This window comes from Salmo trutta, chromosome 36 (assembly GCF_901001165.1).
Source record: "Salmo trutta chromosome 36, fSalTru1.1, whole genome shotgun sequence".
In the NCBI taxonomy this organism is placed as follows: Eukaryota; Metazoa; Chordata; class Actinopteri; order Salmoniformes; family Salmonidae; genus Salmo; species Salmo trutta.
The window spans coordinates 10,786,320-10,858,408 of NC_042992.1; the positions used below are offsets into that span (position 1 = coordinate 10,786,320).

General features: G+C 42.4%; 4 protein-coding genes across 9 annotated transcripts in view; 2 read left to right on the forward strand and 2 right to left on the reverse strand.

Annotated features, from left to right (window-relative positions):
- The window catches only part of LOC115175377 (rho family-interacting cell polarization regulator 2), a 100,412-nt gene extending 99,672 nt beyond the window's left edge, over positions 1-740 (forward strand). For all 5 annotated transcript variants that reach the window (XM_029734606.1, XM_029734609.1, XM_029734607.1 and 2 more), the window contains one exon: positions 1-740. This exon is cut by the window's left edge and continues 1,441 nt beyond it. The gene's annotated coding sequence lies outside the window, so the exon portion shown is untranslated.
- A 10,199-nt stretch (positions 741-10,939) lies between these two features.
- On the reverse strand, positions 10,940-16,548 carry gmnn (geminin DNA replication inhibitor). The gene is made up of 6 exons (XM_029734619.1): positions 16,446-16,548; positions 12,606-12,710; positions 12,331-12,487; positions 12,027-12,109; positions 11,588-11,698; positions 10,940-11,468 (listed from the first exon to the last, which is right to left on the reverse strand). Exons 2-6 carry the CDS (start codon positions 12,678-12,680, stop codon positions 11,283-11,285), a joined length of 612 nt encoding a protein of 203 aa, XP_029590479.1. The 5' UTR covers positions 12,681-12,710; positions 16,446-16,548; the 3' UTR covers positions 10,940-11,282.
- Positions 16,549-27,624: 11,076 nt separating this feature from the next.
- LOC115175379 (zinc finger protein 345) lies at positions 27,625-38,441 on the reverse strand. 2 transcript variants are annotated; one of them, XM_029734613.1, is made up of 3 exons: positions 38,124-38,441; positions 29,619-30,206; positions 27,625-28,763 (listed from the first exon to the last, which is right to left on the reverse strand). In XM_029734613.1, the coding sequence occupies exons 1-3, from the start codon at positions 38,296-38,298 to the stop codon at positions 28,012-28,014; spliced, it is 1,515 nt and encodes a 504-aa protein (XP_029590473.1). In that variant the 5' UTR covers positions 38,299-38,441; the 3' UTR covers positions 27,625-28,011. The 2 variants fall into 2 exon arrangements, with proteins under 2 accessions (XP_029590473.1, XP_029590472.1); XM_029734612.1 differs by having other exon boundaries at positions 27,625-30,206.
- On the forward strand, positions 38,215-45,462 carry LOC115175387 (trafficking protein particle complex subunit 3). Its single transcript, XM_029734622.1, has 6 exons — positions 38,215-38,306; positions 38,437-38,595; positions 41,024-41,121; positions 41,816-41,915; positions 43,203-43,385; positions 44,105-45,462. Exons 2-6 carry the CDS (start codon positions 38,554-38,556, stop codon positions 44,222-44,224), a joined length of 543 nt encoding a protein of 180 aa, XP_029590482.1. The 5' UTR covers positions 38,215-38,306; positions 38,437-38,553; the 3' UTR covers positions 44,225-45,462.
- Positions 45,463-72,089: the final 26,627 nt, after the last annotated feature.

The following is a 72,089-nucleotide window of genomic DNA, read 5'->3' on the forward strand; positions in this document are numbered from 1 at the left end:
CCCCCCCCCCCCCCCCCAATGAATGGGACAGTAGAGAAGAAATGTTACTTTATTATGCAAGGAAAGCCTGAAAATGAAAACAAGTCAATTTATTCTGAAGATATCTTTAACCTGGCCACTACACCCAGGCTCACCTACAAGGAACAACCATAAACAACCATCAGAATTATCATCTTAACTCTGTGACATTAGATTGGCTTCTATCCGCACTGTCCAAAAGCCATAACGATATCAAAAGGTGTTTTATAGGCGGTAATATGTGAAATAATATTTGTTCTTTTGTATATTAAAGCTGTAAAATGTGTGAAAATTGATACTAAAACTGAAGATGGCTTTGAGTTTGGCCTGGTGTATGTTGATCATGGTCTTTATTTTGAGTAACAATGCCTGTTTCTCCCATGACGTGAATAGCATTACAGTATTTTGGTATAATACTCGTTACTTCAAGAACTCCACAATGCAGCGGTCTCCATCTTTCTTTGTGCTAAAAGTAACCAGTGATGAATTAATGTTGCTTCTATTCAACTCCCAATTCATCAGATTGAACATGTAGACAGAATAATGAAATGTTATGACATTGATCATATTTCATGTAAGTATTATGTCTTCAAATATGGTGAATCAGAAAGCACACAGTAAGGACATTACATAGCTTCAGTACTTACTGCATTCAATTCTACATTCATTTCCCCTGCTCAATGAAAGTGGCAATAAAGTTTATTTTTGCATAATTATGAAAATAAGTTGGCCGATTTGTTTTATTTATTGGAGAGTTATAATTAAATTCATGTTTTAGCCTACTATCAATACCAGTGGAGGCTGCTGAGGGGAGGACGGCTCATTACACCATGATGTATTTGATACCATTCCGCTCCAGTCATATGCACGAGTCTATCCTCCCCAATTAAGATGCCACCAACTTCCTGTGATCAAAACTAAATAAATGAAAAACCAAGAAGCAGATCAATATTCAGTGCGTTTTCCAAGCTATGAATGGTTTGGGATTGCAGCCAGAAGTGTACATGGTTTTGTCATTTTGGACAAGGGAGCACAAAGACAGTCAAATAAATGACAACCTACAAACAGAATGGAAAGGTGCATCATCTTGAGACAAGAGTCATGTTTATACCTGGTGATAACGTGTCAAAGGTGACAGTGATATGTTAAGAGGATGTGGGAAAGGGAACATAACCCTCTCATCCTCAAGACCAGGGGTATTCAAATCAAAATCAAATCAAATGTATTTATATAGCCCTTCTTACATCAGCTGATATCTCAAAATGCTGTACAGAAACCCAGCCTAAAACCCCAAACAGCAAGCAATGCAGGTGTAGAAGCACAGTGGCTAGGAAAAACTCCCTAGAAAGGTCAAAACCTAGGAAGAAACCTAGAGAGGAACCAGGCTATGAGGGGTGGCCAGTCCTCTTCTGGCTGTGCCGGGTGGAGATTATAACAGAACATGGCCAAGATGTTCAAATGTTCATAAATGACCAGCATGGTCAAATAATAATAATCATAGTAGTTGTCGAGGGTGCAACAAGTCAGCAACTCAAGAGTAAGTGTCAGTTGGCTTTTTCATAGCCGATCATTGAGAGTAGTATCTCTAGAGAGTTGAAAACAGCAGGTCTGGGACAGGTAGCACGTCCGGTGAACAGGAAGGATATAACCCCACCCACTTTGCCAAAGCACAGCCCCCACACCACAAGAGGGATATCTTCAATCACCAACTTACCATCCTGAGACAAGGCCGAGTATAGCCCACAAAGATCTCCGCCACGGCACAACCCAAGGGGGGGGGGGGCCAACCCAGACAGGAAGACCACGTCAGTGACTCAACCCACTCAAGTGACGCACCCCTCCTAGGGACGGCATGGAACAGCGCCAGTAAGCCAGTGACTCAGCCCCTGTAATAGGGTCAGAGGCAGAGAATCCCAGTGGAGAGAGGGGAACCGACAAGGCAGAGACAGCAAGGGCGGTTCGTTGCTCCAGTGCCTTTCCGTTCACCTTCACCCTCCTGGGCCAGACTACACTCAATCATAGGACCTACTGGAGAGATGAGTCTTCAATAAAGACTTAAAGGTTGAGACCGAGTCTGCGTCTCTCACATGGGTAGGCAGACCATTCCATAAAAATTGAGCTCTATAGGAGAAAGCCCTGCCTCCAGCTGTTTGCTTAGAAATTCTAGGGACAATTAGGAGGCCTGCATCTTGTGACCGTAGCATATGTGTAGGTATGTACAGCAGGACCAAATCGGAAAGATAGGTACGAGCAAGCCCATGTAATGCTTTGTAGGTTAGCAGTAAAACCTTGAAATCAGCCCTTGCCTTAACAGGAAGCCAGTGTAGGGAGGCTAGCACTGGAGTAATATGATCAAATTTTTTGCTTCTAGTCAGGATTCTAGCAGCCGTATTTAGCACTAACTGAAGTTTTTTTTGTGCTTTATCCAGGTAGCCGGAAAGTAGAGCATTGCAGTAGTCTAACCTAGAAGTAACAAAAGCATGGATGAATTTTTCTGCATCCATTTTTGGACAGAACATTTCTGATCTTGCAATGTTACGCAGATGGAAAAAAGCTGTCCTTGAAACAATCTTGATATGTTCGTCAAAAGAGAGATCAGTGTCCAGGGTAACGCCGAGGTCCTTCACAGTTTTATTTGAGACGACGGTACAACCATCAAGATTAATTGTCAGATTCAACAGAAGATCTCTTTGTTTCTTGGGACCTAGAACAAGCATCTCTGTTTTGTCCGAGTTTAAAAGTAGAAAGTTTGCAGCCATCCACTCCTTATGTCTGAAACACAGGCTTCCAGCGAGGGCAATTTTGGGGCTTCACCCTGTTTCACTGAAATGTACAGCTGTGTGTCGTCCGCATAGAAGTGAAAGTTAACATTATGTTTTCGAATGACATCCCCAAGAGGTAAAATATATAGTGAAAACAATAGTGGTATTAAAACAGAACCTTGAGGAACACCGAAATGTACAGTTGATTTGTCAGAGGACAAACCATTCACAGAGACAAACTGATATCTTTCCGACAGATAAGATCTAAACCAGGCCAGAACTTGTCCGTGTAGACCAATTTGGGTTTCCAATCTCTCCAAAAGAATGTGGTGATCGATGGTATCAAAAGCAGCACTAAGGTCTAGGAGCACGAGGACAGATGCAGAGCCTTGGTCTGACGCCATTAAAAGATCATTTACCACCTTCACAAGTGCAGTCTCATTGCTATGATGGGGTCTAAAACCAGACTGAAGCATTTCGTCTACATTCTTTGTCTTCAGGAAGAAGGCAGTGAGTTGCTGCGCAACAGCTTTTTCCAAAAAATTTGAGGGGAATGGGAGATTCGATGTAGGCCGATAGTTTTTTATATTTTCTCGGTCAAGGTTTGGCTTTTTCAAGAGAGGCTTTATTACTGCCACTTTTAGTGAGTTTGGTACACATCCGGTGGATAGAGAGCTGTTTATTATGTTCAACATAGGAGGGCCAAGCACAGGAAGCAGCTCTTTCAGTAGTTTAGTTTGAATAGGGTCCAGTATGCAGCTTGAGGGTTTAGAGGCCATGATTATTTTCATCATTGTGTCAAGAGATATAGTACTAAAGCACTTGAGTGTCTCCCTTGATCCTAGGTCCTGGCAGAGTTGTGCAGACTCAGGACAACTGAGCTTTGGAGGAATACGCAGATTTAAAGAGGAGTCCATAATTTGCTTTCTAATGATCATGATCTTTTCCTCAAAGAAGTTCATGAATTTATTACTGCTGAAGTGAAAGCCATCCTCTCTTGGGGAATGATGCTTTTTAGTTAGCACTGGAGTAATTTTTTGCTTCTAGTCAAAATTCTAGCAGCCGTGTTTAGCACTAACTGAAGTTTCTTTAGTGCTTTATCCGGGTAGCTGGAAAGTAGAGCATTGCAGTAGTCTAACATATAAGTAACAAAAGCATGGATTAATTTTTCTGCATCAACTTTGGACAGAACATTTCTGATCTTTGCAATGTTATTTCATGGAATGAAAAAAACCTGGAAAAAAGCTGTCCTTGAAACAATCTTGATATGTTCGTCAAAAGAGAGATCAGGGTCCAGAGTAACTCCGAGGTCCTTCACAGTTTTATTTGAGACGACGGTACAACCATCAAGATGAATTGTCAGATTCAACAGAAGATCTCTTTGTTTCTTGGGACCTAGAACAAGCATCTCTGTTTTGTCTGAGTTTAAAAGTAGAAAGTTAGCAGCTATCCACTTCCTTATGTCTGAAAGCTTTTGCTTTCTAATGATCATGATCTTTTCCTCAAAGAAGTTCATGAATTTATTACTGCTGAAGTGAAAGCCATCCTCTCTTGGGGAATGCTGCTTTTTAGTTAGCTTTGTGACAGTATCAAAAATAAATGTAGGATTGTTCATATTTTCCTCAATTAGGTTGGAAAAATAGGATTTTCGAGCAGCAATGAGGGCTCTTCAATACTGCACGGTACTGTCTTTCCAAGCTAGTCGGAAGACTTCCAGTTAAAGCTTGGTCTCAAATGGGTCATCCAAATGGACAATGACCCCAAGCATACATCCAAAGATGTGGCAAAATGGCTTAAGGACAACAAAGTCAAGGTATTGGAGTGGCCATCACAAAGCCCTGACCTCAATCCCATAGAAAATGTGTGGGCAGAACTGAAAAAGTGAGTGCGAGCAAGGAGGCCTACAAAACTGACTCAGTTACACCAGCTCTGTCAGGAGGAATGGGCCAAAATTCACCCAACTTATTGTGGGAAGCTTGTGGAAGGCTACGCGAAACATTTGACCCAAGTTAAACAATTTAAAGGCAATGCTACCAAATACTAATTGAGTGTATGTAAACTTCTGACCCACTGGGAATGTGATGAAAGAAATAAAAGCTGAAATAAATAATTCTCTCTACTATTATTCTGACCGTTCACATTTTTAAAATAAAGTGGTGATTCTAACTGACCCAAGACAGGGATTTTTTACTCTGATTAAATGTCAGGAATTGTGAAAAACTGAGTTAAAATGTATTTGGCTGAGGTGTATGTAAACGTCAGACTTCAACTGTACATACACACAGCAATCTACACACAATACCTGATAACAGGTTTAAACATTTTTTGCAGATTTATACAAATAAAAAACAGAAAATACCTTATTTACATAAATATTCAGACCCTTTGCTATGAGACTCAAATTGAGCTCAGGTGCATCCTGTTTCCATTGATAACGCTTGAGCTGTTTCTACAACTTTATTAGAGGCCGCCTTTGGTAAAATCAATTGATTGGATATGATTTGGAAAGGCACACACACACACACACACACACACACACACACACACACACACACACACACACACACACACACACACACACACACACACACACACACACACACACACACACACACACACACACACACACACACACACACACACACACACACACACACACACACACACACACACAAGGTCCTACAGTTGACAGTGCATAACTGAGCAAAAACCAAGCAGGATTGTGTCAAGGGACAGATCTGGGGAAGGGTACCAAAACATTTATGCAGCATTGAGGGTCCCCAAGAACACAGTGGCCTCCATCATTCTCAAATGGAAGAAGTTTGAAACCACCAAGACTCTTCCTAGAGCTGGCTGCCCGGCCAAACTGAGCAATCGGGGGAGAAGGGCCTTGGTCAGGGAGGTGACGGTCACTGACAGAGCTCTAGAGTTCCTCTGTGGAGATGGGAGAACCTTCCAGAAGGACAAAAATCTCTGCAGCACTCCACAAATCAGGCATTTATGGTCAAGTGGCGAGACAGAAGCCACTCCTCAGTACAAGTCACATGACAGCCCGCTTTGAGTTTGCCAAAAGGCACCTAAAGATTCTCAGACCATGAGAAACAAGATTCTCTGGTCTGATGAAACCAAGATTGATCTCTTTGGCCTGAATGACAAGCATCACGTCTGAAGGAAACCTGGCACCATCCCTACGGTGAAGCATGGTGGTGGCAGCATCATGGGACTGGGAGACTAGCCAGGATCGAGGCAAAGATGAACAGTGGAAAGTACAGAGAGATCCTTGATGAAAACCTGCTCCAGAGCATTCAGGACCTCAGACTGGGGTGAAGGTTCACATTCCAACAGGACAACGACGCTAAGCACACAGCCAAGACAGCGCAGGAGTGGCTTCAGGACAAGTCTCTGAATATCCTTGAGTGGCCCAGCCAGAGCCCGAACATGAACCCGATCGAACATCTCTGGAGAGACCTGAAAATAGCTATGCAGCAACGCTCCCCATCCAACCTGATCTAGCTTGAGAGGATCTGCAGAGAAGAATGGGAGAAACTTCCCAAATACAGGTGTGCCAAGGTTGTAGCGTCATACCCAAGAAGACTCACGGTTGTAATCGCTGCCAAAGGTGCTTCAACAAAGTAAAGGGTTTGAATACTTATGTAAATGTGATATTTCAGTTTTAAATGTTTAATACATTTGCATACATTTCTAGAATCTGTTTTTTTCTTCAATAATGTGGTATTGTGTAGATTAAAGAAAAAAATGATTTAATCAATTTTAGAATAAGGCCGTAATGTAACAAAATGTGGAATAAGTCAAGGGGTCTGACACTGCATTCGGAAAGTATTGTGTGTGTGTGTGTGTATATATATATGTGTGTATACACACACAAAACATACTTTTATGAGCTGATTTGACCTCAATTAAGCATATATCTATGATGATTTTGTAACCAGTTATAACCATAGGGAGTACACATTTCTGCAGGTGATCTGTGTATCAAGTCAAGATCACTGATACAGGTCCCCCTCTACCCTCTGAGGATATGAATAAAACTGGTCTCCAGAGAAACCTGGATTCAAACAAATATTTAGATTTTCCCTCGAATAGCTACTTTTGGGGGTAATACATGCCAATACAGCTGTGTAGATTCAGAGAGCATATCTGAGTTGAGTTTCGCAGTTCTATCAAGTATTTATACCATTGGCAGATTTTTATATGCACAAAAACAAGGTAATTTTTGGTTTTGTACATTTGATACATGGTATAGAAAAGTAACATCTTAGGCGAGTACACGGAGAACTACAGTACAGTATATCTCTGCAGATGGTCTGTCTATCTGGTCAAAATCACTTATACAGGTCCCCCTCCACCCTTTGGTGGTATGGATAACTTATGTCTCCAGAGAAACCTACACTCAAATAAAAGGCCCTATATCAAATTACTATAGGTAGAATTAGGTGTTTTTGGCTGGACTGAAAATGACAAAAAGAAATGGACTCAAACCAGAACCTGCACTAAGAAGATTAGACTAGCAGGCCAGGCTATTCAGAACTGCCCCTGGAGAAGAGTACTGGCGGTGCGTCACATTGGACTACCGGACTACACCGGTACAGTAGAATATGAAACGGTGTGCTTAATGCTCCCAACCTTGATTCAACACTTCAGAATGTAAGAAATCTTGGCCTATTGCAGTATATTGATCGAACTAAAAATTAAAAACCTGCAGTCACAATAAGTCTAGCTAATCATCACTTATCTTGACTGTAGTTTCTAGCAGCAGAGGTTACAAAGGTCACCTTGTCAACAGAATAATCTGTGTTTGAATAGCACATCACAAATGGATCATCATAATACAGGCGCTGCGCCAAACAAGACAATTGAGATTAAATAGTGTTATGCAATGTTCTTGTTTAAACATCTAATTGCTCCCAATTGTCTTGTGGAGAAGCGCAAATCCTGTGGGCTAATTATCCTATAGTGACATCCATAAACAATGGACTGGGTCTCAGTGCATGGCAGTGAATGAATGAAGACAGACAAAAGGCATCAGTCTTTGGAACCACTGCACTGCTCAGAACTACAAATAAATGTAAGATTATATTCAGTGTCTGTTTTGAAATCAAAGCACATTGCATAGCCCTTGTTTATCACAAGGTCTGTTATGTAGCAGGTAGCCTAGAGGTCAGAGATACAGGTAGGGACAAGCAGGCGAGCTAGTGCCTTCAGAAAGTATTTATAACCTTCGACTTATTCCACATTGTGTTACAGCCTACACAAGAATACAGAAGTATTCACACCACTGAGTCAAAATATGTTAGAATCACCTTTGGTAGCGATAAAAGCAGAGTCTTTCTAAGAGCTTGGCACACCTGGATTGTACAATATCTGCAAAATAAAAATATTCTTCAAGCTCTGTCAGTTGGTTGTTGATCATTGCCATTGTCAAATCTTGCCATAGAATTTTCACGCCGATTTAAGTAAAACCTGTACCGTAGCACCCCGTATTATCGGGATATTCAACAGCGTTTAAGAAATATATTACCTTCAACAGTGTTAACTTGTGATCGGGCAATCAATGTTTTGTGATTATTGGCATCATAAAAATGTTAGCAATTAGCATGTTTGGCATTTCAGTGTAAATACTATCAGCTTTTTTATAAGCGGTTTAGCAACAAAACAAATATGTCTTGTATTAATCGGCATACGGTACTCAGTTATTGGCCACCTTACTATTTTGTTTAATTACAAGATATATCTAAAAAAAAATTCAAAAAGAGACAACCTCGTAGATACCAGTTTATTGCTAACATGTAAAATGTATGAATAAATTAAGTAAACTTTTGGATATTAAATGGTGTGGTCTGTCGCGCAGTTGAATTTTACAATATACAGCGTGTCCCACAAAATGTATATATTATTTTTCGAACACTCAAAACCTAACAAATTTCAATGAATAAAATTAAATCGGTGGTCAGCTAGCTAGAAGGGTGTCTACATGCAAAACATACTGTTATTTTCCAGGCCATTTAAATGTTTACCTCAAGGTGATGTTGGGGGAAAATGAGCTAATTAGGCTACTCAAACATCCAATGTCACCTTGGTAAGCAACTCGTGTAGCTCTGGCCTTGTTTTTAGGTTATTGTCCTGCTGAAAGGTGAATTTGTCTCCCAGTGTCTGTTGGAAAGCAGACTGGACCAGGTGTACCTCTAGGCTTTTGCCTGTGCTTAGCGCTATTCCATTTTGTATCCTCGCTGAAAACTCCCTCGTCCCTGCCAATGACAAGCATGCCCATAACAAGTGTGGTACTCTGTTGGATTTGCTAATGTTTTTTTTTTCCAGTGTTACTTTAGTACCTTAACGCAAACAGGATGCATGTTTTGGAATATTTGTCATTTTAGTATTGTGGAGTAACTACAATGTTGTTGATCCAGCCTTAGTTCTATCACAGCCATTAAACTCTAATTGTTTAAGTCACCACTGGCCTCATGGTGAAATCCCTGAGTGGTGGCCTTCCTCTCTGGCAACAGAGTTAAGGATGTTTATAGTTACTGGGTGTATTGATACACCAGCCAAAGTGTAATTAATAACTTCCCAATGCTCAAAGGGATATTCAATGTCTGCTCCCCCTCCTTTACCCATCTACCAATAGGTGCCCTTCATGGCAAGGCATTGGAAAACTACTCTGTATACTTAAGCAATAAGGCCTGCGGGGGTGTGGTATATGGCCAATATACCACGGCTAAGGGCTGTTCTAGTCAAGCTGCAAAGCGGAGTGCCTGGATACAGACCTTAGCCGTGATATATTGGCCATATACCACAAACCCGAGGTGACTTATTGCAATTATAAACTGGTTACCAACGTAATTACAGCAGTAAAAATAAGTCAAATCAAATTTTATTGGTCACACAGCATTGTGAATAGTGAAATTCTTATGCTTCTAGATCTGACAGTGCAGCAGTATAACAATTCCACAAAACCTAATAAACACAATATAGTAAAGGAATGAGAATATATAAGTACAAAATATGGATGAACAGTGACAGAGCAGCTAAGATGCAATAGACAGTAAAGAATACAGTATATACATACGAGATGAGTAATGCGAGATGTGGCATTATTAAAGTGACTAGTGTTCCACTTAAAGTGGCCAATGATAGAGTGTAGGTAAGCAGCCGCCTCTCTGCGCTAGTGATGGCCGTTTAACAAGCTGACGGCCTTGAGATAGTGGTTCTGCAAGCGCTCTGTCCCAGCGCTCATGCACCTTTACGCACCTCACGTTCTGGTTAGAAGCGGGGTGAACAGGTTGTGGCTTGGGTGGCTGTCCTTCATGATCTTTTTGCCTTCCTGTGACGTCGGATGTTGCCTGTGTCCTGGAGGGCAGGTAGTTTGCCCCCAGTGATGGGTTGTGCAGACCTCGCGACCCTCTGGAGAGGCCTATGGTTTTGGGCAGTGCAGTTGCCGTACCAGGACGTGATATAGCCCGACAGGTTGCGCCCAAATGTGCACCTGTCAAAGTCGGTGCGTGTTGTCGGTGACAAGACATTTCAGCCTCCTGGAGGTTGAAGAGGCACTGTTGTACTTCACTGTCTGTGTGCGTGGACCATTTCAGTTCAGTGAAATGTACACTGAGGAAGTTAAAAAAAACGTTCCACCTTCTCTACTGCGGTCCCGTCGATGTGGATAGGGATGCTCCCTAGCCGTTGTGGGTGAGTACAGGGGATGGCTGAGAACACAGCCTTGTGGGGCCCCAGTGTTAAGGACCAGCAGAGTGAAGATGTTTCCTACCTTCCCCACCTGGGGGCGAACTATCAGGAAGTCCAGGACCCAGTTGCACAGGGTGGGGTTGAGACCCAGGGTCTCAAGCTTGATGAGTTGAGGGTACTATGGTGTTGAATGCTGAGCTATAGTCAATGAACAGCATTCCTCTGGTCCAGATGGGATAGGGCAGTGACCGGCTGTTAGCCAATCAGCATTCAGGGCTCGAAACACCCAGTATATAATAGGATTTAAGACACCACAGGGCGTTACAACACCCGGCGTAGGTTGCGGAGACACACTATGGCTCTTCAAACATAATTCAGATGCCTTTTAGTGTTACAACGAATAAGCTAACTGACATCACACTGGTTTGAGGAATTAAAATGCAAGCGATAAAAAAAAAGAAAAAAAAAAAAGTTTATTTCATAGGACAGTCCTGAAGCATATGTACGGAGTGCATTAAAACTGCACTATAACAAAATCCTACGTTTAATTGAACACCAACAAATGCCATTTTAAAAAGTCAACAGCAAAGCAAAAATAAAAATTAGGGAAACGCCTCTTTTCAAAGCCGTGTGGTAAAAAGGGTGTGTTTAAAGTAAAAATCTTACACAAGTACCTCAGATGTTTAGCAAAGAAAATATAAAGTAACTACAGGCATCAATGCCAGAATGTTAAGTGAGAAGCACAGGCGTTGCCTGAAGGGATTTCACCAGTACATTCAGTCAATCATCCTCCCCTGAGGGTTAATCTTCCTTTTGTTCTGTGACCTCATCTTCTGTGACATCCTCCTCAAAGACATCAGACCTGGGTGTGAAGTCACTGCTGGTACTGGGGCCATCAGATTCTTCTAGTTCCTCAAAATCGTCCTCGGCACCAAGCGCAATCGCGCGCAGGTCCTCTAAACTTTCCGGACTCTTTCCAGTTAACCTCTGAGAGTAGATAAAAGAATATTAGCTTTGAACATCACACGCTACCTTAGATTTAAAAGTATCCATAGACCTTAGAGATAGAAAATAAAGTTTGTGGCCATCAATTTCCCAGCTCTTACCTCTATCATGTCAGCCATGTGCTGTACATGTTGGACCAGTTCCTGAAGCTCATCATTCTCTGTCTTCAGCTGGGCTATCTGCTCATCCTTGGCCTCGATGCCTTTGTGCAACTGCTCAAACAAGGTAATAAAGTCACTCAATGTGGCAGATTAAAAAAATATATATCTTTTTTTTAAGGTAGCTTCAGACTTTACCATCCACTAAAATGTTAAACGTTATCAGCTTAAGGTCAATGGCCAAAATACCACTATATGCCAAGGCCCCAAAAGACATGGGGCAGAATTCCACAAGATTAATGGTTTCAGAGATATGGATAGTTCAGACCAACACCCATTGTTCCAGCTGGAGTGTTGCCAGAGACTGATTGACTCATTTTGAACCGTGGGAACAGGACAAGTTGATTAAACATTAGTCAGCAGCCTTCAGTGATTAACTGACCTCCTCATTCTCCTGGAGCACTTTGTAGAGCGCTTTACGCCTCTCCTCCGCTACCTCTTTCCAGTAGGAAGAGGGAGGGGTTTCTGAAACAGAGGGGAAAGGCCATTTCAATTAAACTACTGGACAAACATCATCGATCAATAAAAAAAATACATTAAATTCTATGGGATTTTAATAGACATCATACATGTAGACAAAATGTGAGCCAAGTCCATGTTGATGAAACATTGTTGGGATAAATGGGGTAAGGCTGATGACCAGCCATAAAAACGATGTCCTTGTAACACATTGAATACCAACATACCTTTGACCATTAGCTCGTAGGTCTCCTTGGTAACGCCGTCGGGGCGATTGTCATTCTCTGCTTTTGGTGATGTGACAGCAACTTCGGCCTTCACCCTCTTTGAGCCCTTCACTTGTTCAGCGTTCCACCGTTTCCTTTTGTAAACCGCCTTTCCTGTCTGAACACATGAAAACTTAGAATTACTTGACCTGCACAGTGGTTGGTGGTAGACATTTGACCAAATCACTTTAGTTTGCCAAATACAGCAACATCAGTGACAAATTCCAATTGCATACCGGTACTACCCTGCCGTGGTTTTTATTGACTGCAGAAGGCTGGAGGACTTGCAGGGTTTTCCTTGTGGGTCCCATGGTCTTGACTCGATCCACCCCCCAAAAAAGCTGTAAAATAAAATGCATATAAAGTCACCTCCACATTCAAATGAATAGTTACATGTGAAAAGTTCAGTTTGACATTTAAAAGTAATTAACAAAACTGTACAAGTCAGCATTCATGTGATTACACAAAACAGAATCAGTGAGGCTTTAGTTACACCCCCCCCCCCCATTTAGAAACCATTAAGGTGCAACATCGGTGGGAAACAACCCAATCTGCACTCCCTGACCCAAGTATTGTGAGCATTCACCTGGGCATAGTGCCATTCAACTGCTCCTACTCCGGTTACACTCGATGTCATCGTGGGATGGAAAAATAAGTGACTGAATGGCTGTACACATCTGACTGAAGTGAAGGTTCAAATGTTACTCAAATTCATTCAGTACTACAGCTGTGCTTGATTGAACTCCTGTTGGAACAGAACCAACAGAAAGTCCAAACTCCGTCTACCAGGCACGCCAGACAGGCTAAAGCAAACTCAGTACTGGAAAGATTAAGTAGTATTTGAACCCATGTCTGGTATCCAACTGACTGGCAGGCAAGGGAAAGGGGCAGGCCCATCCTGCTCTGAGCACCATTGATGGGGCGATTGCCTTTAATTCCCACGGGCTGCGATTGGCCTTCAGTCATCGTCTTACTCGCTGACATTCTTGAACAAGTAATTACCGTGGGAACTGTTCTCAAAAAGCTCATTATGGACAACTACAAGTTAGTGTGCAAACAAACCAAAGCAGTTAAATTGAGGTAAATGTTGAATTTGAAAACATTGAGTTAATTCCAAGGTGTGCATGAGTGGACAATAATTAGTTTGAAGGAGGTCACTGTTCAAGGCCTGTTAACCACTTGTAAGGTCTCTTCATGCAAAATGTTTATGTGCTAGGCACACAAACATTTTAACTTGGCATTACTAGAGCAAGCATGCAGCAGACTGTCAGGTATTATTGGCTGACAAACAGACTTGCTGTAAAGTTGAAAGCACAGAATCTGCTAGAATGTCATTGTATGCTGTAGCATTGACTTCCTTTCACTGGAAGTAAGGGGCCTAGCCCAAACCATGTAAAACAGCCCAATACCTTTATTCCTCCATTATATTTTACAGTTGGCACTACGCAGTCTGGCAAGTAGGGTTCTCCTGGCATCCGCCAAACCCAGTCACCTGTCGGACTGCCAGACGGTGAAGCGTGATTCATCACTCCAGAGAACGCGTTTACACTGCTCCAGAGGCCAATGGCGGCAAGCTTGACACCTCTCCAGCCGACGCTTGGCATAGCACATGGTGTTATTAGGCTTTGGGAAACCCATTTTATGAAGCTCCCGATATGCCGAAGTTGCTTCGAGGCAGTTTGAAACCCAGTAGTGAGTGTTGCAGAGGACAGATTTCATTTTTACCTGCTTCAGCACTCTGCGGTCCTGTTCTGAGAGCTTGTGGCCTACCACTTCAGTTGTTGCCCCTAGACTGTTCCACTACACAATAACAGCGCTTACAGTTCAGAGCAGCTCTAGCAGGGCAGAAATTTGACAAACTGACTTGTTGGAAAGTTGACATCTTATGACAGTGCCACGTTAAGTTACTGAGCTCTTCAGTAAAGCCGTTCTACTGTCAATGTCCGATGGAAATTGCATGGCTGTGCTCCATGTTATACACCTGTAAGCAACAGGTGTGGCTGAAACAGCCCAAGCCACCAATTTGAAAGGGTGTCCACATACACAAAAGTATCACTTAAAATTGCACAATGGGCTAATTTCCCCAATGTGGACAGTTTGTTACTACCTAACACAAGCTTGTATTCACACATCAGTTGAGTGAAATTACCTAATTTTTTACATCAGATTGGTGATGTTAATACATAACTCCATTGCTTTAAACAAATAACTGCATCTACGGTTTAATCATACTCGTCTGTCCTCACCTCAATCAGACCGACAGTCATTGCATCAATTAACTAAAAAAATCCAGTTAACTTCATTAAGTAATACAACATTTTCAGTGGTTCTGTGCAACACTTAACCTTTAATAATAATTGTCAAGTATACAAATAAAATGTTATGCATAAACTGATTTCCAACATAAGCACCACAGAACACACTGCAACACCATGGTGCAAGGCAAACGCAGCGTTCCTTTGGAAATGAATGCACTTCTGGTGTGCCAAAAACCGCAAGGAAACCGTCTGTCTGATCAAGGCGTTAGATCGCAGTTATGAAATTCAAACCGCAAGGGGGGAGGAAGGGGTGCTCTTTATAAATGCAGCTGGCCACAAACAAATGGATATTTGGCAGTCAAGAAATCACTGAAATAAGAGACAACTCATTTCACCATTTAGGCTTAACTGTGGAGATTATTCGTTGAAAGGATCTAGTCAAAAGTGTTGCGTTTACCTTTTCTTACTGGCCCACAAGAAGCCGAGTTGCTAAATGGCTACTACATGTTATTTTATCGACAGGTATATGTAGTATACCGAAACTCATTGTGGATGGTCTTTGTAGAGCGCAAATGGCACACGTAGCAGTGAATTAGCCTATTACCATACAGTGTAGAATTGAATGATCAATAACGCTCGCAGAGTAAACAAGCTCATCAATTAAAATCTGGAGTGAGCGCTTGGTAAATGATGAGTGAGCAGTTTAAGGTACTCATTTTTATGCGTACCTTAAACGTTTTTGTACTAGATTGTGGATTACGGACATTTTATTAAACCCGTGTTTTGACGCTATGCTATTTTCAAAAATACATAACAGGAAGCAGCAACAACATTTCTACTTAAGGAATATTTAAAATAAAAATCTGTAAAAGCGATTTAAAAGAACCCTAAAAACGTGCTGTGATGTATTGAATTGGTCCTGGCTAGTAACAAACAACTTTAAATCTCTTAAATCCATTCTAACAATGTGACCAAAAAACGATCAATCCATGAGATTCCCCTTTGAACCGAATTACAGACAAAACACTGATAGCTCAGCATTAGACCGGATTGGCTGGGATTATTACTTTCACCTTTATTTTACTGGGCAAATCAGTTACGAACAAATTCTTATTTTCAATTAATGGCCTAGGAACAGCGGATTAACTGCCTTGTTCAACGAACGACCGGTTTTTACCTTGTCAGGTCGGGGATTCGATCTTACAACCTTTCGGTTACAAATCCAACGCTCTGACCACTAGGCTGCCTGTCGCTTTTACCTTCAAGTACTCAGGATTTATTCCCAGGTTTAAATTTTCCTAAAGTACATATTTAACACTGGTGATTAAAGTAAATTGTAAGTCCTAAAAAGGCGATTTACTACGCTTGAAACTGACTGGAGAACGACAAAATAACATCGTTGCAACGCAGGAGAGAATGTCTGTTGATACTGGAAGTGTGTTTTAAATTGTTAGTTAACATTGTAACAATATAAAGAAACCGCCAAAGATGCATTGAGGTGGCTGGCATGGTATGGCCAGACAAAAGTTACCTGAATCTCTGGTATGACCAAGTTTCGGGTAATGGCAACTGGCTAAATAGATTATGTTAACTATGTCTTACTCAAAAAGAACGTGGACCAAATTAGTTAGTAAAGTAGAAAAAAAAAAATTCAGTAGGGCAAAATCTCGCACAATAACGTTAACTACAGTCAAGCTAACTTTCAAATTGTAAAAAATTAATAACGAGCTATCCTTTGTGTGAAACACTCATTGACTTGAGTGTATTTGACCTTTGAGTGAAATTAAACATTTTAGAATACCATATAATGTAACTTACTGTTTACAGCTTCCGTGAGTGTTACAGCGAAGTTGTCCTTGCTTCTTTAATTCTCGGAGTCACGTTTCTTTCTCGCCAACTCGCGCCAGGAGCTTAAATATCCTGTTAAATCACGTGACACATGTGATGCTCTTTCCGGATTTTGTCAATGCTTCAAAATAAGAGTTTTGGCGTGACCTCTGTTGTCCAGCACATAAGAACCAAACATACCCGAGATTGTTCAACTTTATGATACAAGTACCAAACTTGGTACACTAATTAGTGATCGGGTGATTCTGCAACTTCGGCCACTTTGGCAGTGCAAACTTTCAGAAATGAAAACTTATTCAAACACCATTTTACCAGTATTGTACTTGTTTTTGATTTGTCTAGAAACAATATCTGATAATGGCTGCGATCGTACTATTCAGGAATGTATATATTTTTGTCATTTTTCCCAGACAGCCATAGACAAATGTCATTTCCATCACGTCATTAAACATCCATTTTATTTGAAAATGAAATATCATTCAATTGATTTATAACGGATTTCTTATACATTTGTAAATGAACTTCTACTAAATATTATTTTAAGTGTTTTTTAAGGTTTTCCTAATATTAATAATTCAACACAATGCCTGAATGTATAAACTTGCCTTCGTGACAGCTGAAAACATTTATTTATCATGAAAAATAAGATATTTCCACCCAACCTTTTTGTGAGATTATGATAACAACCATATGATTTCCATATCTAAAACAAACAAATGTATGTAAATTATACATAACATACTCATTTACCTCAAAAATATGGGTTGTGATGGAAATTACATCTATGTAAAAAGAAAAAAAAGTATGAAAACAATATTTTATTGCAAACATTTTGAACAACAAGCATTGTTAAACATTTCATTAATATAAGACAAAGTAAGATTCCAAAACACTGGAACTAACACCTTTTCAACATGAGAACAATGTGTTGTCCTTGACTACACTTAGATGCTACAAATAGAAATTCTAGCACATATGTAGAGGGAAGAGTTAACTGAGAGCCACACATGTTTTATTTAATATATGATTTTATGCCCTGCTTTGTATGTACTATATAGTGAGTTTCCAAGTGTATCTAAGGCCTAGAAAGAGAGCTAAGTTCCTCCCAGACCAAGGCATCCAGCTCCATGTGCCTTTTGGTCACTGGATGGGGCTCAGGGACAAGTCCAAGCACATGCTGTGGTCTGTACCATATGATGTCGTCTCTCATTGGCCATTTACACAGGTAGTTCTCTGCAAAGTCAATATGCACAATAATCTCCTCTTTCCCCAGATTGTCTTTTAATTCTCTCCGTTTGGAGTATTGGTGTCGAATGTTGTACACGTGTTTCCCCAACTTCTCTTTCAATCCTTTTGGAAAAGTCCTCCAATAGAATCTGCAGTGTGCCACATACCTTTTCTTTTACTGTCAAATGTACAGTGAACTTCTCCATGTTTCCCTCTTTGTTTTTCTTCTCTCTCTCTTCAGCTTTGTTTTTCCACTCAAACCACCATGTCTGCTCACCAGCATCAAAGTCAGATGTTTTAAGCTCTTTTGCTTGGCAAAGGGAGCACTCTCTATACATGCACTCTTTCTTCAGGTTCTCACAGCACAAAGACTCAATAACTTTCTCAATGTTGCTGCAGCTGATCACTTTGTGATGCTGTAGTTTGTTCACCATGAACTGGAGGTTGGGGTGGGTTTTGCAGAGGCATGTGTCCCTATCCTGGACTTTTGACTTGACAACACAAAAAGGATGTATTTTGCAGAATTCACAGTAGGACATTTGAATTTCTGAATATTCCCTCTTAAACTTCTGATAAAGGTTCTGAATTGTGCCATTCAAGAAGATCCTCTTCTTTTTCTTCTTGTTCCTCGTTAGTGTGTCCTTTTTCCCTGTTGTTGCTCTGCTGTTGTCATCACGTTCACAGAATCTAGTGATTTTCTCTTCTGTGGCTGTGCTAATTCTGTTAACACAGATTTTCATGGAATATTGAAGACCTGATGGCCTGTTTTCATTTGCCCTCATTGCTTTTGCTGAAAATCCAAATTCTCTGTTTGTGGCTTTGACCAGGCCATACTTTCTCAGGATGTTGCCTCTGAGAAGACCGGACGTGAACGGACGTGTACGTACGTGTAGCCATGACAATATTAGTATCTCTTTTGTTTCCTTCAGCTTACATGGACACATGAATAAGGGCAACAGTTCACTTGTGTACTCCTGGGGGTCAGTCTAGGACAGGTCATGGAATTTTCAAGTTGACTAATATCCAGGAGGGGATTGGTTTCAGTGCTGTTACAGAAACTCTCACTGCCTCCTTCACACAAATGATCCCAACAATTTTTTAAATAAAATATAAAATACATGTTGGTTCAACACAGTGGTGGGGGTCACAATGATCCGAGGACAGCGGGAGTGTTGATCACAAGGGCGGGTATTTGTGACCCAAGGAAAATGGGAGGGTTAAAGTTCTACCACAAATTAAAGAAATTATAGCCTGTTTGGAAATGACTGACAATTAAAATATTCTCTACACAAGCAATATTTACCTCGATTTCTCTTCAACTTCTGGACATCACATCTGGAACAACTTTTTTTTATATGTTTTTTTTAGTGTAACTTTTTATAAACCCCCCAAAAATTAACAACAAATCAATACAGGAAGTAAATGTAGGAACACACGTATATTGGAATAATATACAAAGGACAATTGGGCTAGGGGGTACAATATCACATTACACAAGGACCTTAAGGGACATACATACACTTATAATTCTAACAGCTTTTTTGTTAGTAGAGTATTTAATTGTCTTAAAATACAGTTCAATTTCTTTTTGTAAGGTAAGAAAATGTGTTTTTTTGTTTGTAAATTTCCATTTGTGAATATGAAATTTGGCCAAAAGAATAATGAAATGAATTACATAAAAATGTTTCAGCTTATTTCTATCGTAGGTAAAGAATCCAAGCAGTACATCTCTCCACAATAGTGTAAGATCTTCATAAATGTGTTCAATTATAAATCTACTGATGTCTTGCCACAGTTTTCTTACAAAAGAGAAACAAATCTTTCCTACTGATGAGTCAAACAGGGTCAATGGAAGGTAGGCTCTGAGGGTCTTGACACGTTCCTGAATAATAAAGCAACACCTGAGGGAATGGCATCTAAAACAATTGCAAAATCTTTAGGTGTTACAGGGACCTTGTAAAGTGATAAGAATTCCTTATAACTGAGTAAAAGACCCTCTGCATTTACCAGTTGGCTCACCAATAGGATATTATTTACCAGTTGGCTCACCAATAGGATATTATTTACCAGTTGGCTCACCAATAGGATATTATTTACCAGTTGGCTCACCAATAGGATATTATTTATCAGTTGGCTCACCAATAGGATATTATTTACCAGTTGGCTCACTAATAGGATATTATTTCGGAACCAATATTCCAAAAACAAAGAAGTATTTTTATACAATATATCCCGATTATTCCATATATAATATCTGTGTGGAGAAAAAAATATGCTTATAAATTAAGGACCATGACAAGAAAACCTGCTGATGAAAAGCAGAAAGTTTCACTGGAACTTTGTCAATATTATAATTGCAAACCAACATGTAGTTAAGGCCACCGAAAGTAGAGAAGACATGATGAGGAATAAAATTCCACATAGAAGTGGGTCTTCCTAGGAATTGTTTTATCCAATTGATCTTAAAAGTATTATTTAAGGTAGAAAGTCCAGAAAATTCAGCCCACCATTCTCATAAGTGTTCATTACAACAGTTTTCCTAATGTAATGGCCACGGTTTCTCCACAGAAAGTTGAAAAGCATCTGGTCTATCTCCTTGCTTATTTTACTGTCAAGATATAAAGATAGAGCGCCATATGTTAGTCTAGAGATACCTTCAGCCTTGGTTATTAGGACTCTTCCTTTTAAAGATAAGTCCCTCTGTAGCCATTGATTTAGCTTCTTCTGGGGTTTTTTAATAGGAGGGTTAAAATTTAGTAAGCCTCTAGACTTCTGATCCTTTGTAATGGTTATGCCTAAATATGTAAGTTCTTCTTTTACTGGAATACCATAATATGAAGGTGTCACACAATCTTTGAAAGCCATGAGTTCACATTTATTAATGTTAAGATATAGACCAGACGCTTTGGAAAAGGATTGTATCACATTGATCGATATGGGAATTTGGTTAGCATCTTTCAGAAAAAGTGTAGTATTGTCAGCCAGCTGGCTTATAATAATTTCTTTACTAGCTATGGAAATACCTTGTACAGGACTATTATTTAAAGAATTTGTAAGAAGTTGGGTGATTAATAAAAACAGGTACGGAGAGATAGGACAACCTTGCTTAATTCCTCTCTTTAACTCATATCTAGGCGAGGTGCCATATTTCAATTTGATGGAGCTGTTACCATTTGTATAGTCTTAATATCCTTACAGAAAAAATCCCCAAAGCCAAGTCTCTCAAGGGAGTGGAAGAGGAACTGATGCTCTACAAATGCTTTATAAAAATCTAAAAATAATATGAAGCTATCCTCGGTTATTAGGTCTGAGTAGTCAAGTATGTCTAATACTAGTCTGACATTGTTAGAAATGTGTCTGTTCCTAATAAAGCCAGATTGTGTTTCATCAATGATTGCATCCAGGACTTCTTTAATTATTTTTGTAAGCAGTAAGGCTAATATCTTATAGCCATTATTAAGAAGACAAATTGGATGCCAGTTATCGATGAGCAGCACTTATTTTTTAGGCTTAGGTATCAGTGTTATTAAACCCTGACTCATTGTAGGAGGGAGAACATTGTTTTTAATACTCTCTAAAAATACTTCAAATAGGAAGGGAGATACTTGTTCAGAAAATAATTTGTAAAATTCTGATGTAATTCCATCAACACCTGGTGATTAATTGCTCTTTAGATGTTTGATAGACTATAATCTCTTCAACTTTGATTGGCTCATCACCCTGTTTAGATTCTGTATCACTGATAGAGTGAACATTATTCAGTGAGTCAAAAAACATATCTGTGGATTCCTGACAGTACGTACAGCTATACAATTTTCTGTAAAAATTGCTACAGTATTTAGCGTTTCATTTTTGGTCATCTGTTATAACACCATCAATGTATGGATAGTGTTATTTTTAGAGTGAAATTTCTCAAGTCTAAAGAAATAGGATGAATTCTGTTCTCCCTCCTCAATCCATTTATTTCTAGATCTAATAAAGGCTACTTCTGCTTTTTTAAACCTTTATTTAACAAGGCAAGTCAGTTAAGAACAAATTCTTATTTTCAATGACAGCCTAGGAAAAGGGAATTAACTGCCTTGTTCAGGGGCAGAATGACAGATTTCTACCTTGTCAGCTCGGGGATTTGATCTTGCAATCTTTCGGTTACTAGTCCAATGCTCTAACCACTAGGCTACGCTATTTATATTATCCAGTTTATTTTGTAACTCAATCAGTTCCATCTTCTCCTCCCCCGAGAGGTTGGCTGGGGATCTCTGAGAAAGGAAGTTGTCTTAATGACCACCTTGTCCTCCTCAGCTCTTCTGGTCTTGGCAAGATTACTACCATATTTTCTAAGGTATTTGGACACCTCAAATTTAAAGAGCTCCCAGTTCTTGCAATAAGATTTTTCTTCACAAGCCCTTTCCCAAAAATGTGAAAGCAGATCTTTAACCTCAAACTTAACTATATCATTATTTAATAATGAGCTATTTAGCTTCCAGTAGGATGCTCTACCAAGGTTAGTATCAGGGGTAAATATTTTGATATCAATGTAAATGGCCCTGTGGTCTGTGAGGGGAGTAGTACAAATATTTGTAGTAACACACTCACTATCAATACTTTTGGATATAAGCCAAAAATCTATTCTGGATTGTCTGGAATCTGTTTTGTTACTTCAAGTGAATGATCTGTCGGCCGGAAACCTCTCTCTCCATATATCAGTAAGATCAAACTTTTCCATAAAAAGTATTAAACTCAAATTCTGATTGGTTGGCCTACCTGGGGGCCATCTATCAGTTGAATTATCTATAGTAAATGTTAAAGTCCCCTCCTATAAATAATAACAAATTCGGACATTTAGATAACCAATGAAGTATATGTTTCTCTATAGATTCAAGCAACTCATCATTCTCATGTTTGGTGTTGTACCCGTAGAAGTTTACAGTAATGAGTGTAATGTCATTGTAACTGATCACAAGACAAATAAAGTGACCAATGGGGTCACATTCAGAGTGTAGAATATTACCACCAAAGGTATTTTTAATTGTAGTGACACCAGCGGAGCGTTCAGATCCATGGGAAAGCCAAATATCGTTGCCCCACTGTGACCTCCAGAAGTTGGCATCAGCCGAAATTGAGTGAGACTCTTGAAAAAAGCAAAAATCTGTTCTAAATTGTTTAGCAAATAAAAAAAGGCCTTGCGCTTCACATTGTTTCGTAACCCCCTAACATTAAGAGAAACTATAGACAAAGACAAAACAACAAAGATTATTACATTTACATTTAAGTCATTTAGCAGACGCTCTTATCCAGAGCGACTTACAAATTATATAAAAGTATAAACTGTAGTAGGATGAGTCAAAAACGTAGGAGCAGTGAACGTAAGCGATAAAGAACCGAGATCTGCACCATTTAAGTCAACTTAAAGTGAAAATAGCTTATTCCATAAACTTTGAGCTAGATGTATTCCGGCTATTGAAATTCAACTCAACTGAAAATTATGTTCAAGACCAAACCAAGGGTTCTTGTAGTAAGAGAGACTAAAAACCCTCTTTAGTGTAATCAGGAACTATTCTGAGAAATAAAATACAAAATAATAATTTAAATAAAAGAGTGCCTACAATTTTAAGTGCAAATGAAAACTGATCACAAAAAAATCTAATAAAAAACGTTTTACATATACATGTGCCTAAGACCTTTTTCACTTGGAAATAAGTATTAATAACTAAATAGAACAATAACTGTGTAAAGTCAGAGCAGACCTGTTTGCCCTTTAAAACAGTATCTTAGTTACTGCATACATAAAAAATAAATTCAGCTTTCAGTCTTCTTCGTAAGTTTGTAAACAAAATAGGCCTTCTGGTCATACAAGAACAAACAAATAAATTGAAGCACCTGAGTATTCCAAAAAATAGGCACCTGATGCTTGTTAGGTAAAGTTAAACATTACAAGGAAAATGAGAATACTATGGCCGAAATCACCAATCTGTTCCTTCTGGTGAGATTTTAGGGAGGAATATGGATTCCAGTGTGAACTTAACATACAAATATTTGTATTTGTTTTATTTAAAAAAATTAAATCCCAAAAATTGACTCGAGGACATAGAAGTGCCCGTAGCTGCAGAATCACCCTAAAACGAGATACATAAAGGAACATTTTAAAGATTATAGGCAGTGGAGGAAGCATGGCAGTCAACCAGGGCACCTTTTAAATAACTGGCTGCCATTCTGTTTTCCTGTTAAAAGAAAATAGGGTAAAATAGTTCCAAACAATATCAAAATGACTTTGTAACGTTATCGACCCACTAAATAAACCCCACAGATCCTATAGAATATGATTCTGATTATACAATACTCTTAATACCTATGAGGTCATTTTGACCATAGTCCAGCTACGGGAAATGTTTTGGACTTTGTTGTAGAGCCACAAAATGTAGTCTAATATAGGGCCATATCTCCATAAATAATTTGTACATACAGCCAGATGATGGCTTAAAATGTAAAAAAAATTGTAATCTTAAAATGTTGTCTGGAAAACAAAATAAATGCCCCCCAAAATGCCAGATATACCGGTGGGGGCTCCTCAGATGAAGAAGGGGAGGACCATACTCCTCAATGAATTTAATAAAAATAAAACTTGTGAAACATTGAAAAAGTTATTATTTTTAGTTAAAACTATACTCAATATATTCACATCACCAAATAATTGATTAAAACACACTGTTTAGCAATGCAGGTCTACAGTAGCCTCAACAGCAATCTGTAGGGTAGCACCGTGGTGTAGCCATAGGACAGCTAGTTTCCGTCCTCCTCTGAGTACATTGACTTCAATACAAAACCTAGGAGGCTCATGGTTCTCACCCCTTTCCATAGACTTACACAGTAATTTTGACAACTTCCGGAAGACGTCCTCCAACCTAACAAAGCTCTTGCAGCATGAAATGACATGTTGTCCACCCAATCAAAGGATCAGAGAATGAATCTAGTACTGAAAGCATAAGCTACAACTAGCTAGCACTGCAGTGAATAAAATGTAATGAGTAGTTCACTCAAAGAGAAAGACAATAGTTGAACAGTTAACAAATTCATTTCTTTAAAAATGGAGAAGCAAGAGAGCTAGCTATATTTCGTTGTATTTTTTTCTCTCACTTAGCTAGTGAATGCAGCTAGCTAAACTCAGCAAAAAAAGAAACGTCCTCTCACTGTCAACTGCGTTTACTTTCAGCAAACTTAACATGTGTAAATATTTGTATGAACATACCAAGATTCAATAACTGAGACAAACTGAACAAGTTCCACAGACATGTGACTAACATACATGGAATAATGTGTCCCTGAACAAAGGGGGGGGGGGTCAAAAGTAACAGTCAGTATCTGGTGTGGCCACCAGCTGAATTAATTACTGCAGTGCATCTCCTCCTCATGGACTGCACCAGATTCGCCAGTTCTTGCTGTGAGATGTTACCCCACTCTTCCACCAAGGCAAATGCAAGTTTCCGTACATTTCTGGGGGGAATGGCCCTAGCCCTCACCCTCCGATCCAACAGGTCCCAGACGTGCTCAATGGGATTGAGATCCGAGCTCTTCATAGCCATGGCAATCACTGACATTCCTGTCTTGCAGGAAATCACGAGCAGTATGGCTGGTGGCATTGTCATACTGGAGGGTCATGTCAGGATGAGCCTGCAGGAAGGGTATCACATGAGGGAGGAGGATGTCTTCCCTGTAACGCACAGGGAAGACGTGTTGAGAAGACGTGTTGAGATTGCCTGCAATGACAACAAGCTCAGTCCGATGATACTGTGCGTTCCAGTATCATCGCATGTCAAATCAATTTATAACGTTTTTCTGGATTCTTTTGTTGACATTCTGTCCCTCACTGTTCAAATAAACCTACCATTAAAATTATAGAGTGATCATTTCTTTGTCAGTGGGCAAACATACAAAATCAGCAGGGAATCAAATACTTTTTTCCCTCACTGTATGGTGATAACGATGTAGACTGCGTAGCGGTTAGCGGTTATGATATGGTTTGACTTGGAAAGTTTATTTTCCCTCGCCTGGTCATAGACAGCTGATGTGTTGTGCAATGAGGTCCTCAAGCAAAGGTAATGGGTGAGAATTTTTTCCTCTAACATCCTTTCTCAATTTAAAAGTAATCCTCAAAGTAATCATCTAGTTTTTCCAAAAGTATCTGTAATCTGATTACAATTTTTTTTGCTGGTAAAGCAACAGATTACAGTTACCATTTTTTGCAATCCGTTAATCCCCAACCCCGCACGTGTGCAAGCGAAGTCGTGCATCTCGCCCATTGCAATATCTGTGGTGAGGCTTGTGGGAACGTCATCTAGCTGAGTCTACCGTTAAAGGTTTTTGTGTGTACTCCTAGTGGACTGTATAAAAATAATCATACATTTTATCTCAATAAAAGGAAGGTTCATTCTACTCTGTAGCACCCACATAATATCCTTAAAAAAAAATAGTTCATACCCCACTGAACCCTTTTTTTCTTTTGAGACACAATGAACAGGGACAGTTTTGTAATTTACAATGTGTTATCATCCTTGTGAAAGTGAAAATAGAGTGCTCACATGGGAATTTATAAAGAAGGCCTTTATTTAATAGTAAAAAAGCAGATCAGCATTCATAACATAACATTTACATCTGCTCAAATGTAAATGTAATAACTCTGGAAGAAGACAGCCTGACAGAGGAGAGATTGAGAGCAGATACTATATTGTTTTATCCATTCTACTGTACGTTCTAAAGCACCACCAACCAAAAGACAACATGTCTATTTTTGATATCATTTTTTCATTTGGGGGGGGGAATTACAGGTACAATATTTAAATCATTATCTATTCATTTTTTCACACATATTCTTGTTTTACCTGTGGGCTGCCACAAATTTTTTTTAAATAAAAAATTACAAAAAAGGTACATAACAACAAAGTATATTTCAGAGTTTAAGTAATAATCAATTCAGTATGTACAGGAAAAGAAAAAACTAGTGTGCAACCCGACCCACCCTGAAACCAGGTCTGCGTTCAGTACGTTTTTACATTCAATAGAAAGGAAACTGTGCTGTACTGAACAACCAGTTGAAAAACTGGGAGGGGTTGGGTTGTGTGTTGGGGAACGCTGTCAGCATGGCCGCTGCCCTTTAAATATGTCACTCATTGCTTCAAGCCACACCCACAAAACGGGATCAAATGTACCTCAAAGTCTGTTCAGTACAAACTGTTTCACAATGTAGCAAACGTTCAAGCGAACTGAACGCACCTCATGTTATCCACCTCCCCGGTGACCAGAGAAAACCCTCACCATACAACCCCTTCCCTGTGGGCCTGAAACAAAAGTAAAAAAGAGGAACACTGGTGTATGTATGGTGTTGGGACTTATTGTATGTATGTATGTATGTATGTATGTATGTATGTATGTATGTATGTATTGGGGCTTATAGTTTGTATGTATGTATATGTATGTATGTATGTATGTATGTATGTATGTATGTATGGTGTTGGGCCTTATAGTATGCATGTATGCATGTATGTATTGGGGCTTATAGTTTATGTATGTATGTATGTATGTATGTATGTATGTATGTATGTATGTATTTATTGGGGCTTATAGTTTGTATGTATGTATGGTGTTGGGCCTTATAGTATGTATGTATGTATGTATGTATGTATGTATGTATGTATGTATGTATGTATGTATGTATTGGGGCTTATAGTTTGTATGTATGTATGGTGTTGGGCCTTATAGTATGTATGTATGTATGTATGTATGTATGTATGTATGTATGTATGTATGTATGTATGTATGTATGTCTTGGGGATTATAGTTTGTTTGTATGTATTGGGGCTTATAGTTTGTATGTATGTATGTATGTATTGGGGCTTATAGTTTGTATGTATGTCTTGGGAATTATAGTTTGTTTGTATGTATTGGGCCTTATAGTTTGTTTGTATGTATTGGGCCTTATAGTTTGTTTGTATGTATTGGGCCTTATAGTTTGTATGCATGTATGTATGTATTGGGGCTTATAGTTTGTATGTATGTCTTGGGGATTATAGTTTGTTTGTATGTATTGGGCCTTATAGTTTGTATGTATGCATGCATGTGTTGGGCTTTAGCTGAGATTATTCTTTACAGAGTCAAGTATATTTGTCCAGGTCTCAGTTGTTCCTTGACTAGCACCATTCATTCTCGCCGTCGATAATTCTGATGTTAAAACTTCTAATAGTTTCTGTATCTACTGGTTAAATGGGAGACAGTGAGGTGACATTCATGTAGAAGCATTTAACTACATGGCACTCCCACATCATATGAAGGAACTTAAGTCATCTTCTGACAATATGGCACTGTCATAACATTTGTGACGATTCCTCAGGTGACTTTTAAGTAGTGGATTGTTTCTAAAGCATCTGCTGCACAGTTTGCAGTGATACGGTTTCACTCCAGAGTGAGTGGTCAGGTGTTGTGTCAGGTTGCCTGGGGTGGCAAAGCAATGTCCACACACAGTGCACTTGAAAGGTCTCTCTCCTGTGTGAACCGCTGTGTGTCTGGTCAGTTCTTCCTTGCGCTTGAAGCTTTTCGGACACTGTTTGCAACCATGTGGTTTCTGACCTTGGTGAGTCCACATGTGAGTTTCCAGTTGTTCCTTCTGGTCGAAGTCTTGCCCACAGTCCTTACACCGATATGATTTCTCCCCTGTGTGGAACTTCATATGTGCTCTCAAGTATCCATTACAAGTGAAACTTTCTCCACATTCTTTGCACTGAAATGGTTTCTCCCCCGTGTGAAGTCTCATATGCAATTTCATATATGCCTTAGTTTTGAAACTTTTCCCACATTCCTTACATTGATATTGTTTCTCTCCTGTGTGAGACACCATGTGTGTTCTCAGATTAGCATCACTAGGGAAGCATTTGCCACAAACATTACAAGTGCGTGTTGCTTTAATGTGGGATTGGAGGTGCTCTGTCAGACTTGCTATGGACTCGAATACCTCCTCACACACTCCACACATTTTCGTATGCTTTGTGTGCACATTTTTCACATGGTTAACTAAAGGACCAATGTACACAAATGTACTTCCACACAGCTTGCAACAATAAGGAGAAGCATTTGTGGTCACCTTGCCTCTAGCACGGTTATGGGTGCTTGCCCATTTTCTGGGTGATTTCAGTACCTTTGATCCTGACGGTAGTCCCCCGATCTCCACCTCATTGCCACTTCCACTGTTTTCACTGTGAGCTGCAGAACAGCCTGGATATCCTTCTGAGAGGGCGTGTGAGGCACTGGTTGCTTCTGATACTGTGTAGAGCTCTCCATCAGGCTCGGCTTTGATCTCTTGAGGAATGCGGACGCATAACACATCCCCCTCTCTGCTCTTGGAAGCTTGGCTCGAGAAATCCATTGGATCACAGTCACTTTCCTCACAGACGGTGAATATGGAGTCTTTGGTATCAGTCTCCAGTTCTTCAAGCTGCTCTTCCTCCAGTCTGGTCCCAAGTTCCTGTTGTTTATCTTTAATCAGTGTGGGCTGTGGTTCCTCACTTGTGTGGAACTTCATATGTGTTTTCAAGTATCCCTTACAAGTGAAACTTTCTCCACAATCTTTGCACCAAAATGGTGTCTCCCCCGTGTGACGCCTCATATGCAAGTGCATATAGCCCTTATTTTTGAAACATTTTCCACATTCTTTGCATTGATACTGTTTCTCTCCTGTGTGAGTTACCATGTGTGTTCTCATACTAGAATCACTAGGGAAGCATTTGCCACAAACATTACAAGTGCGTGTTGCTTTAATGTGGGTTTGCAGGTGCTCTGTCAGACTTGCTATGGACTCAAAGACTTCTTCACATACACCACAACGGTATTCTGCGGTAAGCTTTGTGTGCACATTTTTCACATGATTAACTAAAGGACCAATGTACACAAATGTACTTCCACACAACTTGCAACAATAAGGAGGAGCAGCATTTGTGGTCGCCCCGCTTCCAGCAGAGGTATGGGAGCTTAGTCTTTTCTTTGCTTGTTTTCTGGGTGATTTCAGTGCCATTGATCCTGACGGTAGTCCCCCGCTCTCCACTTCATTGTCACTTCCACTGTTTTCACTCTGTGCTGCAGAACAGCCTGGATATCCTTCTGAGAGGGAGTGTGAGGCACTGGTTGCTTCTGATACTGTGTAGAGCTCTCCATCAGGCTCGGCTTTGATCTCTTGAGGAATGCGGACGCATAACACATCCCTCTCTCTGCTCTCGGAAGCTTGGCTCGAGAAATCCATTGGATCACAGTCACTTTCCTCACAGACGGTGAATATGGAGTCTTTGGTATCAGTCTCCAGTTCTTCAAGCTGCTTTTCCTCCTGATTGGTCCTGATTTCCTCCTGTTCATCTTTAATCTGTGTGGGCTCTGGGTCCTTCTCCAGACTGGGGCTCCACTTCTGCTCACAGTGCTGCTGCTCAGGGGGAACCTCCTCTTCAGAGACTGGGAGCGTAAGCTGCTGGGGGTCTAGAAAAAAGGGGGGGAAAGGGATAAATAAGTGATCAATACATAATTGAACGTTTAAAAAAAAAATTTAAATAACACATGCCTATCCAGTGTTGTAGTACTCGAGTCCAGGACTCTGACTTTCCTCGGACTTAAGACTTGACCTCGACAGGTAACTTTGTCAGAATGTCTCTCTCCTTTGCATTATTCAACATGATAGTTACAACAGTAAATGTCAGATACTTTATCTGCTGCTAGCCTTACCAATGTGCAAGACACTAAGTTATCCAGCTTTCTAAGTTACAAAATGTAGCTTTGAGCACTAACAACCCAGTAAGCATGGACCGATGGCAACCTCTTTCTTTGGTGCGGTCCGGATTGGCCTTGATTCCAACATCCACGGACGTCAGAACCAAATCATACACATCTATGTTTCACAAGTTTGGACAGTACAGTAAAATACAGTAAAGAAAAGTAAAGTATAGTACAGTACAGTATAATGTAGTGTACTCTACTGAATTACTCTGCTGTACTGAACTTTGCCGTAACGTACCGTGCTGTTAAAATTTGTGAAACATAGCCTAGATGTCTATGATTCGTTCCGGTCTGACCAAATTTGTACTTGTTTGGGGGCAGAGATCATTAGAATAATACCCAGCATGCTTAGCAAGTGTTTGTTTTTACATAAAAATGTTGGTCATTCAGCAGACACTCTTATGCAGAGTGATTTATGGCCAGTGCATTCAACTATGGTAGATAAACAACAACATATGGGTAGTTTCATGGCATCGGAATTATGCTTTGAGTTTTTTTCACCTTAAAAATGTATGTCAAACAAAAACTATTGATTTAAAAGTTCATTATGGTAACGCAATTACATCATGGGTCCCTGATCTGTACTACACATCAATGCATAATTATGGATATGAATGTCATTCTCATGTTTCACAAGTTTGGACACCCCAGCGCAGTACAGCAGAGTAGGGTAGAGTTCAGTATAGTTCAGAAGGCCAGCATCCCGGAGTCCAGTGTCTGTTCAGTGTCTGTTCTTTTGCCCATCTTAATCTTTTCTTTTTATTAGCCTGTCTGAGATATGGCTTTTCCTTTGCAACTCTGCCTAGAAGGCCAGCATCCCGGAGTCACCTCTTCACCATTTCAAATGTTGCTACATAGGACGAATCGAGCCCGTCGGTTACATGTCTGTTACATAGACAAGGCAGGAGCGGTGTGAAGCCCCCCCCACCTTAAAGCCATATTACAACATATGTGTTGTGATAATTGCATTGTTTGTTTGCTCTATTTATTTTTATTTAACTTATTTAATTTCCACTACATCTAGATACATACATATCCTCTCAGGCCAGGGGCACAACAATGTATGAATTAATGGTTGGATAAGAATCGCCGTTATAATTATTGGCCAGTACGGAGAATTAAGTAAAACCACAAGTCCAAATCCCTATCTCCATCCATGGCTAATTTAGGAAAGGGCCAATGTTAGCCAGCTAGCTAGCCACCAGAGGACAACACAACGAGATGCAACAATTCAAGTTGTTTCCGTCAATGACATATGCTCAAGGCGATTTGATAGGAGTGATGCCAAAATCCAAGCTGGCTTCCCTTCAAGATTTTTTTTTTTGGTGTGCCAGGACCATTCACAGTTGAGCTCAACGCTGATTGGGTCATTTTTTACACTTTTTATTATTTTTTTAATCAAGGGAGGCCAAATGCTCACTGGCTTCCCTTGCGTTCAATGCTACTGACGGCAACAATGTCATACTCGTTTGGACAAGAGAGCATCAGATAGATGGCCTACACATAGAGACAGAGGTCGCTGTTTCGCTCGCTCGGATGCTTTCTCCTGTGAGTTACATTCAGCCTCTTGCGAATTGAAGGAAATTTATTAAACACAGAGAGACGAAAGATATGTTATGTTTATTTTTGGAGAAGCCTGGCTTCCCTTGGCATCCATGAAAACTCGCTACTGAGATAAGGAGACATTTTATTTTCATTACACAGAAAGTCAATAAAGTCTGTTTTTTTTACATCCATTGCAAATGACCACAGTTTCTCTCTCGATTCGAAAACTCTTTCCAACAATACCCCTCGATAACCACCAAGCCTCGATGTGAAATAGAACATTGTCATGCTCTGATCCAGTATCTCCACAGTTTTATAAACAGGCGTGCGCGATATATTTTACGATCAAAGTTACCTGCTGCATATCTTAAAAGGTCCTCAATGTCTCCATTGCCCTTGATTCTAAGCTATTTTTATTGACTTGGCCAAAGCTTTTGATACGGTAGACCATTCCATTCTTGTGCTCGAACCTTGGCCCCAAGCTCTTCTTTACATCAACAAAATTGCTCAGGCAGTAGGAAGCTCTCTCATCCATTTATATGCAGATGATACAGGCTTATTCTCAGCTGGCCCCTCCTCGGATTTTGTGTTACACGCTCTAAAACAAAGCTTTCTTAGTGTCCAACAAGCTTTCTCTGCCCTTAACCTTGTTCTGAACACCTCCAAAACAAAGGTCATGTGGTTTGGTAAGAAGAATGCCCCTCTCCCCACAGGTGTGATTACTACCTCTGAGGGTTTAGAGCTTGAGGTAGTCACCTCATACAAGTACTTGGGAGTATGGCTAGATGGTACACTGTCCTTCTCTCTGCACATATCAAAGCTGCAGGCTAAAGTTAAATCTAGACTTGGTTTCCTAAATCTAGACTTGGTTTCCTATATCGTAATCGCTCCTCTTTCACCCCAGCTGCCAAACTAACCCTGATTCAGATGACCATCCTACCCATGCTAGATTACAGAGACATAATTTATAGATCGGCAGGTAAGGGTGCTCTCGAGCGCCTAGAGGTTTTCTGCTATTCGGCCATCAGATTTACCACCAATGCTCCTCATAGGACACATCACTGCACTCTATACTCCTCTGTAAATTGGTCATCTTTGTATACCCGTCGCAAGGCCCACTGGTTGATGCTTATTTATAAAACCCTCTTTTAGGCCTCACTCCCACCTATCTGAGATATCTACTGCAGCCCTCATCCTCCACACACAACACCCGTTCTGCCAGTCAGATTCTGTTAAAGGTCCCCAAAGCACACACATCCCTGGGCCGCCCCTCTTTTCAGTTCGCTGCAGCTAGCGACTGGAACGAGCTGCAACAAACTGGACAATTTTATCTCCATCTCTTCATTCAAAGACTCAATCATGGACACTCTTACTGACAGTTGTGGCTGCTTTGCATGATGTATAGTTGTCTCTGCCCAATAATGTTTATACCTTGATTTGTGCTGCTACCATGTTGTGCTACTGCCATGTTGTGTTGCTACCATGTTGTTGTCATGTTTCTACCATGCTATGTTGTATTAGGTCTCTCTTTATGTAGTGTTGTCTCTCTTGACGTGATGTGTGTTTTGTCCTATATTTTTATTTAATTTATTTTTAATCCCAGCAGGAGGCATTTTGCCTTTTGGTAGGCCATCATTGTAAATAAGAATTTGTTCTTAACTGACTTGCCTAGTTAAATAAAATAAATATCTCTGAATTCTGCGCTCAGCTCTTTTGCCACAAGTTGCTCTTAGTGTATCCATTATAGCTCAGTGGGTGTGTCATACAATGTGTCCATATGGCAGAGGGAGACACCATCATAGAGGCCTGCGATAGATGGAGCCCTATCTGTGCCAAAACCTCCCATTTGATGCCATGGAATGCGTTTTTCCTCAATATAGCCATGCAGCACACATCTTTCTTTTCCCCAACGCAGTTAAGCCAAAACCACGCCCTGTTATTCAAAATCAAATCAAACTTTGTCACATGCGCCCAATACAACAAGTATAGACCTTACTGTGAAATGCTTACTTACAAGACCTTAACCAAAAGTGCAGTTCAAGAAGAGTTAAGAAAATATTTAGCAAGTAGACTAAAATAAAAAGTAATAATAAAAAGTAACAACAAGAATAACAGTAACGAGGCACCGGTACCGAGTCAGTTTGCGGGGGTACAGGTTAGTTGAGGTAATTTATACATGTAGGTGGGGGTGAAGTGACTATGCATAGATAATAAACAGTGAGTAGCAGCAGTGTACAAAAGGGAGAGGGGTTCAATGTAAATTGTCCAGTGGCGATTTTATTAGTTGTTCAGCAGTCTTATGGCTTGGGGGTAGAAGCTGTTGAGGAGCCTTTTGGTCCTAGACTTGGTGCCAGTCACCCTATAACTTGGGTGACTGGAGTCTCTGACAATTTTATGGGCTTTCCTCTGACACCGCCTATTGTATAGGTCCTGGATGGCTGGAAGCTTGGCCCCAGTGATGTACTGGGCCGTTCACACTACTCTCTGTAGCGCCTTACGGTCAGATGCCGAGCAGTTGCCATACCAGGTGGGGATGCAACCCATCAGGATGCTCTCGATGGTGCAGCTGTAGAACTTTTTGAGGATCTGGGGACCCATGCCAAATCTTTTCAGTCTCCTGAGAGGAAAAGGTGTTGTCGTGCCCTCTTTACGACTGTCTTGGTATGTTTGGACCATGATAGTTTGTTGGTGATGTGGACACCAAGGAACTTGAAACTCTCGAACCGCTCCACTACAGCCCCGTCGATGTTAATGAGGGACTGTTCGGCCCGCTATTCCCTGTAGTCCACGATCATCTCCTTTGTCTTGCTCACATTGAGGGAGAGGTTGTTGTCCTGGCACCCCACTGCCAGTTCTCTGACCTCCTCCCCATAGGCCGTCCCACTGTTGTGTCGTCAGCAAACTTAATGATGGTGTTGGAGTCGTGTTTGGCCACGCAGTCGTGGGTGAACAGGGAATACAGGAGGGGACAAAGTACACACCCCTGAGGGGCCCCAGTGTTAAGGATCAGCGTGGTAGACGTGCTGCTGCCTTCTCTTACCACCTGGGGGCCGCCCGTCAGGAAGCCCAGGATCCAGTTGCAGAGGTAGGTGTTTAGTCCCAGGGTCCTTAGCTTAGTGATGAGCACTATGGTGTTGAACGCTGCGCTGTAGTCAATGAACAGCATTCTCACATAGGTATTCCTTTTGTCCAGGTGAGAAAGGGCAGTGTGGAGTGTGATTGAGATTGCGTCATCTGTGGATCTGTTGGGGCGGTATGCAAATTGGAGTGGGTCTAGGGTGTCCGGGAGGATGCTGTTGATGTGAGTCATGACCATCCTTTCAAAGCACTTCATTGCTACCGACGTGAGTGCCATGGGGCGTTAATCATTTAGGCAAGTTACCTTCGCTTCCTTGGGCACAGGGACTCTGGTGGTCTGCTTGAAACATGTAGGTATTACAGACCCGGTCAGGGAGAGGTTGAAAATGTCAGTGAAGACACTTGACAGTTGGTCCGCGCATGCTCAGAGTACACATCCTGGTAATCCGTCTGGCCCAGCGGCTTTGTGAATATTGACCTGTTTAAAGAGCTAACCATTCAGAGGGGCATTCAACAACGCTTTGAGCGCGCTCCAAGTCCGGAAGTGAATATCACGTAGCGTGAAATTTCAGTCACTGATGAATAACATTTTCCCTTGTATTTCAAGATTGAAAAATAAAATAACATAACGTTGTGGACCGACCTAGCCATTAACGTCCCTTAACGCTCAAAGACAGATTAAATGGCTGTAGCATAGTGTATTTGACTGAATGATTAGGTCAAATATTTGAGAAATTATTAATAATAGGCATGTGTTTTTACCTGATAATAGACTACTAATGATAATATAACAACTTCATATACCAAGCTAGTAGCGTTAAGTAGCCTAGGTTAACTTAGCTGACATCAATTGAGGGAATTAAGCTTCTCTGAGAAATTTGTACAACTCATTCAAACTCTGAAAATAAATACATGGGCAAATGTTACCAAACATGATAGTAATAGGCCTGCATTATGGTAGGCAGCTAATTGTTCAATTACACTTTCCATCAATACCATCAATACTTTGGAAGGTCACTGTCTCTGCCTGTGTGTGAGACAACGCTAACTAGCCAATGGGAGCGTAGTAGAACACCCCTCTGAATAACGGGCCGTGGTTTTGGCTTAACTGCATGGCAAAAAGAAAGACGCATGCAGCACACTTAACATCTCCTGTGCCGTAAGGTTAGCCACATTACAATGATGATCTTACTATATACACACACACACACACACACACACACACACACACACACACACACACACACACACATATATATAGAAACGTCCTCTCACTGTCAACTGTGTTTATTTTCAGCAAACTTAACATGTGTAAATATTTGTATGAACAAGATTCAACAACTGAGACAAACTGAACAAGTTCCACAGAAATTGAATAATGTGTCCCTGAACAAAGGGGGGGCGGGGATCAAAATCAAAAGTAACAGTCAGTATCTGGTGTGGCCACCAGCTGCATTAAGTACTGCAGTGCATCTCCTCCTCATGGACTGCACCAGATTTGCCTGTTCTTGCTGTGAGATGTTACCACACTCTTCCACCAAGGCACCTGCAAGTTCCCTGACATTTCTGGGGGGAATGGCCCTAGCCCTCACCCTCCGATCCAACAGGTCCCAGACATGCTCAATGGGATTGAGATCCGGGCTCAATCCCATTGAGATCCGGGCTCAATCATAGCCATGGCAGAACACTGACATTCCTGTCTTGCAGGAAATCCCGAGCAGTATGGCTGGTGGCATTGTCATGCTGGAGGGTCATGTCAGGATGAGCCTGCAGGAAGGGTACCACACGAGGGAGGAGGATGTCTTCCTTGTAACGCACAGCGTTGAGATTGCCTGCAATGACAACAAGCTCAGTCCGATGATGCTGTGACACACCGCCCCAGACCATGACGGTCCCTCCACCTCCAAATCGATCCCGTTCCAGAGTACAGGCCTCGGTGTAACGCTCATTCCTTCAACGATAAACGCGAATCCGACCATCACCCCTGGTGAGACAAAACCGCGACTCGTCAGTGAAGAGCACTTTTTGCCAGTCCTGTCTGGTCCAGCAACGGTGGGTTTGTAGGCGACGCTGTTGCCGGTTATATCTGGTGACGACCTGCCTTACAACAGGCCTACAAGCCCTCAGTCCAGCCTCAGCCTATTGCGGACAGTCTGAGCACTGATGGAGGGATTGTGCGTTCCTAATGTAACTCAGGCAGTTGTTGTGGACATCCTGTACCTGTCCGGCACGTGTGATGTACCGATCCTGTGCAGGTGTTGTTACACGTGGTCTGCCACTGTGAGGATGATCAGCTGTCCGTCCTGTCTCCCTGTAGAGCTGTCTTAGGCGTCTCACAGTAATGACATTGCAATTTATTGCCCTGGCCACATCTGCAGTCCTCATGCCTCCTTGCAGCATGCCTAAGGCACGTTCACGCAGACAGATCAGCAGGGACCCTGGGCATCTTTCTTTTGGTGGTATTAAGAGTTAGTAGAAAGGCCTCTGTAGTGTCCTAAGTTTTCATAACTGTGACCTTAATTGCCTACCGTCTGTAAGCTGTTAGTGTCTTAACAACCGTTCCACAGGTGCATGTTCATTAATTGTTTATGGTTCATTGAACAAACATAGGAAACAGTGGTTAAACCCTTTACAATGAATATCTGTGAAGTTATTTGGATTTTTACGAATTATCTTTGAAAGACAAGGTCATGAAAAAGGGACACTGTTTTTTTTGCTGAGTTATATATATATTTTACCAGGATTTTGGAATTAAACATGGGGTCGCGACCCCTAGTTTGGGACCCGCTGTGCTTGGGACTACACATTGTCCTATGAAACTCATGCAATAACATTAGCTAACGTTTTGTTTACAAGATGTTTAGCTAACTAGTTACTTACTGTTTGATAAATAAATCCCCAAATACCGCTGATTCAAGTTGAACAGAGCAAGTAGTGGGTATTTACATCATTAACAATCTGTACTTGATTCGATCGATGTACCGTTAAATCAACACAAACCTGTTCTGTGCGGTTTGAAATCCAGCAGACGTCGAAGACGTTCGTTCTCCTCCTTTGAACGAGAGATTTCCTCCTGGTATTCAGTTACTGTTCTCTCTACTACTCCAACTATCTCTACAGCCGCCGCTGTTAGCCGTTCAGTAATATACACATTGAACAACGCCAGTTTAGACATTTTGAGAGGTATGAAAGTCGAGGTTTCTTTGTGTTTTTGTTAGCTATATTTTTTTTCGCCAGAGGGAGAAAATGTATTCCAGATGATGGTGCTGCTATTTCCCACAATCCTCCGCTGATTCCGTTTCCTGTTTTTCAGGAAGTCGGGTGTTTGACAGCTGATACAGAAAAGAGATCACAGAGACCGCTCTCAAAGAAACTAATAAATAAAGGATAACTACTCAATCATCTGTACAAGTCTGTGACCCAATACACTATGTCAAGGCAATCCAACCGAACCACAGATAGCAAGAAGATGGTAAGGAGTCGCGTTCTGCTAATGCTACTTAGCATACACAATTAATGCTAGCTAGCTACAGTATTAAGTTAAACTAACGCTAGCTAATTTAGACGACAAACTACCTTTTATTAACCCCCCAAAACAGCTTCATATGTTGATACAATAATGTGTGTTTTGATGATGTATTAACGACACATCAGCTTAACTGTAGTGCAAATGTGATATTCAGTGATCATTTAATGAATGACAAATACAGGAAGCTAGTCTAGTCTGGCTAGCTAGATATTTTAGCTAGCATTTCATTCGCTAGCTAGCACCATGGCACACTCACTAAGTCACTGCAACTTGTTTGCAGCTAGCTAGTTACTAAAATGCCAGTAAGTGTTTAGAATTTTCTATTCGGGCATAGCTACCTTTCGCATTTGTTAAACACGAGCTGTTAGCCTGGCGTGGATGGCAATTGGCATGTCAAAATGTGATATTAGTACCCCGATGATATTGGTACTTTATCGTAGGTAGCTGACCCAAGTCTACGCTACGTACTTTAGTAAAGCCGAATTAATTTGTGAAAAGGATTTATCTGCAATACAATAAATGATTAACTGTCTTTGAATCAATTAAAGATGTCTGTAGTTTTGACGCTTTTACACCAGGGGGTGCTGGCAACTAAGTTTTCTCTCTCAATTCAATTTCATTATAAGAGGCTTTATTGGCATGGGGAAACATATGTTTACATTGCCAAAGCAAGTGAAATAGATAATAAACAAAAGTGAAATTAACAATAAAACATGAATAGTAAACATTACACTCAGTTCCAAAATAACATTTAAAATGTCTGTATACAGTGTTGTAACTACTGTACCAGTCAAGTTAGGACACACCTACTCATTCCAGGTTTTTTTTCTCTTTTTTTTCTTCTATTTTCTACATTGTAGAATAGTAGTGAAAACATCAACTGTAAAATTTGTTGTAACCAAAAAAGTGTTAAACAAATCTAACTATACATAATATTTATAAGTAGCCACCCTTTGCCTTGATGACAACTTTGCACACTCTTGGCATTCTCTCAACCAGCTTCATGAGGTAGTCACCTGGAATGCATTTGAATTAACAAGTGTGCCTTGTTAATTTGTGGAATTTCTTTCCTTCTCAATGCGTTTGAGCCAATCAGTTGTGTTGTGACAAGGTAGGGGTGGTATACAGAAGATAGCCCTATTTGGTATAAGACCAAGTCCATATTATGGCAAGAACAGCTCAAATAAGCAAAGCGAAACGACAGTCCATCATTACTTTAAGAAATGAAGGTCAGTCAATACGGAACATTTCTATAACTTTTTCTTCAAGTGCAGTCGCAAAAACCATCAAGCGCTATGATGAAACTGGCTCTCATGAGGACCGCCACAGGAAAGCAAGACCTGAGTTACCTCTGCTGCAGAGGATACGTTCATTAGAGTTACCAGCCTTTGAAATTGCAGCCCAAATAAATGCTTCAGAGTTCAAGTAACAGACACATCTCAACATCAACTTTTCAGAGGAGACTGCGTGAATCAGGCCTTCATGGTCGAATGGCGTCAAAGAAACCACTACTAAAGGACACCAATATGAAGAAGAGACTTGCTTTGGCCAAGAAACACGAGCAATGGACATTAGACTGGTGGAAATTTGGCCTTTGGTCTGATGTGTCCAAATGTGAGATTTTTGGTTCCATCCACCGTGTCTTTGTGAGACGCAGAGTAGGTGAACGGATGATCTCCCGCATGTGTAATTCCCACCGTGAAGCATGGAGGTGGTGGTGTGATGGTGCGTTTCTGGTGACACTGTCAGTGATTTATTTAGAATTCAAGGCACACTTAAACAGCATGGCTACCACAGCATTCTGTAGCGATATGCCATCCCATCTTGTTTGCACATAGTGGGACTATCATTTGTCCAACACACCTCCAGGCTGTGTAAGGGCTATTTGACCAAGAAGGAGATGATGGAGTGCTGCATCAGATGACCTGGCCTCCACAATCACCTGACCTCAACCCAATTGAGATGGTTTGGGATGAGTTGGACCGCAGTGAAGGAAAAGCATATGTGGGAACTCCTTCAAGACTGTTGGAAAAGCTTTCCCGTTGACTACTTCCTGAAGCTGGTTTCTGATAATGCAAAGCTGTCATCAAGGCAAAGGGTGGCTACTTTGAAGAATCTCAAATATTGTTCAACACGTTTTTGGTTACTACATGATTGCATATGTTATTTCATAGTTTTTTCTACAATGTAGAAAATTGTAAAAAAAAAAATACCTTGAATGAGTAGGTGTGACCTAACTTTATAAATATGGGTTGTATTTACAATGGTGTATGTTTTTCACTGGTTGCCCTTGCACAACAGGTCACAAATCTTGCTGCTGTGATTGCTCACTGTGGTATTTCACCCAATAGATCTCTGTTTCTCTGTGTAGAACTCGGAGCTGTTCACTCTGACGTATGGAGCCCTGGTAACCCAGCTATGTAAGGACTATGAGAATGACGAGGAGGTCAACAAACAGCTGGATAAGATGTGAGTTTCTTATCTTCTTCTCAACAAACTCTGCTTAGCCCTTTCACTTATAATCGATCAAGGAAAGGAGACAAGGAGAGTAATTGAGTCACGTGTGTGTGTGTGTGTGTGTGTGTGTGTGTGTGTGAAGTGTGCTGCTTGCTGTGAACATGTAAAATGTGCCACTCCTTAATGTTTCATTTTCAGTTTATCCTTTACTTGACAAATGGATAAAGTGGAGCTACTGCTTTCGGCCTCTGAAGTTTCCCGTTAACCTTCAGCACACTGCCAAATTCTCCATCCCTCTTGAACTTAACCCTAGAAACTAATAGACCAATGATGTAGTGTGTGTGTGAGTTGGTCTGAAAGGGTCTGTAAAGGTTTTCTGCTCTGCCTAACTAATACACCTACTGTAGCACGTCCCAAATATGGTTCAATCAGGTGACGATCTCATCTTACTCTTTAATAGGGTCCAGATGTTTGTCTATCGCTCTCTCTATCTCTCTCCCTCTTTCTTTCAGCTTTGCTCAATTCAGCATTGAGGTCTGACTAAGCCAGTGTTCATGTCTGAAATATTTAAGGGAGGTGTGGAATCTCTGCTCTAAAGTTTTAGAGTAAGACATCTTTAAGGGAGGTGTGAATCTCTGCTCTAAAGTGGTAGAGTATTTGGCACCATTCTTTACTCACTCTTTTCCCCTCTTGTTTTTTTCCCCAGGGGATATAATATCGGAGTGCGTCTCATCGAAGACTTCTTGGCGCGCTCCAGCGTTGGGAGGTGTCAGGATTTCAGAGAAACGGCCGATGTCATCGCTAAGGTAAGGGGAACGTCCCTGAGCCAATCAGAGCGTGACCATGGAACCCTCCCAGAAAAGAGAGGCGAGGGGGAAGAGAGGGGGGAAGAAGAGATGAAGAAAGAAACAGACAGGGAAAGAGAAAAGGACAGGGGAAGAGAGAAAGAAAAGAGGGGGAGGGAGGGGGAGAGAGAGCTGGGAAAAAGACTGAGGGAAGGAGGTTGACTATGAACAACTGAATGAGTGAGTTAGAGAGCGAGGGAGTCAGCGACTGAAATTTGAACTCCAACCTGCAGTAGTCTGCATAGTTTCTGAGCTTTCATAGCTCCTCTCTACTGCTTTTCATTTCTCTGCACTCACTCAGCTAGGGAAGCATCTCAGCTATGTCACCGCAAAGCCAACTGGCCCCTTTCCCCTGTGTGTGTCTCTGTGTGTGCGTCTGTGTGTGTGTGTGTGTGTGTGGGGGCTCTTGTTCTTCACTGCTTGTTGTCTTTGTTATACAGTAGTCCAGGCAGCATTGTCAACCTACACCCAGTGTGAAACAACCCCTCGCCCAAGTACATTTAGTTCACACTGAAGGAATGACCATGCGCACACGCACACATACAAACACAAACTCGTGCTTGTGTCTATGTGGTCAGACAGTAGTCTGCTGTACTCCTGAGCATCAGGCCCAGTACTAAATTGCTGTAGACTTGTCAAGCTCAAACACTACTTGTCTCACTTGGTGGTTGACATCCAGGCTCCCTCAGCAGTCTGTTCTAACAGTGCTGCTAAATCCTTTCACAGGTGTAACCTCTCACTCTAGGTTCAGTTATAGGGAAGGCAGTAGTATGGAATGTTGTGCTGGATAATGAACTGGTAGCCTCAACTGCCGTTTAGACTGAGATAATCAGCCACCTTGCTACCAGCGACCGGTCATTTTCAAGGAGGAGACACATGGCGACTTAGCGCTCTGCGCCGAGAGCGTTAGAGACCAGAGTTTAATATGTCCCCAGTTTATGCACATTTCAGCTTTGACATTGGCTAACAACCAAACTACCATCAAAGAGACCTTCACAAGGGCAGACCTCAACGACTTGATCGCTTGTTATCTCGGCAAGTGTGAGACCCTGGTAAAGAAAGATTTTACACTCCCTGGCCTAGTCCTCTCTCTTCAACCCTCTCTCAGTACAACACATGTGACAATGTCAGTGTCTGCATTCAGTGATGAATCTTATGAGAGCGATAGTCTCTGTTCCATTTATAAATGCAGTACTAACACCATTGTAACACTAACAGCATTGTATGATTGCATGTGTTGTCCACTAGGTGGCGTTTAAGATGTACCTGGGCATCACCCCCAGTGTGACCAACTGGAGCCCAGCAGGGGATGAGTTGTCCCTCATCCTGGAGAGTAACCCCCTGGTGGACTTTGTAGAGCTGCCTGACAACCACAGCTCCCTGGTCTACTCCAACCTGCTGTGTGGGGTACTCCGAGGAGCTCTGGAGATGGTAAGGATAGATGGTGCCTCTTTAGGCCTTTTCACACTAGCCTAACCAAGCTGTACTGTGCTGGTCTGGATACGTATCCAGCATCTTTGTTGGAACCGTGCTAAAAAAAGGACAATGTGAAAAGAAAAGAACAGCTCCAGCACAGGGTGTCGCCACGGTAGTGTGAACATTCTATTGTGTCCAAAGCGTTCCACAGGGATGCTGGTCCATGTTGATTGAAATGCTTCCCACAGTTGTCACGTTAGCTTGTTGTCCTGTGGGTGGTCGACCATTCTTGATACACACAAACTGTTGAGTGGGAAAAACCCAACAGCATTGCAGTTCTTGACACAAACCGGGGAGCCTCTGAATGTCACACACACACACACACACACACACACACACACACACACACACACACACACACACACACACACACAAGCCAGCCATGTCTCATTTGTCTCAAGGCTTCAACATCCTTCTTTAACCCGTCTCCTCCCCTTCATCTACACTGATTGAAGTGGATTTAACAAGTGACATCAATAAGGGATCATAGCTTTCACCTGGATTCACCTGGTCAGTCATTCTTGGAAAGAGCAGGTGTTCTTTTGTACACTCAGTCTTTTGTACACTCAGTGTATGTTATTATGTTCATGTGTTGTGAAGCTTTATTATGTAGAGAAAAGTACTTTCCCACTTCTTTAAAAAAAGAACATTTTATATCTTCCTCTCTCCTCCAGGTACAGATGGCAGTGGATGTGAAGTTTGCTCAGGACACCCTGAGAGGAGACAATGTCACAGAGATCCGCATGAAGTTCATCAAGAGGATGGAGGAGAACCTTCCGGCCGGGGATGAGTGAGAGAAACAGAGAGAGGGAGAAACCACCACCCTCCCACTCTTCTCTTCCTGCTCTCCATCCATCCTCAATCTGATGTCACTCAAGGAGGTACGGAGAGAGAGAGATTTATAATGATAAACCCTTGACTGAGAGACTGAAAGAAAGGAGAGACCGAGAATCAAGAAATCAAGTCCTTGGGGGTGTCTGAAATCCATCTTCCTCTCCTTGTCTCCTTTCCTTCCTCTGCACTGGTCTAAATACAAAGGACAGACAGGTGGAAGTTTTATGCGTTTTGACATATATGATGCATTTTACATCAGGATGACGTGGCCGGTGACACTGCTTCTTAAACTTGACTGCTGACCTGCAAGACATTGTGGGACTGTATCAACAGTGGACTAATGAAAACAATACCAAAATATAGTTTTGGAGTGGAATTAACCTTTAAATGCTTCATAACTACCAGCAGTTTTATATATATATATATGTGTATTTTTTTTTTTTTTTTTTTAACTGTCCCCTGTCTAGTGCTTTCACAGTAGTGCAGATAAAGTAAAGGAGAGGTTGTTTTTGAGATATACCCATAGAGATGGGTAGAGCACTCATCTTTGCCATTATAGTGTCTGTGACAGCATGGACAGCGCCATTGAGGCTACAACCCATAGGAATCCCCACCCAGTTGACTACATTGAAATGGTGGAAGTCCTCAATGACGCTGCCAATGCTGAAACTGCATTTTTGGCCACTAAAGGGCTCTATCATTCTCTATGGATGCACCCTTCTGCAGAACTATGACTCCTGACCTTTAACCTCTGCTCATCTCACCCCTCCCCCCTAACCATTCAACTTTAATCTCTGCTCCTTTGATGAGAAACTCCTTGCATACTTCATCTCATATGTTAATTTCTAAGGCCAGGAGTCTTACCCTAATGGAACGTTTTTTGATTGACTTGCAATTCTGTAAAGTTCATAAATTTCACATGTGTATCACTGAATGTAATATGATGGTTCATTACCAAGTCAAAGTTGGTCTCAATTGTGTTGTATACGGTGAAAAAGATTTAGAGTTCTTTTAAAAAAAAAAATGTTTTACTTTCGTCTGTCCCTTTTTTAAATGCAAGATCATCAAGATTCTATTAATATCTATGTGTATAAGATATTTATTTGTTGTCATGTAAGATACTGTCACACTGTATGGCAGTGGTCCATTAAGTAGGCTGATGTTGTTATTATTAATAAACTCATCATGACATATCCAATGGGTGCTGTATCACTGCAGTAATCACAGCTTCAGCTGGCCCCTAAGTGGTAAAACACTTTTGTCCATGAGTAACATAGTAGGGCCTGTGTGCCTCGTTAACCTGTTGCAGGTCTCCTCACACAAATGTAATGAAGTGTCACACAGACTCTTCCCCTGTGGCTGGTCGCCGGGTACACCCCCAGTGCACTGTGGGACTATTGTTCCTCTGGAGCAACTTTGTCAAGTCAAGCAACAATAACACACACATAATGCCTCTCAGAGGTTTGTTCAGGTTACAAAGAAGCAATCAGGACCTGTGGACGTATGTGCCTCTGTGCCATGTTTTAGGAACAGCCACTTTTTAACAGGGTGCCTAGAACAGGGGTGTGTGTGTGTGTGAGAGAGAGAGAGAGAGAAGACAGGGTGTTTGGAAGGGGCTAGCAAGGCAAGACGTTGTTAAAGGCCTCTGGTTCCTGAGCCAGAGGCCCATTCTGTCCGTAACACCTGTGAATGAACTGATGTCATCCAGTAGTCACCAACTCAACCGCTCACCTCGTCAATCACCGCAGAGCACACAGAGCTGGCCATTTCCCTCACACACACACACACACACACGGTTCCATGGTTTCCATGATTTGAGATGATCACTACATTGCACTACTGACCGTAGCCACCAGAGGTTACTGTGGGCATTGCATTTCCCAACACTCCAACACTGTCTCTCTACAAAAACATTTCTCTCTTCAGGTCGCTTTCCCGTTTTGAGAGTAAAATGAAGTTTCCCCTTAGACGCTGATCCAAGATCAGTTTTGTGTTAACCCCTTTAATGGTGACGGTTATGATTTGGGGTGGGTGATGATCCTCAGATTTTGGTGGTGTTGGTATTTATGGCATTGAAAAACATTAAGGTTTACATACGTGGGTAAGTAGGTTACACTGCACATCATTATTTTATCAAATTAAATGTATGATAATGCTAAAACAACCTCCCCTCCACAGACAGAGAGTTCAAAACAGGTTTGATACAATCAATCAGTCAGTATGATGTCTGCATGCTTTCCATCCTCCAGGGACGGGGCGGTCACTCATTGCTAACTGGCAGACATTCATTGCTCAGCCTGTAAAATCAGAGACATTTGAAAGGATAAACAGCGGAAAGTGGACACACTGTGAGGGCTGTCAACGTGAAACAAGAAGAGCTCCTGCTCTAGCTTACACCCACATACATATGCATTCTGTAGCTCTATAAGGTGTGTCTATGCATCAGTGGAGGCTGGTGAGGGGAGGACGGCTCATAATAACGGCTGTAACGGAGCCAATGGAATGGCAACAAACCATGTGTTTGATGTATTTGATACTATTCCACTCCAGCCATTACCACGAGCCCGTCCTCCTCAAATAAGATGCCACCAACCTCCAGTGCTATGCACTGTAGGCCGATAATGTGCACATTGGATAGTGAGAGGGGAGGAAATAGTTTTGTGCAGACGTTCCATGTAAATCATTTGGCAGAATTAGAGCCGTGTACCAGGGGGATATACAGCTGGGATACTGTGGACTGTTGCTGTGAGAAAACCTGTATCACTCTTCCACATGCTTTAAGGAATTTAGGAGTGTGCACACGTGCTCGCAGGACGCAGGAGCAAACACAAACAAGCAAACACTTCCTGACTCGAAAAACAATTGGATGTGTTACAATTCGTACTTGAAGGTCATTAGGTCTTTGAAGCTCAGGGCAAGAACTGTATCTGGGTTAGGAGTATTTCTCTTTCTCTACCTCTCTCTCTCTCCCCCCTCTCTCTCCCTCCCCTCTCTCTCTCTCTCTCTCTCTCTCTCTCTCTCTCTCTCTCTCTCTCCCCCCTCTCTCTCTCTCCCCCCCTCTCTCTCTCTGTCTTTCTGTCTCATGGTTGTTAAACAGCACACAGAAACACACACGAGAGAGAGAGCCTCACCATCATTCATATCCCAGACACACAATTTGTTCAGTCTGCCATCGTCACACTTCGCTCTACATATGGCTCCCTATATTTTTCAATAAACTTTATTAGGACAGCTTCGGCAAGCAAGCAGCAAATGTTATATACCCGAGAGGATGCAGGCCGATAAAGGCAGCTAAACACTTCCATAGGGTCTTTATGGGAAACAAATGGAGAATAACAGTCTGTGACAGAGAAGGCTTAGCTAGTGCATGGATGGCCCTGAGATGGCCTATATGCTTATTGAACACCCCATCCATCTTCCATCACTTCTCCATCCACCCAGGGCTGGCTCTAGCCTTTTGAGGGCCCTATGCTAGATTCTACACAAAAGTATAAAATAATAGCCAATCAGCGTTGAGCTAAACTGAGCGAGCTCAACTGTGCATGATCCTGGTGCACCACAAAAAAGTGTCAAGGGAAGCCAGTTTGGATTTGGCTTCACACCAATCACATCAAAGCTGAGTGTCATTTACAGAAAAAACTTGAATTGTTGCATCTCATTGTGTCACTGTCCTTCGGTGGCAAGCTAGCTTGCTAAAATCTTCCCTATCCTAAATCAGCCATGAGTGGATATAGAGATTTGGACTTGTGGTTTTACTTAATTCTTCATACTGGCTATTCTGATCCAGCCATAGATTGATATATTGTGCCCCTGGCCTGAGAGGATGGAAGTTCAAAAAGTAGCTTGATGTAATAGGCTAATATTAACTAGCTGGCCTGGCGCATTGTTGCCCATGAAAGGAAGTTAGGCTAGCGAGCAAGCAATTTAGCCAGTTAGCCAAGGACAACAAATACTAAAAGCACGGACTGTATAACAGAGTGATAGACCGTTTCGTCAACATGAAAGAGAGGAGGATGGTGTTTCTCTACAAGTAGGGTGAGTCAACATGTTTATTCTACTTGCACTCACAAACACACACACACACACGCACGCATGCACGCACGCACGCACGCACGCACGCACACACACACACACACACACACACACACACACACAAATCAGTATCATGGACAGCGACATCATTTTTAGCTTACGTTGATTGGACTAAATTGTTTTTGGTATCTTTTAGTTGTCACTGTATTAGACTAAGCAGAGGTGATTTGATGATGTTGAAGTTGAAATGGTGTTGGAATAGTGGAGGCAGCTCCTGTTTTCTTTGCAACTTGTGGTAACTCTCCGTGGTTATAAATCAGTGGTTGTTCAGGTTCTGAAAATGTTGAAAATGTTCACTTGGTTTACCGTGCTGTAGGTCATGTAACTGTTTGTTACAGACATTATGTTTTGTGATGAAACAAAGGCGTGGTTGAATTTATTCTGCCACTTTGTCTTCTTATTGTCTCGGCCTTTAGGCCTATTTATTACGGTGGCAAGGCATATGAACTAACAGGTTATAGAGCAAACAACACAATTATCGCAACACATAGGTTGTAATATAACTTTTCTGGCTTCCCAGTAATTTTACCCACACATCGCTACTGTTAGATAGCTGGCGAGACTCATTTACCAATCTAAAAATTGCTAGCTGACATGGCTAATTGAGTGACTGTCAGTGACTGTCAGTGACATAGCAAGTGAAAACTTGCTGATGCACAACCACATTACGAACTTGCACCTTGTGTATTCTACTATTCTAACTCTCAACAATACGTTGAGACCCCGACTGAGTTCCAAAAAAATTATAAAATAATAATTATATATATATACTGTACATTTGTACATATATATATATATATATATATATATATATATATATATGTATATATACACAGTACATATATATACAGTACATTTGGAAAGTATTCTGACCTCTTCCATTTTTCCTAATTTTGTTACCTTACAGACTTTTTCTAAAATGTATTAACATGATAATTTTTCCTCATCAATCTACACACAATACCCCATAATGACAAAGCGAAAACAGGTTTTAATTTTTTTTGCTAATTAAAAAAAATGATTACAAAAAAACTTTATTTACATATTTATTCAGACCCTTTGCTATGAGACTCGAAATTGAGCTCAGGTGCATACTATTTCCATCATCATTCTTGATATGTTACTACAACTTGATCGGAGTCAACCTGTGGTAAATTCAATTGATTGGAAAGGCACACACCTGTCTATATAATGTCCCACAGTTGGCTGTGCATGTCAGAGCTAAAACCAAGCAATGAGGTCGAAGGAATTTTTTGTAGAGCTCCGAGACAGGATTGTGTCGAGGCACAGATCTGGGGAAGGGTACCAAAAAATGTTTTCAGCATTGAAGGTCCCCATGAACACAGCGGCCTCCATCATTCTTAAATGGAAGAAGTTTGGAACTACCAAGACTCTTCCTACAGCTGGCCACCCGGCCAAACTGAGCAATCATGGAAGAAGGGCCTTGGTCAGAGAGGTGACAAAGAACCCGATTGTCACTCTGATAGAGCTCCAGAGTTCCTCTATGGCGGTGGGAGAACTTTCCATAAGGACAACCATCTCTGCAGCACTCCACCAATCAGGCCCTTATGGTAGATTGGCCAGACAGAAGCCACTCCTCAGTAAAAGGAACATGACAGCCTGCTTGGAGTTTGCCAAAAGGCAACTAAAGGATTCTCAGACCATGAGAAAAAAGATTCTCTGGTCTGATGAAACCAAGATTGAACTCTTTGGCCTGAATGCCAAGTGTCACATCTGGAGGAAACCAGGCACCATCCCTAAGGTGAAGCATGGTTGTGGCAGCATCATGCTGTGGAAATATATTTCAGCGGCATGGACTGGGAGACTAGTCAGGATCAAGGGAAAGATGAACGGAGCAAAGTACAGAGAGATCCTTGATAAAAACCTGCTCCAGAGCATTCAGGACCTCAGACTGGGGGCGAAGGTTCACCTTCCAACAGGACAACGACCCTAAGCACACAGCCAAGACAGCGCAGGAGTGGCTTCGGGACAAGTCTCTGAATTTTCTTGAGTGGCCCAGCCAGAGCCCGGACTTGAACTCGATCAAACGTCTCTGGAGAGACCTGAAAATAGCTGTGCAGTGACTCTCCCCATCCAAACTGACAGAGCTTGAGAGGATCTGCAGAGAAGAATGGTAGAAACTCCCCATATACAGGTGTGCCAAGCTTTTAGCGTCATACCAAAGATGACTCGAGGCTGTAATCATTGCCAAAGGTGCTTCAACAAAGTACTGACTAAAGGGTCTGAATACTTATGTAAATGTGATATTGCTGTTTTTTGTTTTTCATAAATTAGCAAACATTTCTAAAAACCTGTTTTTGCTTTGTCATTATGGGCTATTGTGTGTAGATTGATGCGGGTAAAAAACAAACAATTGAATCCATTTTTGAATAAGACTCTAACGTAACAAAATGTTGAAAAAGTCAAGGGGTCTAAATGCTTTCCGAATGTACTGTGTGTGTATTTGGGGCCCTAAGTGACCACTTATGTTGCGTCTGTCTGGAGCCGGCCCTAAATCCACCCCTCTATTCTGGATCTATTCTACCTTGTCTATCTTACTGTTTTATTTGGTCTCTTTCTTTCAAGCCTTGCCAAAGAGAGTGAGGGGAGTCAAATGGAGTAACATTCTGAAAAATCCCACCTTTGGGCATATCAGAAAACCGTGAATATCAGACATGCTCTGGGAACGCTGCAGGAAGTGCTCTCTCATTCTCTCAGGTGAGGTAAGGCTGGGAGCATCCCGGGTTTTCTGGACTTTTCTTGAGCCTGTCTCGTGTCTAGACAGTGGAGAGAGGTGGAAGATGATAGGCGTATGGACATTTTTCCGGATGACTCTCCGTGTGTTTCTGGGAAGGAGATGATGCACTAAGACAGGGAACAGCTTGTTTCCAGTAATAAGGAATCCCAGACCCTGAATCTCAGGCAGTTGGCAGGGAAGTGGAAGGAAGAGGCATGTCTGATACCATCTTCTGATTTTAGGAGATAGTTACAGTCCACTTGGAAAGGGATGCAGGTGTGTTGGAGTACATAGGCAGAAACGGATTGGCCATACGGCAGTCGGGCAAATGCCAAATGGGCCTGATTCATCTTTAGCCCTGTGTACCGGTCTAAATTGGGGGTTTTGCACAGAATGATCATTATTTGGCTACTAATGAGGCCTCAAGGGGAAACATAGGCTAGAAGTGTTAGAAATGTGCAGGCTGATTTCTGGTCCCAGTCTGTCGATGTACATAGGTAACATGATTTAACATCATCGCCCCATCTTCACGGCTTTCTTTGCATATATACATCCTGCAGAGCTTTGCTAGTGAACAGTGAGAGTTCCTCATCTAAACCATGTGGTGCAGAATTCACACCTTACAAGATGACATGAAGTCTACAGATCTAGAATTGTCTGTGAGAATGAAGTCATTGCTGAGAATGTTGTCCAATTGGTATTGTCAGAGATACCTATTCATATGTTATGAACATATGAAGGCTATGTTCTAAAAACAACAGAAATCTTCTACTGTATGATCCACCTGCAAGGCATTTCGGGAGATGAATCATCACCCACATCCTGGCAAAGTAGAACCTTGCTGTGGTGACTAAGGCTAAGACCAGTAAGCCAGACAGAGATTTTGTCTCGGGAAAATTACCAATTGTGCCAATGGTTTCACAATGGGAGTTACCTGTTGACAGATGATAGACAGCAGCCATGATTCTCCATTAAAAAACACACATTATGTTAACCTCAGTCTTGGAAACAGCCTGATTGGGACCTTCTCCAAACCCAAGCCTGATGGACCTAATGTAGGGTCCTGAGTTTGCCCTGGTGAAGTCACATGATTAGGAACAACTTAATATTGTTCAGTGTTTGAAGGTGATTGTGTGCTTCCAAAATGATATTATTTTCCCTATAAAGAATAGGTTTCACAGAGATGGTATTAAATGATACATTTCTAATATGTACTAATATCTAAATATTTGATGGAGTGTCATTTGAGACGCTGCCATTTTGTGTTCATATGTAAGAATAAAGAAAACTATCCCCAAGTTATCATAAAATATCAAACTGTATCTAGTATGCGTCAGAGGTAAGATAAGGAGTGATCTCCGGGGTGTATCCATGGTTTGACTAGAGCTGCCGAGAGGCCAACCTGTCTGATACAATGTTTATATTTCTCCTCTTTCTCTTTCTTCCCAGCTTTTTGGATGCTCACTGCTAAGCTGCCGTCCCTCTGGTTCCAATTTCCCCCTGATCTGTTGTTCCTCCTCTATCAACAAGACTGTATGAAAATATGAAAGGTTTGCTTTTGATGACCATGATTATCATGATACAGGTTTGACCCATTCTATGTTAACGCCTTTATTTATATCTTTATTTGATCTTCCCTCTCTTCCATCTCTCTCTTTTTATAGCTCTCTCTCTCTCTCACTCTGTCTATCTCTCTCTATCTCTCTTTCCCTCTTCTGACCTCTATGCTGGTGGAGTTTATATAACGCAGGAAGAACTTTCCAAGGTGCCATAGGCCTCTCAAGGAATCTGGCAGTCACATTGACAGAGACACTACTAGTATATTAGAGACTGTCAGTATGGTTAAAGGAGACACTACTAGTATATTAGAGACTGTCAGTATGGTTAAAGGAGACACTACTAGTATCTTAGAGACTGTCAGTATGGTTAAACGAGACACTACTAGTATATTAGAGACTGTCAGTATGGTTAAAGGAGACACTACTAGTATCTTAGAGACTGTCAGTATGGTTAAAGGAGACACTACTAGTATATTAGAGACTGTCAGTATGGTTAAAGGAGACACTACTAGTATCTTAGAGACTGTCAGTGTGGTTAAAGGAGACACTACTAGTATCTTAGAGACTGTCAGTACGGCTGAAGGAGACACTGTTATTATCTTAGAGACTGTCAGTATGGTTGAATGAGACACTATTAGTATCTTAGAGACTGTCAGTATGGTTGAAGGAGAAAACTATTTATATCTTAGAGACTGTCAGTATGGTTGAAGGAGAAAACTATTTATATCTTAGAGACTGTCAGTATGGTTGAAGGAGACACTATTATTATCTTAGAGACTGTCAGTATGGTTGAATTAAGCAGCGGGTCGGAGCGGGTCCCCATTAACCTTTCTGGGCTAGGGGGCAGTATTTTCATGGCCGGATAAAAAACGTACCCGATTTACACTGGTTACTACTCTTGCCCAGAAACGAGAATATGCATATAATTAGTAGGTTTGGATAGAAAACACTCTTCAGTTTCTAAAACTGTTTGAACGGTGTCTGTGAGTATAACATAACTCATATGGCAGGCAAAAACCTGAGAAGATTCCATGTAGGAAGTGGCCTGTCTGACAATTTGTAGTCCTTCTGTTGCATCTCTATCGAAATTACAGCATCTGTGCTGTTACGTGACACCTTCTAAGGCTTCCATTGGCTATCTAAAGCGTTCAGAAAGCGGAATGACGCGTCTCCTGTCTCTGGGCAAAGTACAGCAGCAGAGTTTGTAAGTGGTCTGCCTGGGGACAGTAAGACTGGAGATGCGCATTCACGAGACCTCCCCATTTTTTTCTTTCACTCTTTGAATGAATACAACATTGTCCGGTTGGAATATTAGCGCTATTTTACGAGAAAAATAGCATATAAATTGATTTTAAACAGCGTTTGACATGCTTCTAAGTACGGTAAAGGAATATTTAGAATTTTTTTGTCACGAAATGCGCTTGCACGTTAACCTTCGGATAGTGACCTGAACGCACAAACAAAACGGAGGTATTTGGATATAACTATGGATTATTTGGAACCAAAACAACATTTGTTGTTGAAGTAGAAGTCCTGGGAGTGCATTCTGACGACGAACAGCAAAGGTAATCCAATTTTTCTAATAGTAATTCTGAGTTTAGGTTGCCCCAAACTTGGTGGGTGTCAAATTAGCTAGCCGTGATGGCTGAGCTATGTACTCAGAATATTGCAAAATGTGCTTTCGCCGAAAAGCTATTTTAAAATCTGACATAGCGTTTGCATATCTATAATTCTTAAAATAGTTGTTATGTATTTTGTCAACGTTTATCATGAGTAATTTAGTAAATTCACCGGAAGTTTTCGGTAGGTATGCTAGTTCTGAACATCACATGCTAATGTAAAAAGCTGTTTTTTGATATAAATATGAACTTGATTGAACAAAACATGCATGTATTGTATAACATAATGTCCTAGGAGTGTCATCTGATGAAGATCATCAAAGGTTAGTGCTGCATTTAGCTGTGGTTTGGTTTTTTGTGACATATATGCTTGCTTTGAAAATGGCTGTGTGATTATTTTTTGGCTGGGTACTCTCCTGACATAATCTAATGTTTTGCTTTCGCTGTAAAGCCTTTTTGAAATCGGACAACGTGGTTGGATTAACGAGAGTCTTATCTTTCAAATGGTGTAAAATAGTCATATGTTTGTGAAATTGAAGTTATAGCATTTTTTAGGTATTTATATTTCGTGCCACACGATTCCACTGGCTGTTGAATAGAGTGGGACGCTAACGTCCCACCCTCTTTCTGGGACTCACACACAAACAGGACCAAGCCTGGCCTGTTGAGGAGTGACGGACTCCATCCTAGCTGGAGGGGGGCTCTCATCTTACCTACGAACATAAACAGGGCTCTAACTCCCTTAGCTCCACAATGAAATAGGGTGCAGGCCAGGCAGCAGGCTGTTAGCCAGCCTGGCAGCTTAGTGGAGTCTGCCACTAGCACAGTCAGTGTAGTCAGCTCAGCTATCCCCATTGAGACTGTGTCTGTGCCTCGACCTAGGTTGGGCAAAACTAAACATGGCGGTGTTCGCCTTAGCAATCTCACTAGAAAAAAGACCTCCTCCATTCCTGCCATTATTGAAAGAGATCGTGATACCTCACATCTCAAAATAGGGCTACTTAATGTTAGATCCCTCACTTCCAAGGCAGTTATAGTCAATGAACTAATCACTGATCATAATCTTGATGTGATTGGCCTGACTGAAACATGGCTTAAGCCTGATGAATTTACTGTGTTAAATGAGGCCTCACATCCTGGTTACACTAGTGACCATATCCCCCGCGCATCCCGCAAAGGCGGAGGTGTTGCTAACATTTACGATAGCAAATTTAAATTGACAAAAAAAAAATACGTTTTCGTCTTTTGAGCTTCTAGTCATGAAATCTATGCAGCCTACTCAATCACTTTTTATAACTACTGTTCACAGGCCTCCTGGGCCATATACAGCGTTCCTCATTGAGTTCCCTGAATTCCTATCGGACCTTGTAGTCATAGCAGATAATATTCTAATTTTTGGTGACTTTAATATTCACGTGGAAAAGTCCACAGACCCACTCCAAAAGGCTTTCGGAGCCATCATCGACTCAGTGGGTTTGTCCAACATGTCTCTGGACCTACTCACAGCCACAGTCATACTCTGGACCTAGTTTTGTCCCATGGAATAAATGTTGTGGATCTTAATATTTTTCCTCATAATCCTGGACTATCGGACCACCATTTTATTACGTTTGCAATCGCAAGAAATAATCTGCTCAGACCCCAACCAAGGAGCATCAAAAGTCGTGCTATAAATTCTCAGACAACCCAAAGATTCCATGATGCCCTTCCAGACTCCCTGTGCCTACCCAAGGACGTCAGAGGACAAAAATCATAACTGAGGAACTCAATTTAACCTTGCGCAATACCCTAGATGCAGTTACACCCTTAAAAACTAAAAACATTTGTCATAAGAAACTAGCTCCCTGGTATAGAGAAAATACCCGAGCTCTGAAACAAGCTTCCAGAAAATTGGAACGGAAATGGCACCACACCAAACTGGAAGTCTTCCGACTAGCTTGGAAAGACAGTGCCGTGCAGTATCGAAGAGCCCTCATTGCTGCTCGATCATCCTATTTTTTCAACCTAATTGAGGAAAATAAGAACAATCAGAATTTTTTTTGATACTGTCGCAAAGCTAACTAAAAAGCAGCATTCCCCAAGAGAGGATGGCTTTCACTTCAGCAGTAATACATTCATGAACTTCTTTGAGGAAAAGATCATGATCATTAGAATGCAAATTATGGACTCCTCTTTAAATCTGCGTATTCCTCCAAAGCTCAGTTGTCCTGAGTCTGCACAACTCTGCCAGGACCTAGGATCAAGGGAGATTCAAGTGTTTTAGTACTATATCTCTTGACACAACGATGAAAATAATCATGGCCTCTAAACCCTCAAGCTGCATTCTGGACCCTATTCCAACTAAAATACTGAATGAGCTGCTTCCTGTGCTTGGCCCTCCTATGTTGAACATAATAAACAGCTCTCTATCCACCGGATGTGTACCAAACTCACTAAAAGTGGCAGTAATAAAGCCTCTCTTGAAAAAGCCAAACCTTGACCCAGAAAATATAAAAAACTATCGGCCTATATCGAATCTCCCATTCCTCTCAATATTAAAAAAAAGCTGTTGTGCAGCAACTCACTGCCTTCCTGAAGACAAAGAATGTAGACGAAATGCTTCAGTCTGGTTTTAGACCCCATCATAGCACTGAGACTGCACTTGTGAAGGTGGTAAATTACCTTTTAATGGCGTCAGACCGAGGCTCTGCATCTGTCCTCGTGCTCCTAGACCTTAGTGCTGCTTTTGATACCATCGATCACCACATTCTTTATGAGAGATTGAAAACCCAAATTGGTCTACACGGACAAGTTCTGGCCTGGTTTAGATCTTATCTGTCAGAAAGATATCAGTTTGTCTCTGTGAATGGTTTGTCCTCTGACAAATCAACTGTACATTTCGGTGTTCCTCAAGGTTCCGTTTTAGGACCACTATTGTTTTCACTATATATTTTACCTCTTGGGGATGTCATTCGAAAACATAATGTTAACTTTCACTGCTCTGCGGATGACACACAGCTGTACATTTCAGTGAAACTTGGTGAAGCCCCAAAATTGCCCTCGCTGGAAGCCTGTGTTTCAGACATAAGGAAGTGGATAGCTGCTAACTTTCTACTTTTAAACTCAGACAAAACAGAGATGCTTGTTCTAGGTCCCAAGAAACAAAGAGATCTTCTGTTGAATCTGACAATTAATCTTGATGGTTGTACCGTCATCTCAAATAAAACTGTGAAGGACCTCGGCGTTACTCTGGACCCTGATCTCTCTTTTGACGAACATATCAAGATTGTTTCAAGGACAGCTTTTTTCCATTCCATCAAATAACATTGCAAAGATCAGAAAGGTTCTGTCCAAAGTTGATGCAGAAAAATTCATCCATGCTTTTGTTACTTATAGGTTAGACTACTGCAATGCTCTACTTTCCAGCTACCCAGATAAAGCACTAAAGAAACTTCAGTTAGTGCTAAACACGGCTGCTAGAATTTTGACTAGAAGCAAAAAATTTGATCATATTACTCCAGTGCTAACTAAAAAGCAGCATTCCCCAAGAGAGGATGGCTTTCACTTCAGCAGTAATAAATTCATGAACTTCTTTGAGGAAAAGATCATGATCATTAGAAAGCAAATTATGGACTCCTCTTTAAATCTGCGTATTCCTCCAAAGCTCAGTTGTCCTGAGTCTACACAACTCTGCCAGGACCTAGGATCAAGGGAGACACTCAAGTGTTTTAGTACTATATCTCTTGACACAAGAGTGGCTTGTGTCAAGAGATATACTAGCTTCCTATTTAAGGCAAGGGCTGATTTCAAGGTTTTACTGCTAACCTACAAAGCGTTACATAGGCCTGCTCCTACCTATCTTTCTGATTTGGTCCTGCCATACATACCTACACGTACACTACGGTCACAAGATGCATGTCTCCTAATTGTCCCTAGAATGTCTAAGCAAACAGCTGGAGGCAGGGCTTTCTCCTATCGAGCTCAATTTTTATGGAATGGTCTGCCTACCCATGTGAGAGATGCAGACTCGGTCTCAACCTTTAAGTCTTTACTGAAGACTCATCTCTTCAGTGGGTCCTATGATTGAGTGTAGTCTGGCCCAGGAGTGTGAAGGTGAACGGAAAGGCTCTGGAGCAACGAACCGCCCTTGCTGTCTCTGCCTGGCCGGTTCCCCTCTCTCCACTGGGATTCTCTGCCTCTAACCCTATTACAAGGGTTGAGTCACTGGCTTATTGGTGTTCTTCCATGCCGTCCCTTGAGTGCGTCACTTGAGTGGGTTGAGTCACTGACGTGGTCTTCCTGTCTGGGTTGGCGCCCCCCCTTGGGTTGTGCCGTGGCGGAGATCTTTGTGGGCTATACTCGGCCTTGTCTCAGGATGGTAAGTTGGTGGTTGAAGATATCCCTCTAGTGGTGTGGGGGCTGTTCTTGGCAAAGTGGGTGGGGTTATATCCTTCCTGTTTGGCCCTGTCCGGGGCTATCATCGGATGGGGCCACAGTGTCTCCTGACCCCTCCTGTCTCAGCCTCCAGTATTTATGCTGCAGTAGTTTATGTGTCGGGGGGCTAGAGTCAGTCTGTTATATCTGGAGTATTTCTCCTGTCTTATCCGGTGTCCTGTGTGAATTTAAGTATGCTCTCTCTAATTCTCTCTTTCTCTCTTTCTTTCTCTTTCTCTCGGAGGACCTGAGCTCTAGGACCATGCCTCAGGACTACCTGGCATGATGACTCCTTGCTGTCCCCAGTCCACCTGGCCGTGCTGCTGCTCCAGTTTCAACTGTTCTGCCTGTGGCTATGTAACCCTGACCTGCTCACCGGACGTGCTACCTGTCCCAGACCTGCTGTTTTCAAGTCTCTAGAGACAGCAGGAGCGGTAGAGATACTCTCAATGATCGGCTATGAAAAGCCAACTGACATTTACTCTTGAGGTGCTGACTTGTTTCACCCTCGACAACTACTGTGATTATTATTATTGGACCATGCTGGTCATTTATGAACACTGGAACATCTATGCCATGTTCTGATATAATCTCCACCCAGCACAGCCAGAAGAGGACTGGCCACCCCTCATAGCCTGGTTCCTCTCTAGGTTTCTTCCTAGGATTTGGCCTTTCTAGGGAGTTTTTCCTAGCCACCGTGCTTCTACACCTGCATTGCTTGCTGTTTGGGGTTTTAGACTGGGTTTCTGTACAGCACTTTGAAATATGATGTAAGAAGGGCTATATAAATACATTTGATTTGATTTGATTTGATCCCAAATCACACCCTATTTCCTATATGCACTACAGGCTTGTCCCATCGCTGCAACTCAGATATGGGACTCAGGAGAGGCGAAGGTCGAGATCCGTGCGTCCTCCTATACACGACCCAGCCTCCTGACACAATGCCCGTTTAACCCGGAAGCCAGCCTCACCAATGTGTCGGAGGAATCACCGTACAGCTGGAGACCATGTCAGCCGCACAGGAGTCACTAGAGCGCCATAGGACAAGAACATCCTTGCCAGCCAAACCCTCCCCTAACCCGGACAACGCTGGGCCAATTGTGCGCCGCCCAATGGGTCTCCCGGGCGCGGCCGGCTGCGACAGAGCCTGGACTTGAACCAGGATCTCTAGTGGCACAGCTACTATGCACTACTTTTGACCAGGCTATAAAGTGCGCTACTTTTTTTTACCAGACTCTATGAAAGTGCACTACTTTTGACCAAAGCCCATAAAAGTAGCGCACTATGTTGGGAATAGGGTTGGAATTGGGACACAGCCTAGATCTGTGAGTATAACTTTCCATATTAAACACCCTGAACTGTCCGGATGGAGAATGGAGGGAGAAAGGGATATAATGGGTGAGATGAGGATTTGAACAATGCTGAATGTGGTAGAGATGTGTGACTGGAGACGTAGATGCCTCAATCGCTCTTTCGTGCGTGTGTGTGCATATTTGTGCGTGTGTGTGTGTGTGTGTGTGTGTATGTGTAGATGTGCTCTTCCCCAGGGTACTGTGGGTGAGTGTCACGTCTATTCCCGCTCCCCCTCTCCGGCGCTTACGTCGCCGGTCTTCTAACCACCGGTCCTAGCAACCCATTTGTACGCACCCCTTGGCAACCTTCATTAGGCACACCTGCGCCGCATCATTAGACACACCTGGACTCAATCACTAGTCTGATTACTTCCCCTTGATCTAGCACTCCCTAGCATCCCTCGTCAGGCAGTATTGGTTCTGTGTTCATGTCCAGACGCTACTCTTGTTTTGTATCGTTCTACGCTCATTATTATTAAACTCACTAACAGCACCTGCTTCCTGACTCCCTGAGTTGACGTTACAGTTAGAGAGAGTCCATAAGCCATCATGTTGCCCTGCATCACAGTAATTTCTCTCCACATATGAAAAGAGGTCCCTACTAAAGCTGCATTACAGTAAGACAGGTCAGATGTGTTACCTGATCTGAGGGACTGTGTCAACTGATCTGTTTATATGGATGTGTGTGTTGTTTGATCTGTTTATATGGATGGGATTACAGAGGGACTGTGTCAACTGATCTGTTTATTTGGATGGGATTACAGAGGGGACTGTGTCAACTGATCTGTTTATATGGATGAATACAGAGGGACTGTGTCAACTGATCTGTTTATATGGATGGGATTACTGAGGGACTGTGCCAACTGATCTGTTTATATGGATGGGATTACAGAGGGGACTGTGTCAATTGATCTGTTTATATGGATGGTATTACAGATTGGACTGTGTCAACTGATCTAAAGTCAGTTTTGTGTTATAGTTCTTTTTCCCTGCCCAACTGAATCTGTATGTAACGCACGCGCACGCACGCACGCACGCACGCACGCACGCACGCACGCACGCACACACACACACACACACACACACACACACACACACACACACACACACAGGGACTATAACGAAGTGCAAACAAAAACAGTTCTGGAACCTGGTGGTGCTAGGCTAATGAGAGAGTGTGTGTGTGTGTGTGTGAGAGAAAGAGTGTGTTTGCGTACTATATGTAAATAGTTGTGTGTGTGTGTGTCTTCAGTGTTATGAAGAGTGTGAGCATGCTAAACTATACACAACCAGCTCTCACAGTCTCACATCAGAATTAGACTTTCATCCATGTTTCTCAAACATTAAACGTAATGTTTTGAAGTGTTTAAGGTGAAGTTTAGGCATGAAATACACATTTGTAAGGTTAGAGTTAAGTTTAGGCATTAACTCTGACATCTTAAGGTTAGGTAATAAGGATTCAACTTTATATTGCTGGATTTGAACATGTAACCTTTGGCACCAGAGTCGCTTATCTACCGAAACCTGCTGTGTCGACTATACAGGTACATGTGTGCATCTGTTCGACTATACAGGTACATGTGTGCATCTGTGTCGACTATACAGGCACATGTGTGCATCTGTTTGACTATACAGGTACATGTGTGCATCTGTTCGACTATACAGGTACATGTGTGCATCTGTTCGACTATACAGGTACATGTGTGCATCTGTTCGACTATACAGGTACATGTGTGCATCTGTTCGACTATACATGTACATGTGTGCATCTGTTTGACTATACAGGTACATGTGTGCATCTGTTCGACTATACATGTACATGTGTGCATCTGTTCGACTATACAGGTACATGTGTGCATCTGTTCGACTATACATGTACATGTGTGCATCTGTTCGACTATACAGGTACATGTGTGCATCTGTTCGACTATACATGTACATGTGTGCATCTGTTCGACTATACAGGTACATGTGTGCATCTGTTCGACTATACATGTACATGTGTGCATCTGTTCAACTATACAGGTACAGGTGTGCATCTGTTCTGGCAGGTTTGCACTTTTCCAAGCCTCCTGTGTGTTATTAATTCCCTGCTAACTGTAACCGTTAACCCTAACCCTGCTAACCCTGTTAACCATAACCCTGTTAACCCTGTTGACCCTGTTGACCCTAACCTTGTTAACCCTGTTAACCCTAACCCTGTTAACCCTAACCCTGTTAACCCTGTTGACCCTGTTAACCCTAACCCTGTTAACCCTGTTGACCCTAACCCCGTTAACCCTGTTGACCCTAACCCTGTTGACCCTAACCCTGTTGACCATAACCCTGTTGACCATAACCTGTTAACCCGAACCCTGTTAACCCTAACCCTGTTAACCCTGTTAACCCTGTTGACCCTGTTGACCCTAACCCTGTTAACCCTGTTGACCCTAACCCTGTTGACCATAACCCTGTTGACCATAACCCTGTTGACCATAACCTGTTAACCCGAACCCTGTTAACCCTAACCCTGTTAACCCTGTTAACCCTAACCCTGTTAAACCTGTTAACCCTAACCCTGTTAAACCTGTTAACCCTAACCCTGTTAACCCTAACCCTGTTAAACTTGTTAACCCTAACCCTGTTAAACCTGTTAACCCTAACCCTGTTAACCCTGTTAACCCTAACCCTGTTAAACCTGTTAACCCTAACCCTGTTAAACCTGTTAACCCTAACCCTCACCCTCAGGTGAACAATGTTCTGAAAACCTGCTACATTTTTATGACTCTGTATGTAGGAAGGAGTGTGTGTGTGCATAAGTGTTTGTGCATATGTGTGTGTGTTTGTGTATGTGTGTGTGTGGCATGTGTGCGTGTGTTCCTCTATGACTTTGGCATGGACACACGTGTAGGTGTATTCCTCTGCGTGTGTACGCACATGTATATGTGTGACTGTTTTATGCATGTGTATAAGTAATAGCTGCTGAAAGCTCTCTCCACCGACTTCATAAAGCACTGGACCTTTTTCCTATGAACCGGCCTGGTTGGGCCTGCTGCTACTTTAACCCTGGCACTGGACTGAGGAAGGAGGGAGGGAGGGAGAGAGAGATGGAGAGAGAGAAAGAGAGAAAGAGTGCTAGGGGAGGGAAAGAGAGCGAGAGAGACAGAGAGAGAGAGATGGTCAGGGAAAGTGAGAGAGAGAGAAAGAGAGAGGGAAAGAGAGAGAGATAGATGGTGAAGGACAGCAAGAGAGAGAGAGAAAGAGAGAGAGCGAGAGAGTGAGGGAAAGCGAGAGAGAGAAAGATAGAGGCAAAGAGAGACAGAGACAGAGAGATAGACGGTGAAGGACAGCAAGAGAGAGAGAAAGAGAGAGACAGAGAGAGAGAGAGAGTGAGGGAAAGTGACAAAAATAAAGAGTAAGACAGAGAGACTGATTGACAGACAGACACAAGAACAGCAGCCCTGATTCCATGGATCAGGTGACGGTTCAAGCCTGCTTGGCTTATAGTTGGATGGTGGCCAGGTCGCTCGTGCCAAGGGTCGTGGTGTCTGGTCCTCCGACTGTCGTCACTCACACAAATAGGTCTGGGCTTCATTGGCCAGAGAGAAGACAATCATATGGTTTCAGTATGGCTAATAACCTACGGGACTGTTACTATATAGGTTACCTAGGTTTACCTCCTCTGTATTCACATCCCACCATACCTTTGTCTGTACATTATACCTTGAAGCTATTTTATCTCCCCCAGAAACCTGCTCCTTTTTCTCTCTATTCTGGATGTCAGAGACGACCAATTCTTATAGCTTTTAGCCGTACCCTCATACTCATTCTTCTCTGCTCCTCTGGGGATGTGGAGGTGAATCCAGGCCCTGCAGGCTCCACTCCTACTCCCCAGGCGCTCTCTTTTGATGACTTCTGTAACCGTAATAGCCTTGGTTTCATGCATGTTAACATTAGAAGCCTCCTCCCTAAGTTTGTTTTATTCACTGCTTTAGCACACTCTGCCAACCCGGATGTCCTAGCTGTGTCTGAATCTTGGCTTAGGAAGTCCACAAAAAACTCTGAAATCTTCATCCCTAACTACAACGTTTTCAGACAAGATAGAACGACCAAAGGGGGCGGTGTTGCAATCTACTGCAGAGATAGCCTGCAGAGTTCTGTCCTGCTTTCCAGGTCAATTTGAACTTCTACTTTTAAAAATCCACCTCTCCAAAAACAAGTCTCTCACCGTCGCCGCCTGCTATAGACCCCCCTCGGCCCTTAGCTGTGCTCTGGACATCAGATGTGAACTGATTGCCCCCCATCTATCTTCAGAGCTCGTGCTACTAGGTGACCTAAACTGGGACATGCTTAACACCCCAGCCATCCTACAATCCAAGCTTGATGCCCTCAATCTCACACAAATTATTAATGAACCCACCAAGTTCAACCCCAAAGCCGCAAACACTGGCACCCTCATAGATATCATCCTAACCAACGTGCCCTCTAATTACACCTCTGCTGTTTTCAACCAAGATCTCAGCGATCACTGCCTCATTGCCTGCACCCGTAATGGGTCAGCGGTCAAACGACCTCCACTCATCACTGTCAAACGCTCCCTGAAACATTTCAACGAGCAAGCCTTCTAATCAACCTGGCCCTGGTATCTTGGAAGGATATTGACCTCATCCCGTCAGTAGAGGATGCCTGGTTATTTAAAAAAAATGCCTTCCTCACCATCTTAAATAAGCATGCCCCTTTAAAGAAATTTAGAACCAGGAACAGATATAGCCCTTGGTTCTCCCCAGACCTGACTGCCCTTAACCAACACAAAAATATCCTGTGGCGTTCTGCATTAGCATCGAACTGCCCCTGCGATATGCAACTTTTCAGGGAAGTTAGAAACCAATACACACAGGCAGTTAGAAACGCAAAGGCTAGCTTTTTCAAACAGAAATTTGCTTCCTGCAACTCAAACTCTAAAAAGTTCTGGGACATTGTAAAGTCCATGGAGAATAAGAACACCTCCTCCCAACTGCCCACTGCCCTGAGGATAGGAAACTCTGTCACCACCGATAAGCCCACTATAATTGAGAATTTCAATAAGCATTTTTCTACGGCTGGCCATGCTTTCAGTCAACAAACAGATTACCGACCATTTCGAATCCCACCGCACCCTCTCCGCTATGCAATCTGGTTTCAGAGCTGGTCATGGGTGCACCTCAGCCACGCTCAAGGTCCTAAACAACATCATAACCGCCATCAATAAGAAACAATACTGTGCTGCCGTATTCATTGACCTGGCCAAAGCTTTTGACTCTGTTAATCACCACATCCTCATTGGCAGACTCAGTAGCCTTGGTTTCTCAAACGATTGCGTCGCCTGGTTCACCAACTACTTCTCTGACAGAGTTCAGTGTGTCAAATCGGAGGGCCTGCTGTCCGGACCTCTGGCAGTCTCTATGGGGGTACCACAGGGTTCAATTCTTGGGCCAACTCTTTTCTCTGTATACATCAATGATGTCGCTCTTGCTGCTGGTGAATCTCTGATCCACCTCTACGCAGACGACACCATTCTGTATACATCTGGCCCTTCTTTGGACACTGTGTTAACAACCCTCCAGACGAGCTTCAATGCCATTCAACTCTCCTTCTGTGGTCTCCAACTGCTCCTAAACACAAGTAAAACTAAATGCATGCTCTTCAACCGATCACTGCCTGCACCTGCCCGCCTGTCCAGCATCACTTCTCTGGACGGTTCTGACTTAGAATTTGTGGACAACTACAAATACCTAGGTGTCTGGTTAGACTGTAAACTCTCCTTCCAGACTCACATCAATCATCTCCAATCCAAAGTTAAATCTATAATTGGCTTCCTATTTCGCAACAAAGCATCCTTCATTCATGCTGCCAAACATACCCTCGTAAAACTTACCATCCTACCAATCCTCGACTTCGGCGATGTCATTTACAAAATAGCCTCCAATACCCTACTCAACAAGCTGGATGCAGTCTATCACAGTGCCATCCGTTTTGTCACCAAAGCCCCATATACTACCCACCACTGCGACCTGTACACTCTCGTTGGCTGGCCTTCGCTTCATAATTGTCGCCAAACACATTGGCTCCAGGTCATCTACAAGACCCTGCTAGGTAAAGTCCCCCCTTATCTCTGCTCACTGGTCACCATAGCAGCACCCACCTGTAGCACGCGCTCCAGCAGGTATATCTCTCGGGTCACCCCTAAAGCCAACTCCACCTTTAGTCGTCTCTCCTTCCAGTTCTCTGCTGCCAATGACTGGAACGAACTACAAAAATCTCTGAAACTGGAAACACTTATCTCCCTCACTAGCTTTAAGCACCAGCTATCAGAACAGCTTCCAGATCACTGCACCTGTACATAGTCCATCTATAATTTAGCCCAAACTTCTACCTCTTCCCCTACTGTATTTATTTATTTTATTTATTTTGCTCCTTTGCACCATATTATTTATATTTTAACTTTGAACTTTCTTCAAACTACAAATCTACCATTCCAGTGTTTTACTTGCTATACTTTATTTACTTTGCCACCATGGCCTTTTTTGCCTTTACCTCCCTTATCTCACATCATTTGCTCACATTGTATATAGTCTTATTTTTTTCTACTGCATCATTGATTGTATGTTGTTTTACTCCATGTGTAACTCTGTGTTTTTGTATGTTGTCGAACTGCTTTGCTTTATCTTGGCCAGGTCGCAATTGTAAACTTGCCTACCTGGTTAAATAAAGGTGAAATAAAATAAATAAAATAAAATATACTTTTCTCTCTCTCTCTGTCTGTCTGTCTCTCTCTCTCTCTCTCTGTCTGTCTGTCTCTTTCTCTCCTTCTCTCTCTCTCCTTCTCCCTCTCTCCTTCTCTCTCCCTCTCCTTCTCTCTCTCTGTCTCAATTCAATTAAATTCAAGGGCTTTATTGGCATGGGAAACATATGTTAGCGTTGCCAAAGCAAGTGAAGTAGATAATAAACAAAAGTGAAGTAAACAATACAAATGATTGTTTATCTCTCTCCTCTCTCTCTCTGTGTTTCAGAAGTGTGACCCTTGTCAATGGGATAGAGAGAGACCTTATGTGTTTTATCCCCTGATTCCGAAGCATACAGGGCTGGAAGGGCATAGTATCTATTACATAAAGTATGCAAAGAGACTAGAGAAGTATCGATCTGTCTTTGTCTGACATGTAATCATAGTGTCTGTTTTCCAGCAGGCATCAGGGAGAACCATGGTGGACATAAAAGCCAATGTCCTGGATTTGATTCCAGAAGTGTTCCCCAGACAAGATCGGGACCTAACATGAATCCAGACCAAATCACCAGGGACTATTTACACACACACTCAACCAAATTCAAATATCTCCAACAAATTGATACATTTGATGATTAACTTATTTCATGAGAATATATATTTTTTTTTACAGTAAATAGATCCACCCTGACCAACGCTGGATTTCTTGAATGTAATAACCCAAACCGGTAACACTTTACAATAAGGTTCTATTTCTAAAGGGTTTATAAAGGATTTGTTATTACGTTATTAACCATTATTGAATATTTTGTAAATGCATTATAAACCATTAATAAATGGGTTACAAGAAATTGGTCAAAATAGTCCAATAGCCAGTCAGTGCTTGCCAAATAGTGAGCCACTTTTTACCTCCAGCTATTAACCATTTATCAATGGACTAACAAATGCGTATAATATTGAAACCTTTAACTATTTATCATCATGCAACCTTATTTTCAATGGTGGCACAGTTAAACTATAGTTATTTTTCTAACTTTTGGGTGTGATGCATTGTTGCTCTGTCCCAGGAACAGAAATGGTTGGTTTTCAGACCAATGATCAACTCCCTGTCACAACTGTCTTCAGGAATGGACCAAGGTGCAGCGGGAATGTGGATACTCATATTTTAATTTAAAAAAAGAGTAAAGCATCCACCAGAAAAACAATAAGCAAGACAGCAACAGTTTTACAGGCTATACAAACGCAGTGCAAAAACAACTACCCACAACCCCAAAGAAAAACACACACTACTATATAGGACTCCCAATCAAAGGCAACTCAACACACCTGCCTTCAATTGGGAGTCCAATCACCCACACAACATTCACACACACAAACCCCCTGCCACATCCTGACCAAAACTAACACAATTAACACCCTCCCTCTGCTGGTCAGGAAGTGACAGTACCCCCCCCCCTCAAGGTGCAGACCCTGGAATGCACCTAAAAGAAAAAACAAACCCCCAAACAACAAAAAATATCCCCCTTAACAATAAGGGAGGGAAGGGAGGGTGGCTGCCGTCAACGACGGCACTGTGCTACACCCTCCCTCCCCAACCCACCTATCCTGGAGGTGGCTCAGGTGCAGGACGTGGACCTCGCTCCACCTTCGGCGTCGTCCACTTCGGTGGCGCCGATAGCTGCGCTGGGCAGACGGACCACTCGGGCTGACCCTGGCAGACGGACCACCCTGGCTGGGCCGGAAGACAGGCGGGCCACTCGGGCTGGGCCGGAGGACAGGCGAGCCACTCGGGCTGGGCCGGAGGACAGGCGGGCCACTCGGCTGGGCCGGAGGACAGGTGGGCCACTCGGGCTGGGCCGGAGGACAGGCGGGCCACTCGGGCTGGGCCGGAGGACAGGAGGGCCACTCGGGCTGGGCCGAAGGACAGGAGGGCCACTCGGGCTGGGCCGGAGGACAGGCGGGGCACCCTGGTAGATCCGGGCAGGCGGGCCACTCTGGCCGGACCGGAGGACAGGCGGGCCACCCTGGCAGCTCCGGGCAATCGGGCCACTCTAACTGATCCGGGCAGTCGGGCCACTCTGGCAGCTCCGGGCAGTCGGGTCACTCTAACTGATCCGGGCAGTCGGGCCACTCTGGCAGCTCCGGGCAGTCGGGCCACTCTGGCAGCTCCGGGCAGTCGGGCCACTCTGGCAGACCCGGGCAGTCGGGCCACTCTGGCAGACCCGGGCAGTCGGGCCACTCTGGCAGACCTGGGCAGTCGGGCCACTCTGGCCGGACCGGAGGACAGGCGAGGCACCCTGGCAGCTCCGGGCAGTCGGGCCACTCTGGCAGCTCCGGGCAGTCGGGCCACTCTGGCAGCTCCGGGCAGTCGGGCCACTCTGGCAACTCATGACTGGCGGGCAGCTCTGGCGACTCATGACTGGCGGGCAGCTCTGGCGACTCATGACTGGCGGGCAGCTCTGGCGACTCATGACTGGCGGGCAGCTCTGGCGACTCATGACTGGCGGGCAGCTCTGGCGACTCATGACTGGCGGGCAGCTCTGGCGACTCATGACTGGCGGGCAGCTCTGGCGACTCTTGACTGGCGAGGCTGGGCTGACGCACTAGACGCCTGATGCGTGGGGCTGGTACTGGACGTGCCAGCCTGGAGACACGCACCTCATGGCTAGTGCGGGGAGCTGACCTGGGGCTCCCTTCTCGCCCCGTCAAACAGCCCTTGTGCCCCCCCCCCCAAAACATTATTGGAGCTGCCTCTCGGGTTCCCTTAGCTCCCTTAACTTGTCCTCCCAGGTCCATCCTTCCTCCTCGTTCGTCCGCTGCTTGGTCCTTTGGTGGTGGGTAGTTCTGTCACAACTGTCTTCAGGAATGGACCAAGGCGCAGCGGGAATGTGGATACTCATATTTTAATTTAAAAAAAAGAGTAAAGCATCCACCGGAAAAACAATAAGCAAGACAGCTACAGTTTTACAGGCTATACAAACGCAGTGCAAAAACAACTACCCACAACCCCAATGAAAAACACACACTACTATATAGGACTCCCAATCAAAGGCAACTCAACACACCTGCCTTCAATTGGGAGTCCAATCATCCACACAACATTTAACACACACAAACCCCCTGCCACATCCTGACCAAAACTAACACAATTACGCCCTCTGCTGGTCAGGAAGTGACACTCCCATGATGCCCCACGTTTGAAACCCTGATGATGCATTGGTACACTTAATTATTCCAGGAATGAAGGCTTCATCATATGATCTCAAAACATATTATTGGTGTGGTTCGCTGGTTTCTGAAACATTCCTGCTACTTTGTGAACTCTGCCCATCTGTGAAATGCGATTGAAATAAAGACAACCTGGAACCTGTCCAGAATGTTGTGTTGACACATGACATCATGTGACAGTGCGTCGTGAAGAATCAGGATGGACGTGGCTATGAGAGGTGTGCAAAGGCCAGACAGAAAAGATGACAGGAAAGAAAGAAGAAATTGGAACATACTGTATTATGAGTAAATATGGAGTGTGGGATTGCACAAGCCTTCTGGAAGATGGGATGAAAGAAAAAAAGATGGCGGAACATGTTTTAAGTGAATATGGAATATAGGATCACACGGAACTTTTGAAAGAGCTACAGAAGGGAATTGAACGTAACAAGAGTGAGGATGAATTAACTGCGGTTGCAGGTGCATTGAAGACTTCCGAGAAGGAGCTGGGTGTAGAGGCAAGCTGTGTGACGAGGAAGGTTGGCGTCAAGTGCAAAAAGAGCCATACATGCTCCAGGAGCTCAGAGATGGAACCTGACAGGATGAAGTACCTGCAGTGAGGACTGCCGAGTTTGAGCGTTTTCTGATGATAATGAGGAGGATTCTGGCCCAATGGGAGTGAGATTTGTGGAGAGAATGGATCCTTGCATTCTGGCTGATCCATATGTGGTGGCAAGTTGGGTGGAGAAGAGGTTGTGGACTGTACAGTTGGTGAAAGTAACTTGAAGTGGACTTGTGATGATTATTTTGTTTCTTCCGTCCAGGGGGTTTGTGCGCTCAGGACCATGAAGATTGCCGGTGTATGTGACGCCCGCCATTTGGGGCGACACAGACCCAGTGGAGAGTGTGGAGAAACGTAGAAGACATTGTCTGTCCTTTTGAGTTTTGATGCAGAGTCTTTGCCAGACAAGATCATGTTTTAGGTGCCAAGCTTACGGTCATGTTGAAGCCGTGTGTAGTAGGGAGATTCCTAGCCGTGAGAAGTGTGCAGGAGGGCATGAGACGAAGGAATGTGTAGTACCGGTGGAGAAAGTTGTGTGTGTTAGCTGTGGGGTTACCCACGGGGCTATTGAAGCAGTGAAGAGAGTGGTAGATACTGTAGGTCTATTGTAAAGGATCCTCCTGCTGGATGATTAAGCATACTGCTCAGCTAGCTAAGTAGCTAGCTAACATTTGCTAGCACCTCTGTTCTACTTAGCGAGCTAGGATCATTAGGTAAAACCTGAAACGTATTTATGAATATAGATATTCTGCTTGCTGATTTAACACACAATTATGTTAGACATACTTACTTATAGAGGCAGGCCAGCAGTGGGATGCAGGGTTGTACGCTGCTGACGTGGGTAAATCATTTATAGATGATTTAAGAGTTCACTCAGCACTTAGCCATACTTATAGGCAGTACTCATCAATACATACAGTGCGAGAGAAGATTCAACACTTTGTTAAACAGGTTCAGTCAATGAATGGTGGGTATGAAGACCAATGCATTAAACGTTGTGAGAGGAGACCTCCTCCACTGTTTCACCAACCAAAGGTTTTAGGGTTACCATTTCACACCAGAGAGTTCACCATACTTGGACTATCACAGAGAAGTAGTAAATGTGTGTTGTTATAATCTGGTAGTTGGTAAGGGGTAATAATGATTGAATAATGTCCTGGATGTACATTTGGCCAGGGCATCGGGGTTTCAATAGTCGGTCAAGACACATCAACCAAGCAAGAATGCATCACACCCAAAAGTGAGAAAATAACTATTATTCAACTGTGCAACTATTGAAAATAAGGTTGCATGACAATACATAAAGGTTCATTTTATAAGCATTTATAAATGCATTTATACAATTAATGGTTAATAACTGGAGGTAAATATTGGCATCATTATCTTTAACCACCAATATCTTTATCCATCATTATCTTTCACCACCATTATCTTTCACCACCATTATCTTTCATCACCATTATCTTTAACCATCATTATCTTTAATCATCATTATCTTTAACATCAATATATTTTTCAACCACCATTATCTTTAACCATCAT

What these genes read in the sequence shown, in the direction of transcription:
- LOC115175387 (XM_029734622.1), top strand. Translation starts at nt 38,554, where the DNA reads ATGTCAAGGCAATCCAACCGAACCACAGATAGCAAGAAGATG. An exon ending in AACAAACAGCTGGATAAGAT is followed by an intron (nt 41,122 to 41,815) that starts GTGAGTTTCTTA and finishes TTTTTTCCCCAG; the next exon opens with GGGATATAATATCGGAGTGC. An exon ending in TCCGAGGAGCTCTGGAGATG is followed by an intron (nt 43,386 to 44,104) that starts GTAAGGATAGAT and finishes TCTCTCCTCCAG; the next exon opens with GTACAGATGGCAGTGGATGT.
- gmnn (XM_029734619.1), bottom strand. Translation starts at nt 12,680, where the DNA reads ATGGGACCCACAAGGAAAACCCTGCAAGTCCTCCAGCCTTCTGCAGTC. An exon ending in CTACGAGCTAATGGTCAAAG is followed by an intron (nt 12,110 to 12,330) that starts GTATGTTGGTAT and finishes CCTCTGTTTCAG; the next exon opens with AAACCCCTCCCTCTTCCTAC. An exon ending in ACATGGCTGACATGATAGAG is followed by an intron (nt 11,469 to 11,587) that starts GTAAGAGCTGGG and finishes ATCTACTCTCAG; the next exon opens with AGGTTAACTGGAAAGAGTCC.
- LOC115175379 (XM_029734612.1), bottom strand. Translation starts at nt 38,298, where the DNA reads ATGTCTAAACTGGCGTTGTTCAATGTGTATATTACTGAACGGCTAACA. An exon ending in TTTCAAACCGCACAGAACAG is followed by an intron (nt 30,207 to 38,123) that starts GTTTGTGTTGAT and finishes CCTTTTTTCTAG; the next exon opens with ACCCCCAGCAGCTTACGCTC.